The sequence below is a fragment of the Malus domestica genome, chromosome 06 (genome assembly GCF_042453785.1).
Source record: "Malus domestica chromosome 06, GDT2T_hap1".
Lineage (NCBI taxonomy): Eukaryota > Viridiplantae > Streptophyta > Magnoliopsida > Rosales > Rosaceae > Malus > Malus domestica.
Window position 1 is genome coordinate 17,399,185 of NC_091666.1, and position 72,089 is coordinate 17,471,273.

At 37.6% G+C, this 72,089-nt stretch overlaps 1 protein-coding gene and 1 pseudogene across 1 annotated transcript; both read left to right on the forward strand.

Annotated features, from left to right (window-relative positions):
* Nucleotides 1-7,333: 7,333 nt before the first annotated feature.
* Nucleotides 7,334-35,729, forward strand: LOC139196838 (sugar transport protein 1-like; annotated as a pseudogene).
* A 13,652-nt stretch (nucleotides 35,730-49,381) lies between these two features.
* LOC139196839 (uncharacterized) lies at nucleotides 49,382-50,437 on the forward strand. The gene is made up of 2 exons (XM_070823183.1): nucleotides 49,382-49,851; nucleotides 49,999-50,437. The coding sequence occupies exons 1-2, from the start codon at nucleotides 49,382-49,384 to the stop codon at nucleotides 50,435-50,437; spliced, it is 909 nt and encodes a 302-aa protein (XP_070679284.1).
* The last annotated feature ends 21,652 nt before the right edge of the window (nucleotides 50,438-72,089 follow it).

A 72,089-nucleotide genomic window follows, 5' to 3' on the forward strand; every position in this document is an offset into this window, starting at 1 on the left:
CCCTATCTTAATGGTTCACAAAGTTTATTGTAAACTATGTAGTGAACAATAAACACATGCTCTCCAAAATGTTTGATGTGTATAACACAATTGAAAAAGGTTTCAAGAGAGATAGTGGAAGTTTAGGGACCATGACTATTGTAGTAAAAGGAGAAGTCAAATGAAGAAGATAAAATTAACTCCAAGGGAACAAACTTTCTTTATGAAAGGATGGATATTGGAAGGGGTATTTGCAAGAAATGTCTTGCAAGTGTCAAGAACACACCTTTCGAAGGTGTTGTAAATTGTTCTTGAATAGTTCAAAACAGTTGGTTCTTCTACTTGAATGCTTGATTCCATATTAGTAACTATGTTTTACAATCGTTGTAAAAGTGTGACTAATAAGAAGTAGAAGATATATGAGAGAAGAAAAGGTGCTTCACATTCGGAACGTGAATAAAATATAGATCTCTGCGAAAGCAGATAGTACTTACTTCCTCATATGAACTACCAAAGAAATTGGAAAAACCAAAGATTGTCTTTACATTCCAATTTTAAGGAATTTAATTTCGTCACTATAGTAGAGATGGATGAATGTTTTGTTTGACAAAACATTGTTCTTTATTAATCTATGATTGGATTATAGTAATCTAATTGATTGTCTCTATAGTAGAGATGATATGGTAGTGTTAACTGTTTAGAATATAATGATGCTTAAAACCCAAAAGGTTGCAAGGTAGTGACTAATCCCAACTAAAGTTGTGATACCTCTAAAACATAAATTACGAGTTGGTCATAGATGGATGCTTTGGATCGTTAGATCCGGATCCAATACCTTCTTGTCAAAATTGTATAGAGGCAAAATGTTCGAATCTTTATTCTTTTGGAAAGAAGAAAGAATCACAAAGTTGTTGAGGTTACTTCACTTAGATGTTGGTGGCACTTGTCCACAACATAATACTACTCATGTTATATGACATTCACCGAAGATCACTCTCGGTTGGACTATAGTTTATTTTGAATAAACACAAGTCCGAATACTTTGCAAAAGTTTTCAAAGAATTCAAGAAATGTAAGTTGATGAGTAAGACGTCTAAAGTATTTACCTCCTTAGATTTGATCCAAGATAAGGTAACACTTTAGAATGGTTTCCTTGAAAGATATCAAGGAAAATAGCATCATAAGATAATGAATTTCTCCATTAGGAGAAGAACGAACTCGAATAAGATTTAGTTCGTTAGATGTTATCTATTACCCATATATAGGATATATACTTCTAAAACAATATGATTGTCAATTAGAAGATCTTCTAAATTTTTCACGACTCCATAAGATGTAGTTGGAAAGAAAGACAAATCTTAAGCATGTTAAGGTTTGGGGTTGTGTGCTTATAAGCAATATTTGTTTGATAACAATCTTGTGGGATATCCTTAAATTAACTTTTGGATATCGCTTCTATAAACCAACTAACAAATGTTGTTTTGTTGGGTAGTTCATTGTAATCCTACAATGTGATTTGCCTAAGAGCAAATGAACGAGGGATAGAACTCAAAGAATGGTTCTTTAAGAAACAAGATGGTGATCAACAAATATAACAACCTAGTTCCTATACCACAAGCTCCAAGGTAGTTGAGAAGGATTTATAAACCGTCTCAGTTGAATGGTTTGAACTTTATGACTATGTCATAGAGTTACACCTCTTAATTCTAAAGAAATAAGAATGAAAATCCTTATGACTACATTGAATGTATATATGATATATACTCAAGAAAATGGTAAAGTACCATTTGACCCGAAATAATGAAACTTTCATAAGCTAATTGGTAGCTTAAGGTAACTGCAATCAAAAGGATGGTTGACTTTGAAGAAACCATCTTTGACGTAGTCTTGATTTCAATTAATTCGAAGATAGCTAGCTACAATTAAATGGTGATTCAATGTTTGGGCATAATATGGGTTTCCGAAACCATTATTAAGATGGTCTTAATAATATATGTCTAAAACTATAAATCACAAGACATGTAAGTTGTAGAGATCCATCCATCATGAATCTAAGCAAGCTAGTGGGAGCTATGAGCATCTTATGAGAAAATGATCAAATCGTTTGATTTCTCATAAAGATGTAAATGAATCTTTTGTTTACTAGGTTTACAAAAGATTAGTGGGAGTTAATTGTTGGAAATATGCCCTGAAAGTCAATCTTTGGAAGAAACCTTTCAGGACAAATGAATGGATGTATAGATGAATCTTATACATCAAAAGGCAAAGACACGAATTAGGACTATCTCAATAAACGATATATGTCCTAAATAGTGTATCCATGGACAATGGATCGATTGAAGAAGTAATCTAATGATGTTAGATTACAGAGACCTTCTTCACATAACCAAATGTCCAAAAAGGTTCCTGGTCATTGGATTGTCGGAGGGACACTGACAATGCGTAGACCGGTACATATTGTGTCCGCTTCAAATGGAAGGATGGAAAGTCTCATTCCATTCGTGTTGTGACACTAGGACAAGTATGTAGGTGCTCATTAAGGGAATGAGTTCACTGAACGCAATCGAATCAGAGTACTTGCATGGAGGTCTACTCACATGTCAAGCAAGTAACTCTAATGGTTGGAATAATGTAAGTAGTCCTTTGACATGAGGCATCGTCGTTGTCTTGTGGCTAAGTACTTAATCTTTGATTGTGTTAAAGTCATCCCATCCGCGGGTGTCCACGGCATGATTGGGGTTAAGCCACTTAGTCATGAAGGCAAGTGTATGCGCAACAAGAGATCTCTAATCTTCGATAAGAGAGAAAGAATACTCTAAGATATGTTCAGGAATCTTCGGCCGAAGTATCGAGTGTAATAAAGGAAAGCGTTCCTATACGACTCAATTGAATCATATAAGAAGGAATAATCACAATAGGGGTTTGACATAATATATCCATACCCTAGTAATGTGATTGAGAGTATTGTTTTAGAGAAGGATTGAATTACATTGTAATTCCAACTGAATAGGTTCTCCAAATAAACTTCTACATTAGCTTGGGTAGCTATGACATATGGTTAGATGTCACTCATAGCTTGTGAGTTCTTCTAGATGATTAAATGTAGTCATCAAAGAAGAAAGGTAAATTGAAAGGAAGTTTTAATTCACTAAGTGATTGGATTAAATATAATCAATTGGATTGGTGCCAATCACCTCACTGCCTTGCTAATTAGAACCTAAAAGATTGTTCACCAATACACTACTGTAGTGAGTAATTAATGGATGATGGAAATAATTAATTGGATTAATTATGTGTTGTGATTAATTTAGAAAGTCTAAAGAAATCATAAAAGCGATAAAGATCGTTTTGGGCTTAAAGAAACGTTCGGGTTTAATTGGGCCCATTGGGCCCAAACCCATTGGGTTTTTATTCAAGCATTGGATGACTTGAAATAAATGTAAGCCCAAAGCCCAAACAACACAAAGAGGGCCGGCCACTTTAGGTGGAAAGGGTGAGATATTTAGTCAAGTTGTTGACTAGGTTTCTTTTGTCTATATAAGGAACTTTATAAGATATTGTTCATTAGGGTTTTTGTGTGGTTAAAAACAACAAAGAGGCAAAAGAATATCTCTCTAAGAACTACACAAAGGCCGGCCACCTTGGGGTGATTTTACTAACATATCTTTCACCCTTTGGTTATTCCTTCATCCTTCTCACTACACTAGTGGGTGAGGATCTTTAGAGGTTTCCTACTTTGGAAACTTGAAGAGAACCTAGGAGCACTCATTCTATCAAAGTGGAGGAGGCAAGGAGGGAAGCTAGGCTCAAGGAGTTCAAGGAATAAAGGGCTTGGAGGTGGTCCATCCTTGGTCTCAAGTCTAGATCAAGAGGTATAAGACTAAACCTTCACTTTGTTCTTTTCTCTAAAATTTTATTTGATGCATTATATATAAACCTATGAACCTTGAAGGGGATTTGCATGACTATAGCTTTGATAATTTGTTTTAAATGCTTCCGCTGCTTTCGTATATTAAATTTGATTTGTATATGCATGATAGTCATTTAGAAATCCCATCCATGAATCTTATAGATTTCCCTTCATTAATCATGTTCCTAAAATTTAAATATATGATATATTAATTTTGGAAAAGAAAAGAATACTTCTTCGTTAAAGTTATGACTTTAAAACATTATATGAAGATAGAATGTATATGGGAGACATAGTCTATATACATGGGATGGAAATCTATAATGATAGATTTTAGGATATAATTGGATTATATCAATCCCTAATAATAGACAAAAGATGATAGGAAGTTTCTCATATGATGATGAACTTCAATCAATAGGACAACTCTAGTAAGACTAAGAAGTTGCTCTTCTAAAAGAGAACGTACCCTTTGACTCCCAAAGAAATAATGCGTAAATAGAATCCTTTATGCATACGCATAAAGGTGATTTATGTATTTCATATTGTATGAAAAACATTGATATGAGTTGTACCTAGAACGGTACAAGACGATATCAGTGCAAGCCCAGGATCAGAACCATGACAACTGTCAAGTGAGTCCTTAAGTAATTAAGAAATACTAAAGGATAGATTCCTCAAAGAATGAGGAAGAATTAGAGTAACGTAAAGGAAGCGTAAATGTATTAGATTATGAATCTAATCGATCATTGGATGTTTCTTCATTATGAATGAAGAGATAATCTGATATCTCTTTATTATGACTAAAGAGATATTTGGATGGAAACATTAAAGTAATGACTTTAGTGTGTTCCATTATGAATGCAAAATATATTGCCATATAGAAGTTTACAACAATGTTGTTTGGATGGGAAAGTTTATTTATGAACTCTCTATTCGGTTCCAACCAGAAAGTGTATCTAGTGTACTGACACTATGACACTAATGGGGCGATAGCTCAAGCCAGGGAATCAAGGTCTCATCAAGATCCGAACTCATATGAGAGACTGAACCACATGATTGAGAATCATGTATAATGGTGACGTCGTTATTCTCAAGGTTGCTTCTATGGATAACATATAGATATCCATTGTCTAGGCCTACTACTCATCCATTTATGAAATGACTACAGAAGAGGTATCATCACTGATGACTAAGCTGATTGGCTCTAGTGCAAGTGGGAGATTGTTGGAAATGTGGCCTAAAACCAATCATATGATGATACTTTACGGACATTTCACATGTTAAACTAATCTAGTTTAATATCAAGGGCAAACATTATTTATGAGCCGTCTCATATAAATGTTATATGCTTAAACGATAAGTCCAAGGAATATGTGATTGGGAGAATGCAATCTAAAGAAGTTAGATTCATGAGACCATTCTTTCGTAGACACATCCTAAACGTTCCTGATCATAGGATTGCCAATTGGGCATTGCCAGTCCGTTAAGATCAGTACGTGCTGTGTCTTCTCTCAGGGAGAGTGACTAGTCTTGAGTCATTGGTGTGTGTGACATCAAGACAAGTATGTAGGTGCTCAATAGAGAATGAGTTCACTGAACACGATCAATGAAGAGTTCTCATATTCATGTCACATGAGAACTCATGGTTGGGATAATGCAAAGTAGTCCTTTGACCTGAGGCATTATAGTTGTCTTGTGGTTAAGTCCTTGATCTTTGATTATGTCAAAGTCACTCCATCAGGAGGGTGTCCACGACATAGTTGGGGTTAAGCCACTTAGCTATGGAGGCAAGTGAATGCGCAACAAGGGATCTCTAACCTTCAAACCGTTTGGGGGAGAATACTCTATGATATGATTTAGAATCTATGGCCAGAGTATGAATGAGATTTAGGAAAGTCGTTCCAAATCACATTCAAGGTAATCATATGAGCACATGAATTACATTGGATAGTAGACATGAATAAACTATCAAACCAAACAATGTGGTCAAGAGTATTGTATTAGAGAAAGACCGTATTGCATTTGTAATCCTAAACTGAATAGGTTCTCTACCTCTTCTGATTAGCTTGGGTAACCATGATATGCTGCTAGGTGTCACTCTTGGTTTGTGGAATCACTAAAGGGAGAATTGAAAGTAAGTTTCAATTCACAATCGATTTGGAAGAGTTCTAATCGCCCACTGCCTCGCTAAAAGGAACCTAATGGATCGTACACCGTGTAAGGTGTTGATTGAAGAAACAATGAAGATGAGTAAGAATAATTAAATGGTTTAATTATTTATGACAAGGATTAATTAATATGTTAATTAATCAAACGAATAAGTTCGTTAAAGACCACGGGTTTAGTTATGGGCCTCAAGGCCAAATGGGCTTCGAACGTCAAGCCCATTGACTTAAGTTGTATGACAACTTAATGACTAATAATTCAAAAAGGCCTTAAAAGCCCAATGAAACCCTTAAGGCCGGCCATTTAGAGATGGAGTGGGTTTTGGACTTATTTACAAGTTTGCCACTTCAATGAATTAAGGTATAAATATGACTTTATAGCCAAAATTCATTAAGGGTTTCTTTTAGGAAATTAGAGAGAACACAAAGCTCTCATTTTCTCTCTAAAGAGGCCGGCCCCCTTGGAGGGTGTATCTAGCAATCCCACTACTCCAAGGTCACTCATTTCTTCATCAATCTTACCTTGGTGTGGAGACTTAGAGGTTCTCTATTTTGAGAACTTGGAGAACCATTTCATCCATCCAAATCCATAGATCTAATAAGCAAGGAATGAAGGCCCTCTCTTTGGGTGATTAGCCTTTGCTTATGCAAAGAGGAATCTACAAAGGTATATATTTCTCAACTCACTTTGATTTGAGTTGAGTCTTGGTTCACCAATCTACTAGGCTTTGAATTTCATGGTTAATGTTTTGTTTTTGAATGCATGCAAGCATGATTCCCCTTTTAATTGTTAAATGCATGTTATAGATGTTATTCAAATGAACATGTTTTCACAAAATCATCCTTCATGATGAACCATAAACAAGTACTCGACAAGTTGACAACCCTGTACCTGAACCCCCTAGCTCCACGTAGATCTGAACTAGTCAGCAAGCTAACTAAGAGGTATGGCTTGGATAATGACTTTGGGGAATTGCGCCTTCTTGGTAACAATGACACAAAGGAGGACCCTAGATACTACACTAAAGCTATATCCGACATTGATTCAAAGTCATGACAAGACGTAATGAAATCTGAGATGGATTCCATGTATCAAAATCAGGTTTGGACTCTTGTAGACCCTTCAGAAGGTATAATACCTATTGGAAACAAATAGATCTTCAAGAGGAAGATAGACACTGATGGGAACGTGGAAACTTATAAGGCTAGACTAGCACCCTAGGGTTACAGGTAATGAGAAAGGATTGATTATGAAAAAACCTTCTCTCCTGTAACCATGATTAAGTCCATTCGGATTTTACTTGCTATAGCTGCGTACCATGATTATAAGATATGGCAAATGGATGTGAAAATGGCCTTTTTGAATCGCTACCCAGAGGAAGAGCTCTATATGACTCAACTTGAAAGTTTCGTGTCCAATTCTGAAAAGACTAAGGTATGCAAGCTTTAGAGGTCCATTTATGGACTTAAGCAAGCCTCCAGGAGCTGGAACATTTGTTTTGACACTAAAATCAAATCCCTTGGTTTTACTCAAAACGAATACGACAATTATGTTTATCAAAAGGTCGCTGGGGATGCAGTTGTATTCCTAGTGTTATATGTAGATGACATATTACTATTCGAGAATGACACTGCAATACTTTTTTCTGTAAAAGTGTCGTTGTCCAAAACCTTCCACATGAAAGATTTGGGAGATGAATCTTATGTACTTAGGATAAAGCTCTATCGTGATAGATCTAGAAAATTAATTGGATTATCCCAATCTATGTACATAGATAAGGTGCTAAGTAGGTTCCAGGTGAAATAATCTAAGAAAGGTTTTCTTCCTATGAGACATGGAATTCACCTTTCTAAGTCCATGAGACCTAAGATTCCTGAAGAAATACGACAGATGAGTGCTATTCCTTATGCTTCCATCATAGGAAGTCTCATGTATGCCATGATATACACAAGGTCTGATATTGCATATGTTGTGAGTATTACTAGTCGATATCAATCTAACCCAGAATCAGAACACTGGGCAACTGTCAAGACGATCCTTAAGTACTTAAGAAGAACTAAGGACATGTTCCTCATTTATGAAGGAGTGACATAGTTGTGAGTTGAAGCTTATACAGACGCAGATTTCCAATCTAACGTCGATGATAGAAGTTCCAACTCTGGATATGTGTTCAGTCTGAATGGTTAGGTTGTCAGCTGGAAAAGCAAGAAAGAAGATGTAATTGCTAATTCCATGATGGAGGCTTAATATGTTGCTGCAGCTGAAGCCAGCAAAGAAGCTTTATCGATGAAGAAGTTCATTACTGAACTTGAAGTGGTTCTAACCATTACATCACCAGTAACTTTGTACTGTGATAATAGTGGGGTGATAGCTCAAGCCAAGGAACCCAGAGCTCATCAAAAGAACAAGCATTTTGACAAACGCTTTAACATCATTAGAAGATATGCTACCAAGAGGAAAGTCAACATCCTCAATATTGCCTCAGCCGATAACATAGTAGATCCACTGACGAAGCCAATGCCTCAAATCCAACTTGATCGCTATATGGAAAAGATGGGTACTAGATGCATGGGAAGGTGGCTTTGAGTGCAAGTGGGAGATTGTTGGCAATATGCCCAAAAAGCCACTCATTTGATGTAATAGCTTTTGGAATACTTATTGTGTTAAACTATTATATGTTTAATGAAGGGCAAGGCTTATTGTTAATCACTATTTATTGTATTATATGTTTAAGCAATAAGGGAATCCAAGGAATGTATTTAATCTAAGAGAGAAGTGATCTAAGTAAGTTAGATTAATGAGACCTTTCTCTTATATTCATTCCTAAAATGTTCCTAGCCATAGGATTGCCAATTGAGCATTGACAATCTTCAAAGGTTAGTATGTGTCATGTTAACTCAAGCGTGAGTATGATTAGTCTCAAGTCATTTAATGTTGGACACTAAGACAAACACATAGGTGCTCAAAATGGTAATCGAGTACATTGATTTACGATAAAATAGAATTCGAACATACATGTCATATAAGAACTCGTAAGTTGCAATATGCAAAGTAGTCACTTGACCTGAGGCATTATAGATGTCTAATGGTTAGGTCCTTGATCTTTGATCATGTAAAAGGCATTCCATCGAGAGTGTCCATGACATTATTGGGGTCAAGCTATCTAGTCATGTAGGCATATGAATGCATAACAAGGGATCTCTAACCTTCCATGGTGGAGGGAGAATACTCTGAGATAAGATTCGGGAGTCTTTGGCAAAAGCATACGAATATGACTTAGCAAGTTTGTTCCAAATCATACTCAATTGAATCATACAGAGAACTATCACATTGGATAGTAGACATGAAACACACTATCACTCAAACAATGTCATTAAGAGTATTGTATTAAAGAAGGACCGTATTGCATTGTAATTGTAACCGGATAGGTTCTCCAACCACTACTACTTAGCTTGGGTAGCCACGACATAATGCTAAGTGTCACTCATGGTTTGTGGAAGCCCTGACGATTAGCAAACACTAATCTTCATCAAAGGGAGAATTGAAATGAAGTTTCAATTCACAATTGATTGTTAAGAGTAACAATCACCCACTACCTTGCTAATTGGAACCTAATGGATCGTACATCAAGTAAGGATGAAAGTGAAGAAATATAGATGAGATGGATAAGTAATTAAATGGTTGAATTGAGAATGGTCAAGATTAATTAATTAGTTAATTAATTATATGAAAGTTTCGTATTGGGCTTTCAAGTTAGTTTCGGGTCTCGGGGCCCAAAAGGGTTTTGGTCCACAAGGTCCATTATGTTTAAGTTGTATGACAATTAAAACAAAATGGGTAAATAGGCCAATAACTAAAGGATGTCTGGCCATAGGGTGAGTGGTAGTGAACTTGGCATAATTGCAAGTTTGCCACTCAAATGTGAGGTGCTATAAAAGGAACTTTATAGATTTACCACATCAAGGGTTTTCTTTGAGGCAAAAGAGAAAAAAAATTTCTCTCTTTGTCTTCCAAAGAGGCTGGCCACACTTAGAGAAAAATAGCTAGCAATCTTCCTTCCTTTAAGTCATCATTTTCATGTTCACACCTCATCCTTGGCGTTGAGACTTTAAGACACCAAACTTTTGGTGTTCTTGGAGTTCCTCTCCTCAAATCTTGAAGGAGCAAAGGACAAGCAAATGAGCAACCATCCAAGGAGCAAAGGAGGTGACTTAAAGGCCCTGCACTTGGGTGAATCTCTTGTGTAAACAAGGATGAGCTTCAAGGGTAATAAAAATCAAACTCTCTCTTCTCTTTAATTTGTTAAAGAGTCTTTTGGTTCACCATTCACTAGGCTTTGAAAGTCATGGGTTTTAGAATTGTTTTTTAATGCATGCCTACTTTAAAGTGTTATTAGTTTGCTTGTGTTCAAATGTTCTTATATGTTCTTAGCTAGGACAAATTTTTCCTTCAAAATGGTACTATACCATTTCCGTTGAGTATATGTCATATATACACTCAATGTAGTCATAAGGATTTTCATTCTTATTTCTTTGGAATTAAGAAGTGTAACTCTATGACATAGTCATAAAGTTCAAACCATTCAACTAATGATTTATAGATCCTTCTCGACTACCTTGCAGCTAATGGTGTAGGAAGTAGGTTGTTATATTTGTTGATTATCATCTTGTCTCTCAAAGAACCCATTCTTTGAGTTCTATCTCTCGTTCATTTGCTTTGTCTTTGGCAAATCCTATTGTAGGATTACAATGAACTGCCCAACAAATAACATTTGTTAGTTGGTTTATAGAAGTGATATCCAAAGGTTAATTTAAGGATATCCCACAAGATTGTTCTCAAGCAAATATTTCTTATTAGCACACAACCCCAAATCTTAACATGATTAAGACTTGTCTTTCTTTCCAACTACATCCTATGGAGTCATGAAAATTTTGGAAGATCTTCTAATTGACAATCATATTGTCTTAGAAGTATATATATCCTATATATGGGTAATTGATAACATCCAATGAACTACATCTTATTCGAGTTTGTTCTTCTCCCAATGGAGAAATCCATTATCTTATGATGCTACTTTCCTTGATATCTTTCAAGGAAACTCTTCTAAAGTGTTAATTTTCCTTGGATCAAATCTAAGGAGGTAAATACTTTAGACGTTTTACTCATTAACTTACATTCTTGAATTCTTTGAAACCTTTTGCAAAGTATTCGGGCTTGTGTTTATTCAAAATAAATGATAGTCCAACCGAGAGCGATCTTCGGTGAATGTCATACAACATGAGTAGTATTATGTTGTGGACAATTGCCACTAACATCTAAGTGAATTAACCTCAACAACTTTGTGATTCTTTCTTCTTTTCAAAAGAATAAAGATTCGAACATTTCACCTCTATACAATTTTAATAAGAAGGCATTGGATCCGGATCTAATAATCCAAAGCATCCATCTATGACCAACTTGTAATTTATGTTTTAGAGGTGTCACAACTTAGTGGGATTAATCACTACCTTGCAACCTTTTGGGTTTTAAGTATTGTTATATTCTAAACAGTTAACATTACCACAACATCTCTACTATAGAGACAATCAATCAAATTACAATAATCTAATCATTCATTAATAAAGAACAATGTTTTGTCAAACAAAACATTCTTCCATCTCTTAAAATTATAGTGATGGAATTAAGTTCCTTTTTCAAATTGGAATGTAAAGACAATCTTTGTTTTTCCCATTTCTTTGGTAGTTCATATGAGGAAGTAAGTACTATCTGCTTTCGTAGAGATTAATATTTTATTCACGTTCCGAATGTGAAGTAATTTCTCTTCTCTCATTAATCTTCTACTTCTTATTAGCCACACTTTTACAACGATTGTAAAACATGTTGGAAATTCTGAGTAGAAATTTCATTGTCCCACATTGCCCATTCCCAAAAAGTTTCCTCACTTTATATGGCTTTGCCCCTTATAGAAAGTGATTGGAGTGATAGGCCTTGGAGACTAAATTGGGCTCATCCTTAGGGTTGGGCTTTGGGGTGTACTAATTAATTGATAATTAATTAATAATATATATATATATATATATAATTAATTATCAAAATATGGGCCTTGGGGTGTCCTATGATCAGGAACGTTTAGGATATGTATACGAAAGAGAATGGTCTCATGAATCTGACTTTTTTAGATCACATTCTCCCAATTACATATTCCTTGGACTTATCGTTTAAGCATATAACATTTATATGAGATGGCTTTAAACAATAATATTAGCCCTTTATATTAAACTAGATTAGTTTAACATATGAAATGTTCATAAAGTATCATCATATGATTGGCTTTAGGGCACATTTCCAACACGATACACCTTATGTACTTGGACATGGATCGAAGAATGGAGACCCTAACGTGGCCCACGCCGTCGCTCCTCGTGATTGAACTTGATGACTGGAGGATCCTTACAGCCACTATGGAGCATTGTAATTATCACCGTAACACCCCAACAAGCTTAGGCAAAGATAGCAGCAGTTGCAGTCTTTGTAGCCTAATTTGAGATCCTAGATGCTGCAACCCAGTCCCCATCTATGCAAGCTCGAGGTGAGCAGAGGTTAGCTTTAGCAAGGCAACGAGAGGAGGCCCAACCCTTCCAACATGCCCACAGTGCAATAGGATGAAGGATAACTTTTGAATACACTAAGTTCATGGAGCAACATATGTGCTTGCATTTAACAATTAAATGGTGAAAGCATGCTTGTATGCATTAAAAAATAAAACTTAACCAAGACATTCAAAGTCTAGTAGTTGTGACCAAAGACCCAATTCTAAATCACAAAGTGAGTTAAGAAATCTTTATACCATTAAAGATCCTCTATGCTTTGCAAAGGATAATCACCCAAAGTAAGGACTTCCATGTTGGAAATGTGCCCTAAAACCAATCATATGATGATACTTTATGGACATTTCACATGTTAAACTAATCTAGTTTAATATCAAGGGCAAAGATTATTGTTTGAGTCGTCTCATATAAATGTTATATGCTTAAACAATAAGTCCAAGGAATATGTGATTGGGAGAATGCGATCTAAAGAAGTTAGATTCATGAGACCATTCTTTCGTAGACACATCCTAAACGTTCCTGATCATAGGATTGCCAATTGGGCATTGACAGTCCGTTAAGATCAGTACGTGCTGTGTCTTCTCTCAAGGAGAGTGACTAGTCTCGAGTCATTGATGTGTGTGACATCAAGACAAGTACGTAGGTGCTCAATAGAGAATGAGTTCACTGAACATGATCAACGAAGAGTTCTCATATTCATGTCATATGAGAACTCATGGTTGGGATAATGCAAAGTAGTCATTTGACCTGAGGCATCACAGTTGTTTTGTGGTTAAGTCCTTGATCTTTGATTATGTCAAAGTCACCCCATCCGCGGGTGTCCACGGCATCGTTGGGGTTAAGCCACTTAGCTATGGAGGCAAGTGAATGCGCAACAAGGGATCTCTAACCTTCAAACCGTTTGGGGGAGAATACTCTATGATATGATTTAGAATCTCTGGCCAGAGTATGAATGAGATTTAGGAAAGTCGTTCCAAATCACATTCAAGGTAATCATATAAGCACACGAATCACATTGGATAGTAGACATGAATAAACTATCAAACCAAACAATGTGGTCAAGAGTATTGTATTAGAGAAAGACCGTATTGCATTTGTAATCCTGAACTGAATAGGTTATCTACCTCTTCTGATTAGCTTGGGTAACCATGATATGCTGCTAGGTGTCACTCTTGGTTTGTGGAAGCCCTAAACGTGTATAAACACTAAAGGGAGAATTGAAAGTAAGTTTCAATTCACAATCGATTTGAAAGAGTTTTAGTCGCCCACTGCCTCGCTAAAAGGAACCTAATGGATCGTACACCGTGTAAGGTGGAGATTGAAGAAACAATGGAGATGAGTAAGAATAATTAAATGGTTTAATTATTTATGGCAAGGATTAATTAATATGTTAATTAATCAAACGAATAAGTTCGTTAAAGACCTCGGGATAGTTTTGGACCTTAAGGCCCAATGGGCTTCGAACGTCAAGCCCATTGACTTAAGTTGTATGACAATTTAATGAATAAAGATTCACAAAGGCCCAAAAGCCCAAATCCCTTATGTGGCCGGGCATGTGTGTTGAATTAGGATTTTTGGTTCTTAAGTCATTTAAAGAGGTGACTATATAAAGAACTTTATAGCCTAAAATTCATAAAGGGTTCTTTTGGAGAAAATTGGAGAGAACATGTCTCTCCTTTTCTCTCTAGGAGGCCGGCCCCCTTGGAGGGTGTATCTAGCAATCCTACCACTCCAAGGTCACTCATTTCTTCTCCAATCTAACCTTGGTGAAGATACTTAGAGGTTCTCAATTTTGGGAACTTGGAGAAACCTATTCTTCCATCCAAATCCATAGATTTTAGATGCAAGGAATGAAGGCCCTCTCTTTGGGTGATTAGCCTTTGCTTATGCAAAGAGGAATCTACAAAGGTATATATTTCTCAACTCACTTTGATTTGAGTTGAGTCTTGGTTCACCAATCTACTAGGCTTTGAATTTCATGGGTAATGTTTTGTTTTTGAGTGCATGCAAGCATGATTCCGCCTTTAATTGTTAATTGCATGCTATATGATGTTGCTCAAATGAACATGTTTTCACAAAATCATCCTTCAAGTGGTATCTGAGCCTAGGTCTAGTAGTTGGTGAATCCTTTTGGGTTTTGTGGTTCATAGTTTGTGATTTAAAAGTTGTAATATGTTACAAGCTTTATTCTTGTTTCTTTGAATGTAAATTTTGTTAGAAAATTGCCATCTCAAATGTTGTAGATGTAGTTCATATGAGCATGAATATTGGAGCTAAAATTTGGTGCCATGCTTTTGGGAATTTTCGGCCAAATCCAAAGGGTGGATTTTTGGGTTCTTGTTTGACTTGTTAAAAGTGTTTTCAAGTAACTTTTGGAACCCCTATGTACCCTAGTTTGGTTATATGTTATTTCCCTTAAGTTTTGAGTGGTTTTGGGATTTCTTTGGATGAAAAATGTTCATGGAGCTCTTATGGGTTTTTCATGAATGTTCTTCATTGTTCTTGACAATTTAGCCAAGAACAAAAAGTTTGATGTTTTGATTCAAAGTTTTGGTTAATTTCATAAAGTCTTTGTTTTAAGTTGGTTGGTGTGACTTTTCCATCATCAAAAACATTTATTTGAAAAGGTGATGGAAATGTTGTAAGAGTGTTTAATTTATGTACATAATTGTTTTTCTTTCTTACACACATGTTCCCACCAACCAATTTCAACTTGCAAGGCTTTATGACTTAGTTGAAAAAATTTCCAAATTTTGTGGCTTCAATTTTTCCCTCCCTCTCTCCTAAAACCGGCCCTCCCTCAAGTGGGAGTACTTTTGGGGCTTTTATGCAATTACATAAAGTTTTGATACTTTTGTGTATTTGCACTTTGGCCCAAAAGTTTACGTTTTTGTGTTTAGGTCCAAAAACGCTAAAGGACAAATTGTTTTGCTCCTTTAATGAAGCTTTTGCATTGTTTAAATTTTGGGTTCTAGTTGTAATTACATGAAGTAGTGGACTTTTGTGTTTTTACAAAGTGACTCCAAAAGTTTATGTTTTTGCAATATAGCCCAAAGGTTGTGGTAATTGCATATTGGCCCAAATTAAGTAGAGAACAAAATTGTTTTGTCTCTTTAAATGAGAATTGGATTTTCATTTCATTTAACTCCATTTAAATCAATCTTATGGATACAAAAACCAAATGAAAATGTTGCATTCAATTTAATTAGTTAAAGTGTTAATTAATTAAAAGGTGATTATGAACCTAAGCCTACGATAATTGAGCTATGTGAAAGGCCGTTTCAAATTTGTTTGAACCATGGGAATGTGTAGATTAGATTTTGGTTGTAATTTGATTTGATCAAATGTTGTAAAAGAGCATAAGCTCTTCTTTACTTTAAAGTAATTTGATTTATGCAAATGTTGTAATGAGCATAAGCTCACCTTTACTTTGAAGTACTTCTTTCTTGCTTTATTTGATATGCATGAAAATGAAGTAGTTGGGTCCAACGCCCCTAAGACAACACACCTTAATGTGATTAAACGCGTAACTAAAATCAATCACCATCCCTAGACCGAGATTCAACACAAGGCTCGTGTTGGATCTAATTAAAAGGTTCATAATCATCCTAAGGCCCTAAGGCAACTATATAGTCCATCAATGAATGCAAACCTTATGTTAGTAGTATGATATACACTTGCTTTAAAAACCGTTTTATAAGCATAGTGGGAGTATTATATACAACTAAAACAATCAAATGGACCAATAGTTGTAATAGGACCAAAATTGTTTTAATAAGATTAAAATGTATGTTTATATGTGATGAGACCTAAAACCCTCAACCAAACCATTATTAAGTTGACAAGCGTGAGAGTGCTTTGAACACTCTTTCGTGGCCTTCCACCGTGGTAGGCTCCAATCGTTTATGACTTGTACACCGCCTTCACCCTATCATGGGGGAGTGCAAAGTGCATGCTTATACTTAGGAGGAGTCTATATACATACTTGATGAGGTGAGTGTAGGCAACGAGGATGGCCAACATTATATCATTGTGAGGCTATTCTTGAACCCCTTCACAAACTAAGCATGGTGGGAATGACTTAACTAAGTGCAATGGAGCCAACATCATATCATTGTGAGGTGACATTCTCTAGAGGCCAAGTAAGATGGGTACTTGCAAGTGATGCAAATGAGTAAGCGTACTCTCTCATTATTATTAATGCTAGCCAACATCATATCATTGTGAGGTGGGCTTGGTAGTAGTGAGTCTCCCATACCCTACTAAGAGTTTCATCCAAAACTCTCGAATTCCAATGAGGGATATGGAATTTGCCAAAAATAGTGGGTGGTGCTATTTGATTTAAAGACCCGAATCAAATGGCTTAAAATCAATCAATTTATATTCGTTATGTATTTACTTACCATTATATTTGCAAACGCCATCCCACACTTGACAAATAAAAGCCAAAAGTTTAGTTTCCGGACATGGTACTACAAAACCATAGATTGTCTTTAAATGGCTTGTAAATGTACCTAAGTAGTCTCATCCTCACGATCTTCCTATTGATAATGTATCATTGGAAGAACATGTTAGATAAAGTCTATCATAAAGAGGACAACACCTTTAAATGTCATAATTCTTCAATTACAATTTGTTGTATGAAGAAATAAGAGTTGCTTTGAACAACCCTTAAATCAATGCAAACATTAGTGCTTGTTTCTTTGTTACATGAACAAGGAACTTTAGAAGAAAGCACAAAGGCATGGACACTTAATGTGCCATGATTCTTCACTTACAAATTGTTGTATGAAGAAATGAGAGTTGCCTTGTACAACTCTTGAAAGTTTGTAATTATGTTTAGAACATAATGGTTGGTTGACAAAAATAGTCCATCAACATGGACTTATGATGATTTTGAATCATTGAGTGTTGAAGTGATAAACCACTTAACGAGACGGAAACTAGGCAAGGATTTCACCTTTATGTCCCTATCCTAATGGTTCACTAAGTTTATTGTAAACTGTATGGTGAACAATAAACACATACTCCCCAAAATGTTTGATGTGTATAACACAATTGAAATAAGTTTCAAGAGAGATAGTGGGAGTTTAGGGACCATGACTAATGTAGTCAAAGGTGAAAGTCAAATAAAGAAGATAAAAATAACTCCAAGGGAACAAACTTTCTTTATGAAAGGATGGACATTGGAAAGGGTATTTGCAAGAAATGCCTTGCAAGTGTCAAGAACACACCTTTCGAAGGTGTTGTAAATTGTTCTTGAATTGTTCAAAACAGTTGGTTCTTCTACTTGAATGCTTGATTCCGTATTAGTGACTATGTTTTACAATCGTTGTAAAGGTGTGACTAATGAGAAGTAGAAGATATATGAGAGAAGAAAAGGTACTTCACATTCGGAACGTGAATAAAATATAGATCTCTGCGAAGGCAGATAGTACTTACTTCCTCATATGAACTACCAAAGAAATTGAAAAACCAAAGATTGTCTTTACATTCCAATTTTAAGGAATATAATTCCGTCACTATAGTAGAGATGGATGAATGTTTTGTTTGACAAAACATTGTTCTTTATTAATCAATGATTGGATTATAGTAATCTAATTGATTGTCTCTATAGTAGAGATGATACGGTAGTGTTAACTGTTTAGAATATAATGATGCTTAAAACCCAAAAGGTTGCAAAGTAGTGACTAATCCCAACTAAAGTTGTGATACCTCTAAAACATAAATTACGAGTTGGTCATAGATGGATGCTTTGGATCGTTAGATCCGGATCCAATACCTTCTTGTTAAAATTGTATAGAGGCGAAATGTTCGAATCTTTATTCTTTTGAAAAGAAGAAAGAATCACAAAGTTGTTGAGGTTAATTCACTTAGATGTTAGTGGCACTTGTCCACAAACATAATACTACTCATGTTGTATGACATTCACCGAAGATCACTCTCGGTTGGACTATAGTTTATTTTGAATAAACACAAGTCCGAATACTTTGCAAAAGTTTTCAAAGAATTCAAGAAATGTAAGTTGATGAGTAAGACGTCTAAAGTATTTACCTCCTTAGATTTGATCCAATGAAAAGAAACACTTTAGATGAGTCTCCTTGAAAGATATCAAGGAAAGAAGCATCATAAGATAATAAATTTCTCCATTAAGGAGAAGAATGAACTCGAATAAGATTTAGTTCGTTAGATGTTATCTATTACCCATATATAGGATATATACTTCTAAAACAATATGATTGTCAATTAGAAGATCTTCCAAAAAAATTTCATGACTCCATAAGATGTAGTTGGAAAGAAAGACAAATCTTAAGCATGTTAAGATTTGGGGTTGTGTGGTAATAAGCAATATTTGTTTGATAACAATCTTGTGGGATATCCTTAAATTAACTTTTGGATATCGCTTCTATAAACCAACTAACAAATGTTGTTTTGTTGGGTAGTTCATTGTAATCCTACAATGTGATTTGCCTAAAAGCAAATGAACAAGAGATAGAACTCAAAGAATGGGTTCTTTGAGAGACAAGAAAGTAATCAACAAATATAAACAACCTAGTTCCTATACCAAAAGCTCCAAGGTAGTCGAGAAGGATTTATAAACCGTCTCAGTTGAATGGTTTGAACTTTATGACTATGTCATAGAGTTACACCTCTTAATTCGAAAGAAATAAGAATGGAAATCCTTATGACTACATTGAGTGTATATATATGATATATACTCAAGGAAATGGTAAAGTACCATTTGACCCGAAATAATGAAACCTTCATAAGCTAATTGGTAGCTTAAGGTGACTACAATCAAAGAGAATGGTTGACTTTGAAGAAACCATCTTTGAGATAGTCTTGGTTTCAATTATTTCGAAGATTGCTAGCTACAACTAAATGGTGATTCAATGTTTGGACATAATATGGGTTTCCGAAACCATTATTAAGATAGTCTTAATAATATATGTCTAAAACTATGAATCACAAGACATGTAAGTTGTAGAGATCCATCCATCATGAATCTAACCAAGCTAGTGGGAGCTATAAGCATCTTATGAGAAAAGGATCAAATCGTTTGATTTCTCATAAAGATGTAAATGAATCTTTTGTTTACTAGGTTTACAAAAGGTTAGTGGGAGTTAATCATGTTCCTAAAATTTAAAATATATATGATATATTAATTTTGGAAATGAAAAGAATACTTCTTCATTAAAGTTATGACTTTAAAACATTATATGAAGATAGAATGTATATGGGAGTTAATCATGTTCCGAAAATTTAAATATATATGATATATTAATTTTGGAAATGAACAGAATACTTCTTCATTAAAGTTATGACTTTAAAACATTATATGAAGATAGAATGTATATGGGAGTTAATCATGTTCCTAAAATTTAAATATATATGATATATTAATTTTGGAAATGAAAAGAATACTTCTTCGTTAAAGTTATGACTTTAAAACATTATATGAAGATAGAATGTATATGGGAGATATAGTCTATATACATGGGATGGAAATATATAATGATATATTTCATGATATAATTGGATTATATCAATCCCTAATAATAGACAATAGATGCTAGGAAGTTTCTCATATGATGATAAACTTCAATTAGAATGACAACTCTAGTGAGACTAAGAAGTTGCTCTTCTCAAAGAGAACGTACTCTTTGACTCCCAAAGAAATAATGCGTAAATAGAATCCTTTATGCATACGCATAAAGGTGATTTATGTATTTCATATTGTATGAAAAACATTGATATAAGTTGTACCTAGAACGGTACAAGACGATATCAGTGCAAGCCCAGGATCAGAACCATGGCAACTGTCAAGTGAGTCCTTAAGTATTTAAGAAATACTAAAGGATAGATTCCTTAAAGAATGAGGAAGAATTAGAGTAACGTAAAGGAAGCGTAAATGTATTAGATTATGAATCTAATCGATCATTGGATGTTTCTTCATTATGAATGAAGAGATAATCGGATATCTCTTTATTATGACTAAAGATATATTTGGATGGAAAGATTAAAAGTAATGACTTTAGTATGTTCCATTATGAATGCAAAATATATTGCCATATAGAAGCTTACAACATTGTTGTTTGGATGGGAAAGTTCATTTATGAACTCTCTATTCGGTTCCAACCAGAAAGTGTATCTAGTGTACTGACACTATGACTCTAATGGGGCAATAGCTCAAGCTAGGGAATCAAGGTCTCATCAAGGTCCGAACTCAAATGAGAGACTGAACCACATGATTGAGAATCATGTATAATGGTGACGTCGTTATTCTCAAGGTTGCTTCTATGGATAACATATAGATATCCATTGTCTAGGCCTACTATTAAGCCATTTATGAAATGACTACAAAAGAGGTATCATCACTGATGACCAAGCTGATTGGCTCTAGTACAAGTGGGAGATTGTTGGAAATGTGCCCTAAAACCAATCATATGATGATACTTTATGGACATTTCACATGTTAAACTAATCTAGTTTAATATCAAGGGCAAAGATTATTGTTTGAGTTGTCTCATATAAATGTTATATGCTTAAACGATAAGTCCAAGGAATATGTGATTGGGAGAATGCGATCTAAAGAAGTTAGATTCATGAGACCATTCTTTCGTAGATACATCCTAAACGTTCCTGATCATAGGATTGTCAATTGGGCATTGACAGTCCGTTAAGATCAGTACGTGCTGTGTCTTCTCTCAGGGAGAGTGACTAGTCTCGAGTCATTGGTGTGTGTGACATCAAGACAAGTACGTAGGTGCTCAATAGAGAATGAGTTCACTGAACACGATCAACGAAGAGTTCTCATATTCATGTCATATGAGAACTCATGGTTGGGATAATGCAAAGTAGTCCTTTGACCTGAGGCATCACAGTTGTCTTGTGGTTAAGTCCTTGATCTTTGATTATGTCAAAGTCACCACATCCGCGGGTGTCCACGGCATCGTTGAGGTTAAGCCACTTAGCTATGGAGGCAAGTGAATGCGCAACAAGGGATCTCTAACCTTCAAACCGTTTGGGGGAGAATACTCTATGATATGATTTAGAATCTCTGGCCAGAGTATGAATGAGATTTAGGAAAGTCGTTCCAAATCACATTCAAGGTAATCATATAAGCACACGAATCACATTGGATAGTAGACATGAATAAACTATCAAACCAAACAATGTGGTCAAGAGTATTGTATTAGAGAAAGACCGTATTGCATTTGTAATCCTGAACTGAATAGGTTCTCTACCTCTTCTGATTAGCTTGGGTAACCATGATATGCTGCTAGGTGTCACTCTTGGTTTGTGGAAGCCCTAAACGTGTATAAACACTAAAGGGAGAATTGAAAGTAAGTTTCAATTCACAATCGATTTGAAAGAGTTTTAATCGCCCACTGCCTCGCTAAAAGGAACCTAATGGATCGTACACCGTGTAAGGTGGAGATTGAAGAAACAATGGAGATGAGTAAGAATAATTAAATGGTTTAATTATTTATGGCAAGGATTAATTAATATGTTAATTAATCAAACGAATAAGTTCGTTAAGGCCCAATGGGCTTCGAACGTCAAGCCCATTGACTTAAGTTGTATGACAATTTAATGAATAAAGATTCACAAAGGCCCAAAAGCCCAAATCCCTTATGTGGCCGGGCATGTGTGTTGAATTAGGGTTTTTGGTTCTTAAGTCATTTAAAGAAGTGACTATATAAAAAACTTTATAGCCTAAAATTCATAAAGGGTTCTTTTGGAGAAAATTGGAGAGAACATGTCTCTCCTTTTCTCTCTAGGAGGCCGGCCCCCTTGGAGGGTGTATCTAGCAATCCTACCACTCCAAGGTCACTCATTTCTTCTCCAATCTAACCTTGGTGAAGATACTTAGAGGTTCTCAATTTTGAGAACTTGGAGAAACCTATTCTTCCATCCAAATCCATAGATTTTAGATGCAAGGAATGAAGGCCCTCTCTTTGGGTGATTAGCCTTTGCTTATGCAAAGAGGAATCTACAAAGGTATATATTTCTCAACTCACTTTGATTTGAGTTGAGTCTTGGTTCACCAATCTACTAGGCTTTGAATTTCATGGGTAATGTTTTGTTTTTGAGTGCCTGCAAGCATGATTCCGCCTTTAATTGTTAATTGCATGCTATATGATGTTGCTTAAATGAACATGTTTTCACAAAATCATCCTTCATTTCATTCCTCTCCTTGAGTTGGACTCCATAGCCTTCATCTTCATCACTTTGCTCCTTGAATTTGGAAGCTTAATTGAATGGATTCTCCAAAAGCCATTAAAGTAGAAGACCTTTAACTTTCGACACCAAGGATGATTGAGGAACAAGATTAGTGACATTGGAGGAAGAAGATGCTTGTGTTCTTCTCCCATGTAGCATGCCTCATAGAGTGAGAAGAGAGAGTTGTGTGCTCTTTTCTTTCCTCATGGAAAACCTCTTAGTAAGGGAAAGGGCTAAAAGATCTTTATGTACCCACTTGCATGCAAGTGGCATAAATGAAATTCTCATTTCCTTCGTTGTATGGCTAGCCATCCCAAAGCCTTTGGTTTTTTGGGCTTCTTGAATTTTGTTGTTATGCTGTTATACAACTTAAGTTAATGGGCCTAACTATTCAAATCCCATGGACCTTACGGCACAACACTAACTCAAGGTCTAAAGTGAATTTATTCGTTTGATTAATTAACATATTAATATAATCCTAGCCATAAACAATTAAACCATTTAATTGTTCTTACTTAACTTTGTTATATTCTTCAAGCATTACCTTTGGTGTGCAATACATTAGGTTCTTTTTAGAGAGACAATGGGCAATTAGAACTCTTGATTATCGATTGTGAATTGAAACTTACTTTCAATTCTCCCATAGCGATTGTTAATCATCAGGGCTTCCACAAACCATGAATGACAACTAGCAGTATGTCATGGCTCCCAAGCTAAGCAGAAAAGGTTGAAGAACCTATTCAATTTGGGATTACAATGCACTACGTTCTTTCTCTAAATCAATACTCTTGATTACATTGTTTGGGTGATAGTTTATTCATGTCTACTATCCAATGTGATTCTCTTGTCTATATTATTACCTTGAAAGTGGTTTGGAACATACTTTCTAAATCATATTCATACTCTAGCCAGAGATTCTTAATAACATCATAGAGTATTCTCCTCAATGGTTTGAAAGTTAAAGATCCTTTGTTGTGCATTCATATGCGTACATGATTAAGTAGCTTAACCCCAACTATTTCGTGGACACACTCTAATGGAATGTCTTTAACATAGTCAAAGATTAAGGACCTAACCACAAAAAAAAACTATGATGCCTCATTTCAAAGGACTACTTTGCATTATCCCAACTAGTGAGTTCTCAAATGGTATAAGTATGAGAACTCCTGGTTGTTTGCATTTTAGTGGACTCGGTCTCTATTGAGCACCTGCATACTTACTTTGGTGTCTTTCATACCAAATGACTCAAGATCAATCAATATCTAGGGAGAAGACGTTTTGTTGTCTTTCCCACCAAATGACTCAAGAGCAGTCACTCTCCAGAGAGAAGACATTGTATGTAAAGATCACTTTCAAAATGTTTTAAAAAAATCTTGCATTTAAAATTTTTATGTACAGGTTAATTCTCATTAGCAAAATGTTTTAAAAATCTTCCATTTTAAATTGCTAAATTTGATTTGTGGAAATCAAAATTTTTAAGGCCTGATGACTAAATTAAGAATTTTAGAAAGAAAATTTGGAAATAATAAAAGTGGGCAGGGGCAGTGGCGGATCCAGAATTTTAAACTCGGGGGTCCCCAATAACAAAGGTAAAAAAAATTATAGATTAAAATAACATTTAAAAGTTAAATTATAGTACATTTTATTGATGAATCATATGTAAAACAACATTACAAGCTATAAAATCTAATTCAAGCATCTACGATGAAGTTTCATAGTCTAAAAATGTTCCATTTGCAAATATGCTCTTTGAACCTCAACTTGAATATTAGGAGGATAATCCTTCATTCAAATTCTTTTTCCAAGGTCTCTCTCAAGATTATTCAAATTAATATCACACTCATTTTGTCTTGATTTTGAACTACCCAAACAAATAGATCCTGCTATTGGTTTTGCCTTGAAAAATCTTTCCATATTTCTTATCTATACACTATATATCAATAAAAAAACACAACATCATATACCAATTAATCAATAAACAAAATTCCAATAATTAAATGAGTATACAAAAATAAAACATATCAATAATCATATCAATAATAGATTATAAAATCTCCATCAATATATAATATAATTTAGTTGAGATTAGATTAGAATACCAAAAAATCTTATTTGAATTTTGAACCAAATGGTGGTGGTGTGGAGATTTAAAAAAAAATTGAGATATGATATTGGAGTAAAATTAAAATATGAGATTGGGTGGGATTTTAGGATTATGAGAATAGGGAAATTGAGGATTGGATATGTGAAAATTAGGGGTTTTAGGTTTTGGATGGGGGAAGGGATGGTAAGGTATGGGGATTCAGGAAGAGTTACGGAGACCTTAGGTAACGTTTGGTACGCGGACGGGACGGGACGGGACGGGACGGAACGGGACGGAACGGATGTTCTGTGTTATGTTTGGTACGCGCGGGACGGAACAGGACGGTTGTTCCATCTTGCGTTTGGTAACACATGGACGGAACGGAACCAAAAGATTAAAATAACTAAAATACCCAAAACCCTTCTTACGCACAGAACATCGCCACTGCTGCTTCTTCTTCGTTCCACTCTCTTCTCTCACCCTCCAAACCCAACACTCATCGCCACCCCTTCTATTCTCTCACCCACCACAACCCGCCATCTCCACCATCACCGCACCTGGTAAGCGAGTTCTCCCGCATCCAGTGAACAAAAATTCTGCTTATTTAAATTGGTTTTTTTGTTAAATTTGAAAATCCGAATTACTTTTGCTAAACGCCTGAATTAAAATTGAATGTATTTGATAAACACAGTAACCAATTAATCAATCCAAATCCAATAAAACACAAAGTGACCAAGAGCGTACATTCATCTTAATCAGTAAAATCCCAATTTAACAAACCCTACAAATCAATTCAATCAAACCCCCAAATCAGCCAAAAATCAAACATTAGGTTTCATCTTCTTATCCAGACCGGAGGAGTGAAGACTGGAGGACAACTGCTGAGGTTGAAGCCCCTCGCGGCGCTTCTTCTGGAGGCTCTCTTCTCGACGGTTCTTCCTGATCTCCACCATGTTGTCCTCCCTCCGACGCCGCCCCTCCTCCGCGTCCACAGCCACCTTGTACCTGTTCTGGCTGACCTCCGCCCTCGCGTTCGGCCTCAACGACATATTTTCAATTCAAATCAAGAATCGGAAGCCCTAGGAGAGAGAGATAGGGAAAGCTGCTACACGGAAGAGTTGCGAATGGGAGATGTAGAGCTGCTACACGGAAGAGGACGAGGATAAAGGTTGCGAATGGGAGATGCAGAGGTGAAGATGCTACACGGAAGAAGACGAGGAGGAAGGTTACGAAGGGGAGATGCAGAGGTGAAGAGGCTACACGGAAGAAGATGAGGAGGGAGGTTGCAAAGGTGTTCACAGCGGCTGAGAAGAAGAGAAATAGTTTTTAGGGTTTGTTATTTGATTTTGATGCTGTAAATTTTGAAAAAGACAAGGGGCATTTTTGTCCTAAAATGTTAAAGTTTTCTGTCCCACGGACGTGGAACAACCCGTTCCAGGGGTGGGAGGTGGAACCAAAAATCATGAAAAACTTGTCCCGTGGAACGCCTCGTCCCACTCATTTTAGGCGTACCAAACGCGGGACGGAACGCCTCGTTCCACCCTGTTCCGTCCCGTGCCGCGTACCAAACGCGCCCAGGGAATGAAAAAAAAATGGAAGAAAACGGCAGCGTTTTGCCGTTGTTGAAACTTAAAAAAAAAACAACTTTTAATCATTTGGCCAAACGTGCGTTTTGGGCCAAGGGGCAAATTTTCTTTCTTCCTCTGTGTGGTCTTCTTCCCCATCATGACGCCATTGTTGCAACTGTACAGAGTTCGTCCGAGTACGAGGGGTCCCTGGAAAATTTCAAGCAACCATTCAAACGTCTTCAAGGGGTCCTGGGAACTCCCAAGTCCCTCTGTGGATCCGCCACTAGGCAGGGGTATTTAATATGATGTGATAATGAGTTTTAAATTTAGGGAGTAAAATTAGATTTATAAAAACATCCCGGTTATAATGAACAAGTAATCTTACATAGGTCCTTAAGTCTAAATGCACCATAAATATATCGTTATTTGGCAATAGATATTATCGCATATAATTTCGATTTTGTTTTACTTCAATCATTTAACATTGATTATTATGCAGTTAGTGTGACATCGATGCATTCTTTCTCAAAAATGTCTTTTTCCAGCAGTTTAATGTAAGGAATCTACGGTTACGCCTTCCGATGATCAATACTACAAGTTCGACAGCAAGAAGTTGACGCTCTTCACATCGTCACTGTATATAGTTGCTCTGGTTTCATGTCTTTACGCATCAACTATAACTAGAAAGTTTGGTGGGAGGTGTACAAAGTTTTTGGATGGTATTCTCTTTTTGATTTGTGTCCTTGTGAATGCTGGTGCTCAACACATATGGATGTTTATTGTCAGTCGACTACTCCTCGGTTTTGTGTACATATTGTACATTACACAATTATGAATTATAAATACTTTATTTATTTTAAGTTTAGAGTTCGAAGGAGAAATTTTGGGAAGACCTTGGAGACTTGGTGCAAGGAATTGCTCAGACGGAGAAGTTATTTATAGGAGGAGATTTAAATGGACACGTGGGCAGGGAGACAGGCAACTATGGAGGTTTCCATGGTGGCCATGGTTTTGGGGAGAGAAACGAGGATGGGGAAGCTATCTTGGATTTTGCAATGGCATATGATCTCTTCTTAGCCAACACCTTCTTTAAGAAGAGAGAAGAACATGTGATCACCTACAAGAGTGGGTCGTCAAAAACACAAATAGATTTTCTCCTAATGAGGAAAGGAGATCGTATAACTTGTAAGGATTGCAAAGTTATACCAGGAGAGAGCGTGGCTAATCAACATCGCTTGTTGGTGATGGATGTACATATCAAAAGAGTGAGACAAAAGAACAAAACTTGGAAGTGCCCAAGGACTAGATGGTGGAATCTAAAAGAAGAAAAACAAGTCATTTTCAAAGAGAAAGTAATCACCCAGTGTGTGTGGGATAGAGAGAGGGAAGCTAGCCAAATGTGGGATTCCATGGCTAGTTGTATTCGAAAAGTAGCAAAAGAGGTATTAGGAGAGTCCAAAGGTTTTGCCCCACACCAAAAGGAATCTTGGTGGTGGAATGAGGAGGTACAAACAAAGGTGAAGGCTAAGAAGGAATGTTGTAAAGCCTTATACAAGGATAGGACCGATGAAAATGGTGAAAGGTATAGAAGAGCGAAGCAAGAAGCGAAGAAAGCTGTGAGAGAAGCTAAGTTAGCGGCTTATGACGATATGTATAAGTGACTAGATACCAAAGAAGGAGAGTTGGATATCTATAAATTAGCTAGAGCAAGGGAAAAGAAGACAAAGGACCTAAACCAAGTGAGGTGCATCAAGGATGAGGATGGAAAGGTTCTTGCTACAGAGAACGCGGTTAAAGACAGATGGAAAGGTTATTTTCATAATCTTTTCAATGAAGGACATGAAAGGAGTGCTTCTTTAGGGGAGTTGAGTAACTCAGAAGAGTGTAGAAACTACTCTTTTTATCGTAGAATCCGGAAGGAAGAAGTGGTTGTAGCTTTGAAGAAGATGAAGCATAGAAAAGCAGTAGGCCCAGACGATATACCAATCGAAGTGTGGAAAGTTTTGGGAGAGACAGGTATAACATGGCTCACTGACCTTTTCAATAGGATTTTGAAAACGAAGAAGATGCCAAATGAGTGGCGAACGAGCACTTTGGTGCCTATCTACAAGAATAAGGGTGACGTACAAAATTGCATGAACTATAGGGGTATTAAGCTAATGAGTCATACAATGAAGCTCTGGGAGAGAGTCATTGAGCATAGATTGAGGCAAGAGACACGGGTTTCGGACAACCAATTTGGGTTCATGCCAGGGTGCTCAACCATGGAGGCAATCTATCTCTTATGAAGATTGATGGAAAGATATAGAGATGGGAAAAAGGATTTACACATGGTCTTTATAGATTTGGAAAAAGCGTATGATAGGGTCCCAAGAGACATTCTTTGGAGGATTTTAGAGAAGAAAGGAGTACGAGTAGCATATATCCAAGCTATAAAGGATATGTATGAAGGAGCAAAGACTGCCGTAAGAACTCATGAAGGACAAACCGAAAGCTTTCCCATAACTGTAGGATTACATCAAGGCTCATCCTTAAGTCCTTACCTTTTTGCGTTGGTAATGGATGAGTTAACAGGACATATTCAAGATGATATTCCTTGGTGTATGCTTTTCGCAGACGATATAGTGTTGATAGATGAAACTCAGGAAGGGGTAAATGCAAAGCTTAACCTTTGGAGAGAAGTGTTGGAATCTAAAGGTCTTCGCCTAAGCCGATCAAAGACAGAATATGTGGAGTGCAAGTTCAGTGCAAATGGAGGCCAAAACGAGTTAGGGGTGAGGATCGGAGATCAAGAAATACCAAAGAGCGACCGTTTTCGTTACCTAGGATCTATCTTGCAAAAGAACGGAGAATTAGATGGAGATCTCAACCATAGAATACAAGCTGGATGGATGAAGTGGAAGAGTGCATCCGGCGTGTTGTGTGACGGCCGTATGCCACTGAAGCTCAAGGGAAAATTTTATAGGACGGCAATAAGGCCAGCGATGCTGTATGGCACAGAATGTTGGGCGGTGAAGCATCAACACATACACAAAATGGGTGTAGCGGAGATGAGGATGCTTCGTTGGATGTGTGGGCACACGAGAAAGGATAAGATTAAGAATGAGGATATCCGGGGTAAAGTAGGAGTAGCCGAAATTGAAGGCAAGATGAGAGAAAATCGGTTACGGTGGTTTGGACATGTGCAACGAAGGCCTACTGACGCTCCGATTAGAAGATGCGACTATGGGACAGAGGTTCAGGGCCGAAGGGGTAGAGGAAGACCTAGGAAAACTTTGGAAGAGACTCTAAGAAAAGACTTAGAGTACTTGGATCTAACGAAGGACATGACACAGGACCGAGCACAATGGCATTCTAAGATTCATATAGCCGATCCCACTCAGTGACTTGGATTTTCCAAGTCTCCAATCGAGAAGTTTTCCTCACTCGGGAAATTAAGGGAACACTACCCCAACCTACATGCTCCACTCAGAAAGCTTCAACATATAAGCTTCAACAAAAGAAAATTCAAAGAACTTAGCGAAGAAGGTTTTGGTGTATTTAACACAATACGTTGAAATGAAGGAAAACTTATTTATTGATATCCCCGATAAGCTACAAATGTGTACATATACATGAGTCAAAATAAACAAACAAGAGGGAGCCTTCACAAGGGTTGCTTAGGAGAAGTCTCAGCAGTCGGTAGAGCCCCAGAAAGAGAAGGCACCGGAGGGGGATCATTCGGAACCTCAGTACTGGACAGAACCCTAGAAGGAGGAGGCATCAGAGGTTGATTATTTGGAGCTTCATTACGCGGTACAGCCCCAGAAGACGAAGGCAATAAATGCCTTTGGAACAAACCCACAAATCTCTGATGATCAAGTAAAACCTGACCATCAGTTTCCTTCATCTGGTCAAGCTTCCTCTTCATGTTTGTAGCATAGTCATGTGCGAGCCGGTGCAACTGTTTATTCTCATGCTTGAGCCCTCTAATCTCCTGTTTGAGACTCATCACCTCAGCCGCCAATGATTCAACTTGGCGGGTTTGAGCAAATAGGCGTTGGGCCATATTAGACACAGAACCTGCACACTGAACACTGAGAGCCAGCGAATCCTTAACAGCTAACTCATCAGACCGTTTGGAAAGTAGTCTGTTATCTTTGGGAGTGAGAATGTTCCTGGCCACCACCGCAGCAGTCATATCATTCTTCATCACGGAATCCCCAACGGTAAGAGGACCAGTAGGGGAGACGAAGGATGGGCGCCATATGTTGTCTGGAGAAGGCGGGGCTGCCTCTTCAACAAGGTTCAAGTCAAAACGACGGTCGGAGGGGCCAGACATTTTCAAAGGTGTTGAAGAGAGAAGAGGTTGGACAAATCAAGATCTTAGAAGTGCAAGAATGGAGCTTCTACTGGTGGAGATTCAAGTGTGCTTTGGAACTTAATGCCAGCCCCTATAAAAATCTGCACTCGACGGATCTTCAGAAATCGAAGAGGCGCCTGCTCAGAAATCGAAGAGGCGTTTGCTTTCTCAAAAGCTGGGCTGCTTAGAGACCACGAGGGTTGATCTCAGAAATCGAAGAGGCGTTTGCTTTCTCAAAAATTAGGCTGCTCAAAGACCACGAAGGCCGATCTCAGAAATCGAAGAGGCGCTCGCTTTCTCAAAAGCTGGGCTCCTCAGAGACCACGAGGGCCGATCTCAGAAATCGAAGAGGCACCTACTTTTCCAGCCTTGTCAGCACCTGTCAAACGCACACTCAGCTTTGCGGAAATTATGGGCATTCTGTCAAAGACTTCTGAGGAAGTAGAAAACACATGAATCTTACTGTTCAATCACCCACTTCCCACACGCAACACTAGCTCATGGGTACCACAGATAACTTTGCCAAAGTTCTCTGCCAAAATTGAGCACGTAAAGCTTGCAGCTCCCACTACATCGCTCTGACCAAGAAAGGTAAAAGAATAGCAAAGAAACAGCACTAACAAAGTTTAGACCCATAAATTTTGAAGGTCTAGCTACCATATTATTACCCACAAGGGTAAAGGAACAATACCACTGCTGGATAATTGGAAAGTCCCTGTGTGTCAACCTCTGTGCTTCGTGGCAAGGTAGACTAGTAAACATGCCCAACCTTTACTCACACTCGAGAAAACACTACCAATAAGATTGCTTGCTCCAAAATCGAAGAGGCACCGTCCTCCGAATCTCGAGAGCCAGACTCCCAACATGACTACTTTCTCAAAAATCGAAGAGAGGGTAAAGGAACAGTACCATTGTTGGATAATTTGAAAATCCCTGTGTGTCAACCTCTGTGCTTCGTGGCAAGGTAGACTAGCAAACATGCCCAACCTTTACTCACATTCGAGAAAACACTCCCAACAAGATTGCTTGCTCCAAAATCGAAGAGGCACCGCCTTCCGAATCTCGAGAGCCAGACTCCCAACATGATTACTTTCTCAAAAATCGAAGTGACACTGCTCCCCGAATCTCGAGAGCCAGACCCCCATCATGATTGCTTTCTTAAAAATCGAAGATGCATCGTTCTCCGAATCAATCGAAGAGACGCTCGCTTTCTCAAAAGCTGAGCTGCTCAGAGACCACGAGGGCCGATCTCAGAAATCGAAGAGGCACCTACTTTTCTAGCCTTGTCAGCACCTGTCACACGCACACTCAGCTTTGCGGAAATTATGGGCATTCTGTCGAAGACTTCTCGAGAGCACATACCACTTTTTCAAAGTGCTCTGACAGAGTTAAAACATGTGAAGCTGGCAGCTCCCACTACCGTGCTATGACCAAGCAGGGTAAAGGAATAGCATTACTACTTGTTGTTAGGGAGACTCCTATATATGTCGACCTCCATCCCCAACGGACAGGCAGACCTGAAAAAATGTTCAACCCTTCCTCATATTTGAGAGGGCACTCCCAACGAAGCCTTTCGAAATATTCAGCTTTCTTTCCCCCCGATAATACCTTTGCAAACAAGCTATACTAGAGCAAGAATATCTCATATCATCAGGGTTAAAAGCAAGAGTATCCCATATCATGCTTTTTCCCTGTCTTTTCCTTTGGCCTTGTTGTTCCCTGCAAGACAAGGAGAAAGAGAGCAATCAGTCAGCACTTGGAATCAAGCTTCCAGCCAGGAACTGACTGCCTGGAACCCCTTACCTGATTACTTACCTGGCATTGCTCTCGAGTACTCATCTTCAACATCTTATGTTTCCAGGGAAGATACCGCATCTGCTTGAGGAACAGATAGGGCAAGTGCGAAGGATACAAGGAAGCATGTGGAGACAAGCGTAACAGCACACGTGCCGATACATCCATTACTCTGTCAAAAGCAAAAGTATCCCATATCAGCAGGGTCGAACGTACTCTAGATTTGATGGACTTGTTTTGACCCTCAAATTCTTCAGTCGGCTCTGGAGGAAACCAGAAAACCCTCCAGCTCAGTTCAAGAATAAGCCTGTGGAAAGTTACTTCTTCAAAAGCAAAAGTATCCCATATCATCTCTTCTCATCTTTCTTCTCTTTATCCTTCATGCTGCTGCAAGATGGGGAGAAGGTGAACAATCAGCCGGAGCTCTGATTGCTTACCTTGTCTGTCACCTCTTTCAGCAGATCCCCTAGCTCGGCGACTTGGGAGACTCCTACTACATGGTTTGTATCGCGCTTGACCAAGCCTGAAACTACAAGTAAGCTTCAAGTGAATTTGATACATTACCTTGTGCATCTCCACCAGTTAAAGATACCACCCCTGGATGGAGGAAGAGTACTTCCAGAGAAGATGCCACATCTACCTATGAGACAGATAAGGCAAGTCAAGACGATACCACACTCCAATACTTAGAAGTTTCGTGATTACGAGATCATTCTCTCACAATATTTCCTAATGTCATTTGTACTAAATCATTCACTTGTACTCACTAAAGGAGAGCTTGAACCTATGTACTTGTGTAAACCCTTCACAATTAATGAGAACTCGTCTATTCCGTGGACGTAGCCAATCTGGGTGAACCACGTACATCTTGTGTTTGCTTTCCTATCTCTATTCATTTATATACTTATCCACACTAATGACCGGAGCAATCTAGCGAAGATCACAAAAAGCGACCGTTTTTGCTGCCTAGGATCTATCTTGCAAGAGAACGGAGAATTAGATGGAGATCTCAACCATAGAATACGACCTGGACGGATGAAGTGTAAGAGTGCATCCGGCGTGTTATGTGACCGTCGTAGGCCACTGAAGCTCAAGGGAAAATTTTATAGGACGACAATAAGGCCAACGATGTTGTATGGCACAGAATGTTGGACGGTGAAGCATCAACACGTACACAAAATGGGTGTAGCGGAGATGAGGATGCTTCGTGGGATGTGTGGGCACACGAGAAAGGATAAGATTGGGCATGAGGATATCCGAGGTAAAGTAGGAGTAGCCGAAATTGAAGGAAAGATGAGAGAAAATCGGTTCCGGTGATTTGGACATGGGCAAAGAAGGCCGACTGACGCTCCGGTTCGAAGATGTGACTACGGGACAGAGGTTCAGGGCCGAAGGGGTAGAGGAAGACCTAGGAAAACTTTAGAAGAGACTCTAAGAAAAGACTTAGAGTACTTGGATCGAACGGAGGACATGACACAAAACCGAGCGCAATGGCGTTCTAGGATTCATATAGCCGACCCCACTTAGTGGGAAAAGGCTTTGTTGTTGTTGTTGTTGTTGTTGTTAAATTTGGTTGAGGTTAATTTTGTCTTATGATTTATTTAAAATTTTCAATTTTTGTATGCAGTCTATGCCTATCTATGTCTCTGCCCCATACAAATACCGTGGCACTCTAAACATGATGTTCCAATTGTCAATAACTCTTGGAATACTTGTTGCTGGTGTCATAAACTATTTGTTTGCTGAGATCCAAGGAGGCTGGGGATGGCGTTTGAGTTTGGGTAGTGTTGTAGCCCCTGCAATTATGATCATAATTGGCGCGTTAGTTTTACCGGAAACTCCAAACACTTTGGTTGAGCGTGGAAAGAATGAAGAAGCTAAACCTCAACTCCTCAGAGGTTTTGCGAATATTGACAAAGAGTTTGATGACCTACTCGCGGCCAATGATGCATCCAAGTTGGTCAAACCCCCCTAGGCAACATTGTTGTCCAAGAAATACAGACATCCTTATTTTGCACTTGCAATTCTCGCCTTTCAGCAACTCACTGGCTGAATGTGATCACATTTTATGCTCTTATCTTGTTCAAAACAATGGGGTTTGGAACTTGGAAGTAGCGCTTCTCTCATGTTGTCTGTGACCACCAACATTGTTCACGCCGTAGCAACCCTAGTTTTCGATTGTCACTGTTGATAGGGTTGGAAAGAGGGCCCTTTTCTTGGAGGGTGGTGCTCAAATGTTCCTCACTCAGGTATATACTATAAATTAAATTCCTTTTTCTCCTCAATTTTTCTTCTGGTTTTTCACTGTTGCTTCTTAATTTTCATAAACAAAAACCTCAATTTAACCTCGTTGTTGTTATTATTATTATTATTATTATTATTATTATTATTATTATGCTTCGTGTCTTATTATTGTGTTATACTTCGTGTCTTATTATTGTTATGCTTTTTGGAATTTATAGATGATTATTGGATTGCAATGGCTCTTAAATTTGGAGTTAGTGGCAACCCTGGTGTATTGTCCAAGGGATTTGCTCATGGTTTGGTGGCCTGCATCTGTATATATGTTGCTGGATTTGCTTGGTCGGTGCCAAGTAAACTTTTCCCTCTCGAAGTAAGGTCAGCTGCACAATCCATCAACGTCTCTACCAACATGATCTTCACCTTCGCCATAGCTCAAGTTTTCACCATAATGCTTTAACTTTAATTTCGGCTTGTTCTTCTTCTTTGCGGTGTGGGTCGTAATCTTGAATGTTTTCATCTACAAGTTTTTGTCAGAAACTAAAGGCGCTCCGATTGAAGAAATGCATACTATTTGGCAGAAACACCCATTTTGGAAGAATTATGTCCTTCAAGACGAAGCCATTGATATGGGCAAGGACAAAATGTCTAGACTTTTGCTCGGCTTTCTCTTTACGGTTTTGTTTTCTTTTAAATTTTTATTTAGTCTAATATTATTGGATTTCTTTTTTGCAATATTTTTTTTTTCTTTCTGTAAAATGGTTTAACTTGTGGAATAATATTGATTGCTTACTAGATTAAAGCGTAATTGTCTCTTCAATTACTGAGTTTAATTTATTCTTCAAATGGTCACTTGGGCCATTGATGACCAATGAAATAATTGGTTATTCCACTATTATTATTATAAACCAGGAACTTTCAGGTTATGTGCAGTTGAAGATCTATGATTTTTTATTTATTTTTTTGTTAAGATGATGTTGAAGAATGAAAAAAGTCTCATGCGAATACCTAAAAATAAAATGTCTGTTATACTTTGTATGTGGTTGTTTAGGCAAGTTGGAGATAATATTAGTGTTGATTGGTAGTGTTGTAGTAGTTTAAATGTAGACAATATCAAATTAGTTAGTGGCCTTAACCACTTAAGGCGTTTAACTAACAATAAAATTATTTGATGTAAAACTTGTAAAGCAACAGATGGAGATCGTTGCATATATTTACAGATAGCGGAAGAAGAACATTCTAAGAGAGAGAGAGAGAGAGAGAGAGAGAGAGAGAGAGAGAGAGAAAGCTTTAAGAAGAAGAAAGAATTCTTGTTCATATTTTATGTATTGGAAACTTACAAAAACAGTGTTATTACATGAGATATATATCTCTTACAATTGCTTAACAACTAAGCTAGCTATCTAGCAACCTTAACATAACTTCCTATCTAATCTCATGCCACATAGCACTCTATAGAACAATTGATTTCATTACATTTATACTATTATGATCCCCCCTCAAGCTCAAGAGAGGAATGTCTAAGCCTGAGATTGCAACATTGTGTATGAAACATTGGCAATGACAGTTCGTTAGTCAATATATCAGTCAATTATTCATTGGAAGATACAAACTGCATATATATATAAGCTGCCTAGCAACCCTCTCTCGGAAGGATCACATGTGAGGGAAATTGTAGACAAATTATCACAAAACATAATTGTTGGAACATGAACAATAATGTAAAGAAATGCAAGTAATTGCCTAATCTAATCAATTTCAACTGTTATGGAAGAAATAGCACTGTATTCAGCTTAAGTAGAAGACCTATGTTGGAACCAAATTCGCACACTTATGTGAGCAGTGGTTGAGCACAAATCCGAGTAAACTTGAGCAACTTGCATAACAATAAACAATTGTGAGCAAGCTTGGAACTGGGTAGAGGGTGTGTGTGCCAACCAAAAGCTTTCCAACGATTAGGTTAGTGAAGGATTTTTGACTCAAGTAGTAGGCAAGAGAATTCAAGTGTATAGATTGCATTATCGTAAATAAACCATAGATGGGTGTATTTATACCATGGGGAGAAAGACCTTTTTAGGATAGAATCCTCGTTCTAAACCGAGAAATCCTAGAGGATATCTAGTAAGTAGATATTGCATCATTTTAGGAGTTGTGTTTACTTGTGGCGCACTCCTATCTCTAGGTTGTAGGGACTCCAAGACTTATAGGATCTGATTGTGTCTATATCCAGATTAGATCGCATGTCTTGCACAACAAGTATAGTCATCCAGCGGAGTCGCTAAGACTTTGCCTAGTACCCTGGAGTAAAGTGATGGTGGCACTGCTCCGTCTGATACAGCTTCACTCAGAGTTAGTGAGTCCATCACTAGATTTCTAAGGTAGAGCATTTGGATCAGCCTTACTCTGACCTTACAAAATCATGGTTCTGCAATTACCTCTAACTATTCATCTAACAGGTAACCTATTCCCCTTGAGGATGAATTGTTATCCAATGACTATGCCTTTTAGAGTAAGCTGGAGCACGTATCGTTTAGTCTTCATAAATGTGAGGTGAGCTCTAATGGTGATATGAAAGTGTTTTGGATTCGAATGTGCACCTTTGTGTAGCGTGCCATAATGTTTGTAATGATAAAGTGTTATGTCTGATGCTTACGGACGACAAACGAGAAATATTCTCTGATAATCTTTGTTTATCCCATTCGTCAGATCAGTTAATCTTAAGGTAAGTCAATTTGAATTCGACAATTTGAGGATTCCATCAAATGAAGCTTATGTATTCTTGGATCTTACTTCTTCACTTTACCACAAACTTCTAGGTCACTCATTGTCGAAAAAAGGCTCCAAGCTTTTATCCATACCTATTTCAAAAATTTTTCTTCCCTTTAAATCTTTTCTCATAGTGCATTCGAGCAAGAAATCCAAATCGATTAAGGTTTCTCCCTATAACATTCCTTTGACAAGAGTACATAGTTAAGAAGAAGGTGAATCTTTCGTTGAAGATAATCGTGACATTTTGAATGATTACAACGTTTGGTGGGAACCTAACCATGATATTTGCACCGATTTACAGCAGTCATTAGATCCTTGTAGTCCATATACTAGAATTTACCCCTAGTTCTTAGACATGGACCTTCGTTTTCCTCTCTCTTCTTTTATAAAAGGCATTTTGATGTGCTATGACATGGCCATCTGCAACCTTTCCCCTTCTGCCTTCAAGCTTCTTACTTGCTTTGAGTTGTTGAATTAGTGGTTCGAGGCTAAGTTAGATATCCCGAGTTTAGAATGTTGCTCAACATCAGACGAGTTTGGATGGCCATTACTATTTTGCGGCCATAGTTAGTCTCGCTTGGGAGACATACATCCAAGACATTATTTACTGTGACAAGGATTGGTAGAACAATATACTAGTCGTTGATAGAGCCTGGGAATGAGACATTAGCGAACTCCGAATTTGGTCCTGTCCTCCAACTGACCTAGATTTGAAAGATGATTTACCTAACCTCGGCGTATGTCATCCAGACTTAATTCGTTAGGCAATGCAGATTCTGAACGTTTGCCGCAACTGAAAGTAGCTCATTTCCCTTGAGCGCTTCACCAACCGTGGGAAAGACATAAACGCCTTCCATAGAAAAACTCATTCCTTCAAATCAGTAGCGACCATATCGTCTATTCAAAAGAAGCAAAAACACCCTGATAATTCTCATTCTTATTCATTCGGTGCCACCCTTCAACCTCAACTGTTGATTAGGGACACCAGATATGAAAGTCTCGGAGAAGAAGATGAACCCTCTATGAAGAAAGAGGCATGTTGCAGCTTTACCACCATCAACTTTTAGTATACCTGCCCCACTATCCATAGCAGATGAGCTGCCCACTTCGTCTCCTCTACCTTTACATATGGTGCTACGCTAGTCGTTAGAGTTGGAACCCTACTTTCCTTCTTTGGTTCCTTCATCAAGTTTTCTACCTATATCGAGCGAAGTTATTGCACCTTATGTTTCCTTAAACTCAACTTCAGCTCATCTGTTGCAAGTGCATGTAGATGACCTTCCCGAAAGATGAATAATTTGTACATACTTTTGGCTAGAAATGAAGCGTGTCCTTTTCACAAACCTTTGTCGTAATACTAGGCTTTTTCTGTCATTCTTTCTTTGCTTTGAGAAAGTTTGTGGGCCTAGGACATAGCTAATTAGCCCTCTTTGGCAACGTTGGTTCGAGAAAACGTTGCCTCCTAAACTTAATATTCATAAAGTATTCACATCGCGATACCTGGAATACTACTTTACTATGGTACCAGGAATTATACATTAAACCCATGAGAAAACTTTTGCTCCTGCACTTATTGACACACATTCATTGGATATAAGAGTTCTAAATCGTACCTAATAACATCGTACAAGCAGAAGTTGGTTTGTTCGCCCTTTGCCCCAGTTCTTGGGCAATGACTTCAATACTTGCAACGTGGTGCCAGAAGGAGTTTCCCTAAGCAAAAGTTCTTTGGAAACATGGTCATCAACATGTGGGTCAGAAGCACTTTTTGAATCTTTTTGTTAGACCTAAAGCACTTCCAATCGGACTACCCTAGCTGGTCTGACCAAGGCACTTTCTCGTATAGAAGCTCCATTGGAAAAAAAAAATTCTTTTAGGGATTGCTTACAATAGATACCCTCTTTCAAACTTGCTGACATAAGATGTCGCAGAACATACTTAATTTAGCATGCTAGTTTGGGATAAAAGTAGTCGTACTTGGGGTTGGTGTTCAGAGCCACCCTCGGATAAGTTTTGGATAGCTCTTTTGACTATTCCCTTGAATTGTGTAAAGCTCGGGTTTGAATGTCACAACCCACAACCGTGTTGGTTGTATAAACTTTCCGGAGGCCAGATGATGCATTGGTAAATGCACTATATGCCTATGCCAATGTCCCACCAATCGTTACGACGCTTATTACAATTCGAGTCTCCTAATTTCTTAACCATTCTAGACGGATTGGGCTAAAGGAGGCTCCTTTGACAGTGTTACTTTGAACATTTTTAGACTTGTATTCATGTCAAGTTTTCAAAGTTTGGCTCTATTTTTTAACAAGTAAGGCACTCCCTGCACCACCAGAAAAACAAAGAAAGAATACGTATATAAGACAAATAGATGCTTTTTATTCATAATCAAAGTAAAATTGATTAACAAAGAGGTGTGATTGAACCCAAAAAGGATTGCCTACATATCTCTGAGATGGAGAATCAAATTACTGGTGTGTTCTAAGGAAAAGATGAAATGATTCAAAAAATTACATCAGGGATCACTTTTGACGATAAGCTTTTGGTGGGGCATTGGGAGATGAGTTCTCTGTGGACTTGGCTTCGCATAGACGGTACCGTTGCGATTGAATCCAAAGTGAACTGCCTACATATCCAGGGGAGAGAATCAAATCGCGTGTAGTTCGTGTGCACTTGGCTTTGTTTTAAGCCACTTGGAAAGGCCTACAAGGGGTTTGATCTTCTCCAACAGGGGTTATTCCTCTCAGCATAGGTTTTTAAGTTTCTTTATTGTAAGACCTTTCGCTGGTGGGCACTACTCTGAAGTAGCGAGGCGGGATTTTATCTTCAACCATGGCATGTAGTCATTCCTCACCGAGGATAGTGTTGTAAGGAGATGGGTTATCCATCACATGGAAAGTCATCAAATGTTCAAATGGTTTCGCTTGAACCATGAGACATATTGTACCCATGGTACTGAGCGAGGTTCCATTAAGGGTTTGGACAGTAGACCTTCTTGAGTTAACTCTATATAAGATAATCATCTTTGTGGCTACTCCCCTAAAGAGGATATTAACTTTCGACCTATTATGAATTAAGACTCTACTAACTATGGCGTCTAAGATTAGCCTGACAACAAAAGTGTCATTAGAGGGTGGATAAACAGTTCATGGCCTGATGGATGGATTTTTTACCCGAGGTTTTATTGGGGTCATGTTCCTTCCCTTCTGTACTTTTTTGAAGTATTCATGTCTTCCTCTTATGCAATTAATAGGTGAGAGAAACTTTTTGCTTATGTGTTGGGGATGTGGCGTTTTGCCAGATACGTTGTCAGGACGAGTTCTTTGATCAATTGCTCAGGGTGTGGATCTATCATTTTTAGGAAGCACAAGCAGCAGGACTTTCAAATCAAGCAAATGTTTTTCTACAATTTTCATTCTTTCACTCATCCTAACAAGCATTGCCATTTCATTTCCTTATAGGTTCCTCTTGAGGTCTTTTGCCAACATATGTATCTTTAGAACGTCATCCCAGACCTGATTGATGAAATGGGCTTTTGTCTTTTCGGATCCACGGCGTGACCACAAAGCGGTCTTTTGGCCATTTCTTCCATAGGGTAGAGTGATCTGGTTGAGAGGAATATGGGTTCTCTCTCAATAAAAGCACCGATTATTGAAACCAGATTGGCACACCTCCGTGAGAGGTGGTCGAGCGCAAATCTAAGTAAACCTGAGCAACTTGCAAAACATAAATAACCATGAGCAAGCCTAGGACTCGAGGGGGGGGGTGTTGCCGACCAAAGGCTCTCCAACGGTCAAGTTAGTAATGATTTTAGACTTAAGCAATAGGCTAGAAAATTTAGTGTATAGATTGCGTTACCGTAGATAAAACCTAGATGTGTGTTTTTATACCATGGAGAGAGGCATTTTTAAGATAAAATCTTTATTCTAAACCGGGAGAATCCTAGTAGATATCTAGTAAGTAGATATTGCAATCTCTTTGAAGTTGTGATTGCTTGCGACGCACGCCTATTCTTAGATTGTAGGAATCCCAAGACTTATAGGACTTGATTGTGTCGAATCCGGATCAGATCTCATATCTTGCAGAACAAGCATAATCATCTAGCGGAGTCGCTAGGACTCCACCTAGTGCCCTGGAGTAGAGTGATGATGGCATCCTACTCTGCCTGATACAAATCCGGTGAGTCCATGATCAGACTTCTAAGGTAGCAGCATTCGAATTAGCCATGCTCCAGCCTTAGATAATCATGGTCGCACAACCTAGAAACTATATTTTTTCTTCTTTGAAGACCAATAGGTAGGATTTGAACCAAGAAAACCACTAAGCCAGTTGTTGATCTTCTGTCATTAGGATCCTAGCCCAATTAGCATCACTGTGACAGAGCCAGACATTTCTTCTAGTGGGGCCAACCGAAAACAACTAAGAAAACCTTATTATAGTATGGCTTATACACAATATGATATTGAGGATGGTTTCAAATGATGATGTATTACAATCCCAATGTCACAAAAATTTCAATATAGGAGCGGAAAGTGGCAAAGTGATGAGAAAAATATAAGTACAGGGAGGGGTTTTCGGTTTGAATGATAGAATAAGAGCACCATTGCTCGTATAAATTTGATATGGAGTATAAGTAGAATGAATGTATGTTGGATATTAGATACATATATTTTCTTCAAATATAACCCGTGTATATTATATAATTGTAGTATTCAATTAAACAAACGAATTACTTAAGTGGGGGCATCTGCCCCCAGTGAGCCTTCATTGGCTCCGTCCATGATTACTGTAAGCATGTAAATCCAAACCAAGAAGAAGAAGATATAAATATACTTCAGAAGTCTAAACCCTAAATCTAGCCAACAACCTTAACATAACTGCCTATCTAATCTCATGCCAAATGGCACTCTATAGAACCTTTAATTTCATTACTATCAAAACTGACATGTTTGTCCTTTGAGTCCCGAATTTCTTGTTTTTCATTTCAGTCCCGAATTTCTTTTTAATATTTTGGCAGAAGATATAGATGTTTCAATTAGATTATAATAAATTCTACCTTTTAACAAAAAAATAATAAATATACTGACATGTTTGTCCACTCTCTAATAGAGATGAGCTCTTATCATTGTATCATGTGGAACTCACATATAGTATTAGAGTCTTTTTTATTTTGGTCTCTAGATAATACCACCCTTTAACCATATTCATTTGGCAAGCAAAACCCCTTGAAAAAAGATTGAAAGTTAAATCTTTCATAATTGTCAAATCGAGATATCAGATTATTTCCATTCATAAAGTTGAAAATTATGTGATGGTAACGAACCTGATGAAGTGCTAAGTGCTAGTTTAAGTGCCATAATCATCACTGAAAATTCCGAGACTTCTCTTAATTTTCTAAACAAATGTTTCTTTAGATTACGGATTGTTGACTCGACTGAATATAAATATCAGGTAAAAGTCCAAAAAACCCACCCAGGTATCCCCAGGATTGCAATTACGTTCTAAAAAATCATTAGTATTCATTAGAATCATATAGCTGTGAAGAATTGTCTGCCGGCATATGTAATGGCCTCGATGATTCTAATTGCCCTATTGGATATCTATGTTTACTTTGAACAAGTATAAATCATTAAATTGTCAAGTTCAGCCTAATTAGTACTTTCCCTGTCATCTCAGAAAGCAAGAAATTATCTTTTTTGGATCAATGTGAAATGGACCATTATATTTTTCTTTGCATTTGATTACAGGATTAAGGATGGTCTTTGTATGAAATTTGAGTCTTGGGAGCCCATACAAAACCTCTTTGTCTCCACCAGCCTTGACAGCAACTGGATACAGAATAGAGTACTATACACAAATTAACCATGCTTTATTATCCATCTTTAAAAAGACAAAAAGGATTAAAAGAATTATTATACAAACATCTTTGTATGACATTACATATTACATAATGACATTGTTATTACCACAAAAAAATTTATTTTCACGCCGTGGACTATCTATTACACTGTTAATAAAGCGATTATGTTTGAACACCTCGCATTACAGAATCATAAGTGCAAAGTAATATCGATTAATTGAAGAAACAAAGAGTGCCAATACCATTGGAAATATAAATGGTTTGATTCCCGAGTGTCAATCAAGTGCAAAGTCAACCTTAATTCCAGGAGGTTACGACCCCTAGAAACCATTGTGTTTAATCCTTTGTATCTTTCATGTAACCCTAGCATGCTGTCTTCCTTCTGTTGTATTTTTCATGTAACCCTAGCCTGCTATAATCTTCCTTATTTTTTTAGGAAGAGTGTTGTTTACCCTTGCAGATTTTAGTTTTAATTCTCGGGCCAAAGATGGTGTGTGTGCCATTCCTTTCCCTTGTTGTTATATGTATCGGTTTTTCCTTGTAATCTCATTCAAGAAATACACAACAAATTCAAGTATCAAATTCCACATGGTATCAAAGCAGTGTCCTTGTTAAGGCCCGTCTCTGTATATCTATTCTTTTGATATTTTGAGCCAACAAAAATGGCGGAAGAAAATTCAGTAAATCAAGAGGGAGAAAGCTCACTTACTTCGCCTACAACAAGTTTTTCAGAGGTTGATATCAACCCCAATCAAAGGCTCAGTTCAGTCTTGTTGAACGAGTTTAATTATCTTCCGTGGTCTCGAGCAGTCACTTTGGCTCTTGGTGGAAGGGCTAAGCTCGGTTACATCAGTGGAGTCATTCAAGCTCCTGAGATCACGTCTGCAACTTATGAAGCTTGGTTTTTCAAAGACCAATTGGTCATTGTTAGACAAATAGAAGTATTAGTTGATTGTAATCCTAATTATATTTGTATTCCTAATTTGTATCCCTAACTTGTAGGGTTAATACCTTGGTGTGCAAGGAATGTGATTGTATATATTGGTATTCACGTATTAATGAAATATACTTTTCATCCACATATTCTTTTTCTACATGGTATACAGAGCAGGTTTTAAACCCTAGCTTTTTCAAATTTTTTTTTTTTTGGCAGCCATCTCTGCCGTTTCTTTCTTTCACCATGGGAGACTCTTCTTCTGATGGTAGCACTAACCCGTTTTATCTTCACCATTCCGACCATCCCAATCTTGTTCTTGTCTCCAAGAGGTTAAACGGAGATAACTACACGACCTGGGCACGCGGGATGCACATCTCCTTAAGCGCCAAGAATAAACTTGGTTTTATTACGGGAGACATTGAAGAACCTTCTGCTTCCAAGGACCCTGATGCTCATGCTTCCTGGAGGCGCTGCAACGATATGATCCTTTCCTGGATCCTTTCATCCCTGGAGCCTGATCTTGCCGACTCGGTTCTTTTTTCCACTACTGCCAAGGCTGTTTGGGATGACCTGTGTGAGCGTTTCTCCCAGAGCAACGGTCCCCGTATCTTCCATCTGAATCGTGAAATTGCCACAATCTCCCAAGGGTCCTCCTCTGTCTCTGCGTACTTCACTCGCCTGAAAGGGCTTTGGGACGAGCTCGCCTCCTATAGTGATGCCTGTTCTTGTTCTTGTGGCACCAAACATGATCGTCAGCACCTGATGCAATTTCTTATGGGTCTTAACGATTCGTTTGCCGCCGTCCGGGACAAAATTCTTTTGATGAACCCTTTGCCCACTATCCGCCAGGCCTGTTCATCTGTTTCTCAGGCTGAAAAGCAGCGCGCCATAGGTTCTTCACGTCCTGCCGACCCCCCCGCTGCCATGGTTGTACGGAGCTCATCTCGATCTTCGTCCGACCGACCCCCTCTCCATTGCACCTATTGTGATTATGACTTCCACACCCGTGACACTTGCCATAAACTGCATGGGTATCCCGTTGGCCATCCCCTTCATGGTCAGCCGTGGAGACCACCTCGCCGCCATTCGACTTCTACTGGTTCTGCGCGCAGCACTGGATCTGCTTCTTCTGGCCGTAGCAGCGTCGCTGCCTCTTCTGCCCGTAGCACTAATGGTGCTTCTCGGTCCCCCTTAGGCCCCAACGGCCCATCATAACCTGGCCCATCCGCCCATCATGTGACTAGTCAGCCCACTCTGCATGAATTGCAGGTTGCCATGCCTAATCTTTCTGCCGAGCAACATTCCCGCCTTCTTACCGCTCTCAATGACACCTCGCCACCTCCTCCTCAGGCCCATGCCGTTACTAGTACTGATTTTGCCCAAGGTTTGTTACCCGTGGCTTCTTGTCATGGTCAATGGATCATTGACAGCGGCGCCACGAATCATATCACTTCTTCTGCTTCGTGTTTGGTTAATACTTCTACGTCGCACTTGCCACCCGTTTCTCTGCCTAGTGGTGCCACCGCTCCCATTACTTTAACTGGAACTATTCGTTTAAATTCCTCGATTGATTTGGACGATGTTTTATGTGTCCCTAATTTTAAAGTGGACCTTTTATCGGTTGGTAAGCTTACAGATGGTTTATCGTGTTCCATAACTTTTTTTCCTTCTTGGTGTGTTTTGCAGGACTTGGTTTCGAAGGCGACGATTGGTGTGGGTAAGCGACGTGGCGACCTTTATTACCTTATGGCCCTTGCATCCTCTCTCCCCACCCGTCAACCTCTATGCAACATCATCACTATACCTTCTCCCTTATGGCATCGGCGTCTTGGTCACCTTTCTTCTCGTAGTCTGCAAGTTCTAGCATCTACTTTCCTTAATTGTCCCTTAGATTCTAGTCATGTTTGTGATGTTTGTCCTCTGGCCAAACAAACCCGTCAACCTTTTGGTTTAAGTTCAATTTCAACAACTTTTCCTTTTGCTTTAATTCATTGTGATATTTGGGGTCCGAATCGTCAATCTTCCCTTACTGGCGCTCATTATTTTTTGACTATTGTGGATGATTTTTCCCGCTTTACATGGGTATTTCTCATGCAGCATAAATATGATACTCAACCCATCATCAAACAATTTTTTGCATATGTTCAAACCCAATTTCATACAAAGGTTCAAAGCATTCGTACCGATAATGGCGGAGAATTTATTTCTCTTTGCAATTTTTTTTCTGATAATGGGGTTCTTTTTCAAACTTCATGTGTCTACACCCCCCAACAAAATGGCGTTGTTGAACGCAAACATAGGCACCTTCTTGAAACCGCTCGCGCCCTTCGATTTCAATCCCATCTTCCACTCAAATTTTGGGGTGAATGTATCCTTACCGCTGCCTATACCATCAATCGTCTCCCTACTCGACTTTTGCATAATAAATCTCCTTTTGAGGTCCTTCATACTAAACTCCCATCCTATGACCACTTCCGTGTCTTCGGTTGTCTCGCTTATGCCACTTCCATCAACCCTACCACTAAATTTTCCCCTAGGGCCCATCGATGCACCTTCATTGGTTATCCTCATGGTCAAAAAGCTTACAAATTATATGACTTCGAAACCCACCGCACCTTCACCAGTCGCGATGTCATTTTTCATGAAAACACTTTTCCTTTTGCTGCCACGCCCCCACCTACACCACCCATCACCCCTCCTCTGTCTTTTCCACCTTCCCAAGATATTTCTTACCCACCCTCTCCCCGACCAACGTGTCCTTTCTCTCCTCCCTCACCTACCACATCACCTATCCATCCGTCCCCTATTCCAGATACCACCTCTCCACCCCACCCCATTTCCATCTCACCTTTCCCGTCCCCCACTAATACCCTTTCCCAACCGGCCCCACCTATTCCCTCTTCCACCGACAACCCCACTCCTTCCCCCACCCTCACGGTCCCCCCTCCTCAGTCACTACCCACTGCCCAACCTTCTACCCGCACTTATTCCCGCACCCACAACCCTTCCCAATATTTAAAGGACTATGTTTGCTCGCAGGTGATTCTGCCTCCACACCCTTCGTCGACTTCGCAGCCCGGTTCTGTCACAGGTACGCGATATCCTATTTGTAACTTTATTTCTTACCACCGCATCTCTCCACCCCATCTTTCATATATTTACTCCTTCAGTCGGAGTTTGGAGCCATCTTCTTTTGCAGAGGCTGCTCGTGATCCTAATTGGCGTCGGGCCATGGCTGACGAACTTGAGGCTTTACATGCCAATGGTACTTGGACATTGACTCCCTTGCCTCCTGACAAAGTTCCTATTGCTTGTAAGTGGGTGTACAAACTAAAGCATAACTCTGACGGTTCCATAGAGCGTTATAAAGCTCGCTTGGTTGCTAAGGGCTTCACTCAAGCTGCTGGTATTGATTATCATGACACATTTTCTCCTACTGCTAAGATGATTACAGTACGTTGTCTTCTTGCCCTTGCTGCTAGTTAGTCTTGGTTTCTTCATCAGCTCGATGTTAATAATGCTTTCTTGCATGGTGATTTACATGAGGAAATTTATATGTCTCCTCCTCCTGGTCTTCGGCGACAGGGGGAGAATCTTGTGTGTCACCTTCATAAATCTCTTTACGGTCTCAAGCAAGCTTCTCGCCAATGGTTTGCCAAGTTCACTAGTGCCATTCTTTCTGCTGGTTTTCAACAGTCCAAAGCTGATTATTCACTGTTCACCAGAAAGTCCGGTAATTCCTTCACAGCCTTACTCATTTATGTGGATGATATTGTGATTACAGGCAACGACGTCAGTGCCATCAATGCTTTAAAATCTTTTCTCCGTGACCATTTTCGGATAAAAGACCTTGTTGATTTAAAATATTTTTTGGGTATTGAGGTTTCTCGATCCCAACGTGGGATTTATATTTCACAACGTAAGTATGCATTAGAGATTTTCAAGGATTATGGTTTTCTGGGAGCACGGCCCATCGCTTTTCCTATGGATGATACTAAATTATCTGATAAAGGAGAACTTTTCAAAGATCCTGAAAAGTATCGGCGTTTAATAGGACGGCTAATCTCCCTTACTATAACTCGGCCGGATATCACTTATTCCGTGCATGTTTTGAGTCGGTTTATGCACGAGCCACGTATACCTCATATGGATGCTGCACTTCGTGTTGTTCGTTATTTGAAGTCTACTCCAGGTGAAGGCTTATTATTCAGTTCTGACAATCAAACCAAATTAGCTGCTTTCTGTGACTCTGATTGGGCAGGTTGTCCTATCACTCGCCGTTCGACTACTGGGTATTGTGTATTCTTGGGAAATTCTTTGATTTCGTGGCGGACAAAGCGTCAGAAAACTGTTTCACTTTCTTCAGCTGAGGCAGAATACAGGGCTATGGCAGGTGCTTGTTGTGAGTTAATTTGGCTTCGTTTTTTGTTGAAGGATTTGAACATTCCTGTAGGAAGTCTTTCCGTCTTGTTTTGCGATAATCAAGCAGCGTTACATATAGCAGCTAATCCTGTTTTTCATGAACGAACTCGTCATATTGAGATGGATTGTCACTTTATACGAGATAAGATTGCAGATGGAACTATAGCAACCAAGTTTGTGGGTACAGCACACCAATTGGCAGATTTGTTCACCAAGCCTCTCGGGAAGGACAAGTTTTCGACTATGTTACGCAAGTTGGGAGTTCTTAACATCCACTCTCCAACTTGAGGGGGAGTGTTAGACAAATAGAAGTATTAGTTAATTGTAATCCTAATTATATTTGTATTCCTAATTTGTATCCCTAACTTGTAGGGTTAATACCTTGGTGTGCAAGGAATGTGATTGTATATATTGGTATTCACGTATTAATGAAATATACTTTTCATCCACATATTCTTTTTCTACAGTCATGTCATGGTTGCTAAACTCGATGGAGAGGAAGATTGCAGAAATCTTCAGTTACTCAAATTCTTCACAACATTTGTGGAAGCAAGTAGAAGATATGTACGGGAATCAAAACAATTCAGCCCGAATCTTTCATCTCAAAAGACATGTTGCAAGTCTTCAACAGGAGGCAAAATCATTTGTGCAACATCTTGGTGATCTCACCACAATGTGGAATGAACTTGACATCTATCGTCCTCATACCACAGATGTTGTGTTAGTAAAACGAGCTGAGGAAGATAAAATCTTCCAGCTACTTGCTAGCTTGAGCCCAGACTATGAAAATTCTAGAAGTCACATCTTGATGAATCCAGAGCTTCCTTCTTTTTCTAGCGTGTGTGCCACAATCCAACGTGAAGAGGTTAGGAGACGAGTCAGGAATTTGGACACAAAAGCATCCATGCAAGAGTCTCGAGCCTTTGCTTCAAGTCACTGGTCAGTTGAGACCAAAAGTTACAAAGGAAAACGTCCGGATTTGAAATGTGAACACTATGTTACCATTGGGCTTGTGGGAATAGGACATACCAAGGATAGATGTTAGGTTCTTCATCCTGAGTTGAAACCTAAATTCAACAAGGACAGCAAGGGTTTTTTCAAGACTTCTCAAAGCTCATCTTACAGAGCAAATCATGCTGCAAATGCTGCTCCCATTTCCACTAATAATGTGTTGGATTTCACTTCCAATCCAACCACGTTGTTGAACGAATTTGTAACATATATTTCAAGAAAAAAGGAGAATGGTGGAAGTGAAGAAGCTTCAAGCAGAGGAACCGAGAAGCACACTGCCCTCCTAAGAAAATTTGCTGGTTTTCTAGCTGAGGGTGTCCCACACAAAGACTCTTTAGGTATTCTCAATGCCTTCTCAACTGCTCGAAGTACTAGTCTTGTGCATGATTGTTGGATTATAGACTCGGGTGCCATCGATCACATGACAAATCAAATCGAAAACTTGATTGAGTTTACAAACATGTCATCCAAGGTGTCTATGGCTAATGGGAAAAAGGGCATCTGTACTAGGTAGTGGGAAAGTTCATTTAATCTCCAACAAAGTTGAGTCCACTGCACTATTTGTACCCTCATTCCCATTTCAACTTATGTCCATAGGAAAAATCACCAAAACCCTAAATTGTCGTGCCATTTTCTCACCTCAAAATGTGATATTTAAGACATAGCCACCAAGAAGATGATTGGTGAAGGTTTTTTTTTTCTAAATGGCCTCTACTACGTGTCAAATGATTCTTCAACATCAAGGGGATTACACGTTAGTTCAAGCCTCAATTGTGGCATCAACGTCTAGCACACCCATCCGAGCCTATTTTGTCCAAGTTATTCCCTAGCTTGTGTCAAACACATATCAAGTGTGAACTTGTCATTTTTCAAACTTTGCTAGGTTGCCTTTTAGCTCTCCCTCACATTCGACGAAATCCTTCACGTACTCGACAACCTCCTGCAAAATTTATTGACTATGTGACCTTTGCTCACGTCATCCATTCTCTGATGCCCTAAGATACCATAAATGCTCACCATCTCATGTTGCTTTCCTTGGTGCTATCTCTATGCACCATGAGCCTACAACTTTTCAGGAAGCAAACATACACCAAGAATAGCGACAAGCCATGGTAGAAGAGTTAAAAGCACTACATGAAAACCATACTTGGAGCATTGTCAACCTTCCCCAAGGTAAGAAAGCTGTTGGATGTCGTTGGATCTATAAAGATAAATTCAATTCAGATGGCTCCTTCGAAAGACATAAAGCAAGATTAGTGGCTCGTGGTTTCACCCAAATGTTTGGGGTAGACTACAAAGAAACGTTTGCTCCAGTGGCCAAGATGAACACTATGCAAGTTCTTCTCTCTATGGCAGTAAATTGTGGATGATCTCTATTTCAAATGGATGTTAAAAATGTGTTCCTACATGGAGAACTTGAAGATGAGGTCTACATGCAATTGCCTCCAGGCCATCCTCAAGCCTCTACTGAAGGGGTTGTTTGCAAACTACACAAGGCAATATATGGCCTAAAACAGTCCCTGCATGCTTGGTATGCAAAACTAAGTTCAGTGTTGGAGAAAGTGGGATTCACAAGCAGCAATGCCGACTCTTCTCTATTTGTTCACATTAGGTCAGCTGGAATATTGGTCGTCTTGATTTATGTTGACGATCTAATTATCACAGGTGATAATATGGATGAGATTACTTCTCTAAAAAGGGCTCTCCATGAACATTTTGCCATCAAGGATCTTAGTAGGTTGAAATATTTCCTTGGTATCGAGATGGCTACCTCAACCAAGGGTTTGTTCTTAAATCAACGGAAGTATGTGATGGATCTTCTCCATGACTCAGAGATGCTTAATTGTAAACCAGCTCCTACTCCTAGTTGAACATCAGAGTGCGGAACATATAAGACTATAAAATAATAAGAATTTTATTGAACAAACTGAGAATGCCGAGACGACTACAAAAACCCTAGAGACTACATTGTGACTAACTTACTCTCAAACTAAATTACAAGCTCTATTTATAGAGCAATAGACCTAAGAAACCCTAATGCGTAAATGCCAAAAATACCCTACTACAAAATCAAATTAAATCTCTAATTAATTTCCTAAATAAACCTAATAAATTCCAACACCTCCCGTCAAACTCATGGCGGTATACGACATGAGTTTGCCAACATACGATGTGGATGCAAGCTTTGTTATGCTTAACTTCCGATGCCAATTTCAATACGAAATTCCATCGGTGCAAGTGTAAGATTTCAATGCCAGTGCCAGTGCAAGATTCCAATGCCAGTGCAAGATTTCCATGCCAATGCCAGTGCCAGTGCAAGATTCCAATGCCAGTGCCAGTGCAAATGTCGATCCCGATGCCGAACAAACAAACAACAAATCCAACCAAATTTTTTTTTTCCTTCTGCCCGCATAGGCCTAAAGCAACAGCAAACAATTTTTTTTCTTTCCTTTCTCTTTTTGTTTTTTTTTATAATTTCTATCCTTTCCTTCCTCCCCATTTTTCTTTCTCTTTTCTTCCATGCGAACAAGCAACAAGATCCTTTCTATCTTCCTTTTTTTTTCTATTTTTTTTCTTTTTCTCTTTTCTTCTGGGCAAACAAGTGCAACATTGATCTCAGTCAAGCAGACTGATCAGCGTGCAGCAGCAGGTTCAAATTGGTTTGGGCGGTGGCTGGTGAGGTATGCAGGCGATGTTGGGAGAGAGCAGCGGGTTGGGTGCGGAGGGGGTTCTGACCAGGCAACCATTAGACTACGACCTTTTTTGTTTTTTGTTTTTTTTTTCAAACTAAACCAACGACAATCTAAACAACGAACAAGACGGACAAACAAACTGATACGGAAATGACAAGACAAACAAACTAACTAGCTGCCAATAACAGATTCAACCCCAAAGGATCAAACCTGCTCTGATACCAAGTTGAACATCAGAGTACGGAACAAATAAGACTATAAAATAATAAGAATTTTATTGAACAAACTGAGAATGCCGAGACGGCTACAAAAACCCTAGAGACTACATTGTGACTAACTTACTCTCAAACTAAATTACAAGCTCTATTTATAGAGCAATAGACCTAAGAAACCCTAATGCGTAAATGCCAAAAATACCCTACTACAAAATCAAATCAAATCTCTAATTAATTTCCTAAATAAACCTAATAAATTCCAACACTCCTTTGGATTGCAAGTTTAAGGTGGATACAGAAGGTGAGCTGCTCACAAATGTTAGCTATTATCAGAGGTTAGTGGGCAAGTTAATTTATCTCACCATTACTCACCCTAACATCACCTATGCAGTGAGCTTAGTGAGCAAATTTATGCATTCTCCTACTGTCAAACACCTTAATGTTATCAAGCACATATTGTGATATCTTAAGGGTTCAATTGGACGTGGTATCCTCATGAAGTGAAATGGTTCCACAAATATTCAAGCCTACACCGACGCTAATTGGGCCGGAAATGCCATGGATTGCAAATCAACCACAGGTTATTGAACTTTTATAGGAGGAAACCTCGTCACTTGGAAGAGCAAAAAAAGTCAGTCATCGCTCGCTCGATTGCCGAGGCTGAATACAGAGCCATGGCATCAACTGCATGTGAACTCATATGGCTAAAAGGTCTCCTTTGTGATTTGGCAATCTCTAACAGCACACTGATGTCTCTTATGTGCAACAATCAAGTAGCAATGCATATTGCTTCCAACCCCGTCTTCCATGAATGCACTAAACACATCGAGGTGGACTGTGATTATGTTCGAGCTCAAGTCCAGTCTAAGGTTATTTAGACCGTTTTTACACGAAGCCATGATCAACTAGAGGATCTTTTTACCAAGGCCTTGGGCACTGCTCAGTTTCAACATTTATTGTGCAAGCTTGGATCATTCAATTCTCTTGATCCAGCTTGAAGGGGAGTATTGGGAATATAAATGGTTCGATTCCCGAGTGTCAATCAAGTGCAAAGTCAACCTTAATTCCAGGAGGTTACGACCCCTAGAAACCCTTGTGTGTAATCCTTTGTATCTCCCATGTAACCCTAGCATGTTGTCTTCCTTCTGTTGTATTTTTCATATAACCCTAGCCTGCTGTAATCTTCCTTATTTTTATGAGGAAGAGTGTTGCTTACCCTAGCAGATTTTAGTCTTAATTCTCGGGCCAAAGGTGGCGTGTGTGCCATTCCTTTCCCTTGCTGTTATATGTATCGGTTTTTCCTTGTAATCTCATTCAAGAAATACACAACAAATTCAAGTATCAAATTCCACAAATACCATTAAAAATAAAAGCACAACACAGACCAAGCCAATTATTATTTTGCTCTTCTCTAATATTTTAGCTAGCTCTCCATAATAAATTTACTACAAATTGTATTCATATAACAACTTGTTTAGTAGCTTGTTTCAACATATAATAATTTTTCTCTTCTTGCTCTTCTCTAACATTTCAGATTGTGTGTGAATAATATGTACCTAAAATTTGTTTAGTAGCTTGTTTCAACATATAATAACTTTTTTTATGACATAATTAATCAGTTCAAAAGTTTAGTCCCGAGTTTTCTTTAATATTTACCTATAACAGGAGTGAAGATTATACTTTTGCACAACATTTTAATACTACATAATGGATCTTGTTACATCGCAGTATTCAAATGTGGCACAAAAATGTTTGTTACCAACCTAATGCAAAAGTTACGCTTATAATCAAATCATGACGAAGAGGAATAAGTTCACCTTATATTAATCATATTTAACGTGCTTTTTTTAAAGTTTAAGTTAATCACACAACAAAATGTCAATACGTCACTTAAACCGCATATGAACATGTACACATACAAGTAATAAATCAAGGCGAATGTGAGTACCCTTTTTCACGTGCAATATACAGTATATCCTTGGTCTTTCTCTTTAGTCGATCGCACATGATCATGCATTCCTGCCCTCTATTCGAATATATGTCCAAATCCATAGCACTGAAGGTCGGCAAGATAGTGGGAAGGTTTGGGTTATGAAATTGTAAAGGGAGACGGCAGCAGGGAAGATGTAGCGGGAAAAAAAAAATAAGGAATACTAATGAAAAGTTCAAAAAAACTTTAGTTTTAATGAAAAATGACAAATGAAGGTGTAGTGAATAGTATCAGGAAAGGGTAAAAATATGGTTTTTCGTTAAAAGTGAACAGTACAGGAAGTATTTTGTTAAAACTCCCAAAAAAATATTAGGTTAGGAAATAAACCTAAATGATTGATACCATATAGAAAAGGGAGCCTTAATGAAAAAGGTTTGCGCCAACAAATATTTAACAAAAAACAATCTCAAAATGTTATTTAAACAAAAGGGCTCAAAGTTTAATAAAAAATCATCCAAAGCTATTGTACACGGGCCAAATTTACAAGCCTAACCTGCTACAAAACTACAATTCCTTAAATACCCCTATATGATTCAATATTCTCCTGACTTTTCACTAACCTTAACCCCAGCACAAAACCTCTATAATAACTCTCCGTCTTCTTATCAAATCGAATTCCCCCATTTAAAAAACAATCAAATCAAAGTTGAAAATGAAGCATTCGTCGGAACAAAGCCATCGAAACAAATTCAAAGAAGTTCAATGGTAGAAACGGGCGAAAAAGTGGTGCAAAACTTACTGTATCCTCCATGTGAACAAACCGGAGGAAAAGAAGTCCAAAGTTTACCACAACCTTCATTGGAACAAACCGGAGGAAGAGAAGTCCAAAATTTACCACAACCTTTGTCAGAACAAACCAGAGAAAAAAAAGTGCAAAACGCAACAGAACCACCGTCAGAACAAAGCGGCGAAAAAGAGGTAATAGTCTTATCCCTGTTAAACTCTCATGAACTTTTTAATGTTAAACATTTCTAGGAAATAGTATGATTATTTTGCCACTTTTTTAGAAAACAATGCAACCTGTTAAGATTTGAATTCGTAAACAGTTTGCTCCCTTGTGCAAAAACTAACACTGTCTCTGGAAAAAAAAAAAGAACCAAAACATAACAGTGTTTTTGGAAAAAAAAATCAGATACAAAGTTTATTTTTTCCTTTATTTCGGTATTTGTATTTGGAAAGAAAAGAACAAGAAAATAACATTATTTATGAAATCTAAAAGCTTCAACCAAAAACTACTTGACATTTGACTATCTATTTTCTTCAATCCATATTGTGCTTGTTCTTCTTAAACAGTTAATTACAATTCCTAAACTCAGTTCATTTTTACAAATACAGGTAACTAATAAAATCAGAATGAAGACTTTTCCAAACATAACAACAATGAAGAAGGAGAAAACTCTAGTGCATAAGAAGAAAACTCCAGATTCAATTGAGAAGAAGAGAAGATATCGGAGTACATATCTCTAATATCGATGCAATATGACCAGGTTTTTATACCCAATGGAAACATGCAAGCCAATGCTTGAAGAACGCAAAGATGTTTAGCTTGTTTTCTTGCATTTTCATAGCTAGTTTTTGTTTATTATAGTGATTTAAGCTATTTTCGTGTGTTTGTAGGTCCAAATGACAAAATTGGCAAGAAAGTGCAATTTGGAGCATTTTGGAGTAGTTTTGGGCCAAGAATGGATATCATATGCATGAAGCAAGGTGGATGGACGTTTTTGAAGTTCAAGAGGCTAGGAATGTGCTGAAAAGATGAAGAAAATAAATTTAAGACAAAGAAGATAATGATTCAGCTAAAAAGAAGGAACATTATCCAAAACCTTATCCAACCTTATCTTATCCAAACAAACCTTATCTTATCTTATCCTATCCTAATCTTATCCTACCTTAATTCCAACAGCAAAGAACAATCATTTTCCTCCCTGGAATCTGAAATTTAAAAGTCCTTATTCCTTGATGATTTGGAGTCCTAATTCCCCTCCTACACAACCTTGCCGTGCCTTATATTTTCCCTATAAATATATTGTGTCGCAGCACTCATAAATCACCCACCTTCATCACAATTATGTGCCATACATCCCGCATATACATACATCCCTCTAGTGCCGCAGCTTTGCAAGGAGAAAGGAGAGGAGACCCCTGGAGCTATGCTTGCCATTCAAGACCCTTGGATTGTTGGAGCGTTTCTAGGTGTATTCTATCTTTTGTTTCAATGTTTAAATTTAATTGTCTTTCTTTAATTGCAAACATGTGGAACTAAACTCATTTTAGTTAGAGGTGAATTCAAAGCCATGAACATATACGTGATATCAATTCATTACATCCAATTATGATTTCATAAATCGTGAATGCAATTCAATTATCTATTTGATTGATAACTTATTCTTGTGTGTTAATTAAGGATGCATACTTAGTTTGCATGCATGAATTTGATGCTAGAATATAAGAGAATTTCACCTAATCGTTATAAACTTATATTCACAAGTAGTAAAAGTCACTAGTCATGATTGTGTTAAGTGAATTCTTGGCAGGAGTATCATGCAGTTCATAGTTACGAATGCCTCGTCAATGCTTATGATTTTGATAAGAATAATTTGGTTGTGTCGCTGAGTCCAATTCAATGAATTTAGGAAAATCTGAAAGTTAATTTGTGATTCTCACGATTAATTTGGGGCATTGTCATTCATGGTTTATCGAAAGAATAACTGGAAATCGATTCGTATGCATATGTGTCATGTGTAGAAAATGACCCTCTAACCAGCCATTCACCCATTAAAGCACCAATTTCGTCCAAAGTTATTTAGAGTTTTAAATCTGTTTAGTTTGAGTCTTAAATTCGTCAAAAACCAACTCCCTGCTTTATATGTTGTGTCTTTAGGTTAGAATCTGTCCAATCGGTGCCTTGTTAGTGTTTTGAGTCATTAGAGTTTAGTTTTTTATTTTTAAGTCTAATTTGAGTTGATTAGCAGTCTTTCCTAATCTCCAGCCTAGAACGATCCCTATTTATCCAAACTACAATTGTCAAAAAGAAGGTTTAATTTGTGTGCTAGTTAATTTCACATTGAATTCTGGCGTCGTTGCCGGGGATTAGCAAAAGTGCTAATCTTCCCTTTGTTTCTGTTTTTATTTCGTTTGTGTTTCTGATTTGGTTTTGCTTTGTTTTCTTTCTTATAGGTACTAGTTTATGACTCGAAGTTCTTAACCTGTTTGTGCACACATCTTGGAGTTTGACGACGACTTTGAACGAAGGTTGAGAAGGCAAATGAAGCAGCCATAACCTAATTCACCTAGTTCTAGTTCCGAATCTGAATATGAAGTGGAAATTGAAGAGGAATTCAAAGAGGAACAAGACATGGCTGTTGAAAATCGAACAATCAAGGAACTTTCAGCCTCGGGATTGGACAATGTCGTGCCTCTTTGCATTCAATACCCTACAGCAGCCTAAGGCAGGACCGATAAGTTCGAATTGAAGTCTAGTTTGCTGCATCACATTCCCAAATACCATGGACTGTCCATGGAGGATCCAAACAAGCACTTAAAGGAATTTGAAGTGGTGTGCTCGAGTATGACACCAATAAACTTGGATGGGAATATTTTGAAGATGAAAGCTTTTCCATTCTCTCTTATGGACAAGGCTAAAGAATGGCTCTATGAATTAGCACCTGGAACCATCACTTCTTAGGAAAGCATGAAGAGAGCATTCTTAGAGAAATTCTTCCCAACGTCAAGAGTCATTCTTTTGAGGAAGAAAATTAACGGAATTCAACAAAGCCAAGGATAATCCTTTCCAGCATATTATGAGCGTTTTAGACGTTAGTTGTATACTGCACACAACATCAAATGAAGGAAAAGCTTTTAATTTAATATTTCTATGAAAAACTACTTCCAATTGAGAGAAAAAATCCTAGATGCCTCGGCTGGTGGTGCTTTGGTTGACAAAACCCCAGTTGCAGCCAAGATCTTAATAGCCAATCGAGCCTTGAATGCACAACAATACGAATGAATTGGACAGAGAAACACCCCACGGCAACATCAAGTAAATAAGGTAAGTGCAATTTCTGAACTTCTATCTCAAATGGCTAATCTCATTGTTATGTTGGCACAGTTTGTTGAAGGATCAAAAGTGCAAGGAAATACAACTTATGGCGTGTGCTCTATACAAGGACACCCTCTGAGAAATGGCAGCAATTGATAGAAAATGGGGGATGGGAAAGGGCCAGCGCCATTGAGTTCCAAGGCCAAAATCAGCCAAAATATGATCCATACGCCAACACTTACAATCTGGGCTGGAGAGATCACCCAAACATGAAGTAGAGGGAGCCTTAACAACCTCAACAACAAGGAGAATTTCGACAACCACCCCTTGGGATGTTTCAAAGGCCATTCGCACCAATGCAACCTCAACCACATTCGGCCCAACCCAATTCAGGTATGTTTTTGGTAATGATAAAGTTATTCAATTACTCACCTCCTTAATGCAGAGAGTACAAAATCAAACCAAAGAGATGCAAAATCAAGCTAAAGAGGTAGACAAATTAAAGAAGCAACTTGGGAAAATGGCGGAGTTCATGGGGCAGTTTAGAGAAAAGGCAAACTGCCTAGTTCAACCATTATCAATCTGAAGGGAGGATTTGGAACCGCTAATGCTATCACTTTGAGATAAGTGGTAAAGAGGTTGGAACCAGCCCTAAAACGTCCAAGAAAAGTAAAAAGAGGATGAAACACTGTTGCTCGAAGAAGAAGAAGTGGACAAAGCCACGACAAGGGTAGAACAACCCTTGCCGCAACCCTCTAAACCTTCCAAACTGTCCAATACAGGTAAGGTTGGTTCAAATTCAAGTTTTTCTCACCCTATTACGCCAAACGTGCCTTTTCCTAGCAGGTTTATGCAATCTAAGAATGAAGATGATGAAAATGAAATTCTGGAGACGTTTAGGAAGGTGCACGTCAATATCCCGCTCCTTGATGCTATAAATCAAATCCCAAAGTATGCTAAATTTTTTAAGAAGCTTCGTACAACAAGGAAACGGATTCAAGAGAAATAGGTGGTACATGTAAGTGAGAATGTCTCTGCAATGTTTCAAAGAAAGCTGCCATCTAAATGCAAAGATCTAGGTAGTTTCACTATCCCTTGTGTAATTGGAAATACAAGGTTTGAACATGCTATGCTAGATTTAGGTGCATCAATTAATGTCATGCCATATTCTGTTTATGTATCTATAAATCTAGGAGAGCTTAAAAATGATGGTGTTATTATTCAATTAGTCGATCGATCTAATGCATACCCGAAAGAAGTTTTCGAAGATGTTTTGGTGCAAGTAGACCACTTGATTTTTCCTGCAGATTTCTACGTGCTTGACATGGAGGACTCAGGCGACTCTTCACCATCGCCAATCTTACTTGGACAACCTTTCATGAAAACAACCCACACCAAGATTGACGTGGCTAAGGAAGCCTTAACTATGGAGTTTGGTGGTGATATGATTAACTTTAAAGTTTCTAAATCTATTGAGAATCCTAATGATGTTCGTTCTTGTTTTGCCATTGATGTAATTAGAAATGTAGGGCAGGAACGTTCAGTACCAATTAAGAAGAATGTATTTCGAGCCACCAATGAAGAAGGAATTGGAATAAAGTACAAGGGACACGCCCCTGCCATCAAGAAACCTAATCTGACCGAGAGCACCCATAGTGAATTTGTTCATAATGCTGCTACTTTTGAACCGACATCGCAGTACATTGGTAAGACACCTAGGCCAACTCCAATTCCCATTTCAAATAATAAGATGTTACCTTCTTTGGTGCAGGTACCTAATCAAATTCAAGGTGTTGGGCGAGTTCATGTTGACTTAAGGAAGCAAACACCACAATCAGGAAGGATCACTATCTTTTTCCTTTCAAAGATCCAAAGTATGAAGTGTTTCGAGGGGCAGGTTATGGAGGAAATACCCCTCCATGCGGTGGGCTCCAATGAAGCTTAAAAAGGAGGTATCGTTCGGCTGGAAGATGCTAAAGCAAGCACTTCTTGGGAGGCAACCCATGCGTTCAAATAAAAGAAGACCTAGGAAGCTCCGACTCCATAACCAGATTTGCATTCTTAAACTCTACCCTTTATTGCTTTTACTTTGCCATATTTGTCATGTTTGTTAGTTGTTTTGTTTGCATGTTAGTCTATGTTTGAAACATTGGGGACAATGTTTGGTTTAAGTGTGGGGGGGGTAAACAAAGTGTTTTTCATTGATTTTCGTGGGATTTTATTACCTAACCCTTCTAGAGTTGTTTTTCACTGTTTTAAGCGTTTTTAGTGTGTTTTGAAGTGTTTTAATGTGTTTTGAAAGAAAAATACGAAAATTTGAGAAAAAAAATAAGAAAAAGTTTTGAAAAACCCAAAAAGAGTCGTTTTTGTGTGTTTGTGTCTTAGGATACCTTCCAATATAATGATGAGGATTTGGTTTTTAATTGCATGACTGTTAAAGAAAGTTACAAACATGGGTGGAAGGTTGATATGCTCTTTGGTTAATACTTGGTGATGCGAAAATTAAGTTAACACACAAATTCAACCCTCTTTTGACAATTGTAGTATATATGTAAGTAGGGATCGTTCTTAAACCGGGGATTAGGAGGGATTGCTAAAACACTTAAAGTGACTCAAATAGACAAAACTAAGCTTTAAAAAACTTAACTAAACTTAAAAGACTCAAAACAAGTTCACAAGACTCAAAATAAGCTAAAAACACTCAAAACTACCTAAAAACACAAACTGGGCAGTTTCTGACTCTAAACACAAATTTGGACGAATTTTAGTTTTTCCTTGACTCAAACACTCAAAAACACAATCTAAAACAGATCCTAACTAGTTAGACACTCTAAAGAAAAGGGGGATTTGGTTTCGGACGAAAATAAAGTAAACAAAACAAGAACTAAAACGAGACAGATTTGCACGAATTTGGTGGAAATAGATGGATGATGGGCTAACTAGGAGGTCCTTCTCCACACATGACATACTTGCATACAAAACAATCTCCAGTTGCTTTTTCAATGAACCATGAACCTCAACACCACAAGTTAATTAGGTACGCTTAAATTAACCCTCAGATTTTCCTTAAGTCATTGAATTGAATGGAATTAGCGCATTGCAATCAAATTATTCCTCAAAAGTTCCCTACATGAAAGCGCATAATAGAGAAACAATCAAAGATCATTAAATTCTATGAAAATCATAAGTGTTGACAAGGCATTCATAACTATGAAAGCGCATGATACTTATGCCAGGAATTTACTTAACATGATTGTGACTAACAACCTTTACTACTTATGAATATAAGTTCATAACGATTAGGTGAAACTCCCTTATAGCCTAGCATCAGATTTATGCATGTAAATTAAGTGTGCACTCTCAACTCACATACATAAACAAGTTTTAATTCAAACAGATAAGTAAATTGAATTCACAATTCATGAAATCACAATTGGATGTAATCAAATCATATTGCAAATATAGCCATGGTTTCGAAATTCCTCCTAGCTAAGAGGGGTTTAGTTCCTCATACTCACAAAACAAAGATTATTGAATTTAAACATTGAAAACAAAAGAAAGACTACACCTAAAACGTTCCAACAACTCTAATTCGAATGGCTGGCACATCCAAGGGCTCTCATCCTTCTTCCTTGCTACGGCATAAGGTGTGGTTGGTGGTTTTGGGGGTGGTGGAAGTTGTATTCTTGTTTAGAATGATGAATGATGGCTGATTAGGGTGAAAGGTTGCGGCTGAATGTGTGTGGAATTGTATGGATCGCAAGAATGGTGAATGAAGGGTGCGGCTGAATGTGTTTCTGATGGTAAGGGGATGATCACGAATTTATGGCTGAAAATATGTATATATAGGCACGGCACAAACCCTAGGATGAATCAGATTAGGGTTATGAATCAGCACATTAAAAGTATTAGGGCCCTAGGGTGCGGCATTAAGTTTAAATCCACCAAGAAAAGGGTTTGGCCCAATTAATTTCATAGAAGGATTTGTATAACCCAAATCCACAAGGAATAAGGCCTAATAAATCTGAATCCAACAGGGAAAAGGGATAGAGGGGTGCGGCAGATATTGGAGGGAAATGAGAGTGGATTGCAAGGAAAGGCAAGGCGTTCTAGAAGGGAATAGGCGCCACCTTTGTAGGGTTTCTAGAAACAATGTGTTTTGTGGTTGATTTGGGACTTCTAGAAGGGAATACTTCTAGAAATAGCTTCTAGAAATAGATATTTAGGTCCCCTTGCAGCTAGATTTAAGGCATGATAGGATTAGGATAGGATAAGATAAGATAAGATTGGTTTGGATAAAATAAGGTTGGATAAGATTTTGGATAATGTTTCTTCTTTTGAACTGATTCCTTATCTTCTTTGTTTTGAATTTAATTTCTTCATCTCCTTATCAGATTCCTAGCCATCTTTAGTCTTCAATTTCATCCAACTCCCTTGCTCCAAGCATATGATATTCATTCCATGCCCAAAACTGCTCCAAAATGCACCTTCTTGATACTTTAGCCCTTTGGTCCTATAAACACACGAAAATGACTTGAAATACTAATTTAACTAAGAAATAACCACATAAATGCACAAGAACAAGCTAACTAAGTCACATAAATATGCTCCTATCACTTGGATGTAGTTGTCATTAACGAATTCACATGTAATCACAAAAGAAGAAAAAAAAATTCAGTTTTTGTAACATGCTTGAAGGAAGGAACTTAAACTAACACTACAACCCTAAGAGACTTGAGCCTAAATTTTTTTTTGGAGAGTTATTAATCTGTGATTTCTTGTTGTCTAAAGTCGTTGCATGATCTCATTATTTCTTTGCTTGGTTGCTACTTAGAATGCGTTTTCATCATTATAATTCCACATACTAGAACTCATGCCCGTTTCATTCAAAGCTTAAAATTGAGTGCATAACATATAACAAGATGAAGTTGTTTAGTTACCACCAAAGCCAAAAAACCTTAATCCCTTGCATATGTATTGTAGGTTTAACCCCTTTGAGCCTTATTTAGCCTATATTTTTTATTAGCCACATTATCCTTACCTAGCCTAGAATAGGACTATCCATACCCTTGTTCTTAAAGTATAGTGGAGCATGACTTAGAGGGAATTCCTGTTTATCGACATTATGCAGAAAACCAAGTGTCAGGGAAAGGTTTTTCATGAGAAATATGTATGGTTAGTGTGCCAAAAGAAAGGAAGGGCACGGGTAAAAGAAAGAAAGAAAAAAAAAACGTGAAAAAGAGAAAAAAGAAGAAAAAAAAGTTGAGAAAAGAAAGGAAAAGAGTTGAGAAATAAGTGAGGATGAACTCACAAGTATTGGTGAAGAAAGGGTCCAAAAGTTTGAATCTAGCCTTAAGTATTGTTTGAATTTCCCCTTTGTGTTAAAGTTGGTTGTTGCATTCAAAAGTGAATTCTAAGTATCAATTTCATTACTTTGCTTACTATTGCTTTAAGGACCTTTGTTTATCCTTAACCTTTCTTTGTTAGCCAATATCCTTAGTCCCATTACAACCCTTTGACTTTTATCTTGGTTGTTATGTGTTTCAATACGTGGAGTTTGAAATTGGTATGAGCATATGGAATCCCTGGTTCTTGCTTCTAAGTAGTGGCATTCCGTTCCTGAGATCATATACATGTTATATTGATAATTCCAGAAAGTTCCTTCTTTGATTATGACATATGTGAGTGCTAGTCTACATGTTTACATCAATCTTCTCACATATACCTAGTATAGGAAGTGTAGTCAGAAAATCTATGTGAAAATAAAGAGTATATCTGGTGAAGAATTGAGGGAATTCTCTAAGGCATGTTACCACATTTAAACCATTGTTTTAATTGATCAAATGTGAACTAGTGAGTGGTGACTACGATTAAGTGTGTGCTCGAGGGTAAGGATGGCCAAAATCTATGTGAGTAGTGATTTTTAACATGTCATGTTTCATTGGAAATCCCTGAGGCGAACATTGGAAGGTCTAGGTTATATTTTGTTTATTTTGTTTTGTTCGAGGACTAGCCAAAGCCTAGCGTGGGGGAATTTGATATGAGCATATTTATGTAATTTAGTTAACTTGTTTTCTTGCATTTTCATAGCTAGTTTCTGTTTATTATAGTGATTTAAGCTATTTTCATGTGTTTTATATGTCCAAATGACAAAGTTGGCAAGAAAGTGCAATTTGGAGCATTTTGGAGCAGTTTTGGCCCAAGAATGGATAGCATATGCATGGAGCAAGGTGGATGGACTTTTTTGAAGTTCAAGAGGCTAGGAATGTGCTGAAAAGATGAAGAAAATAAATTTAAGACAAAGAAGATAAGGATTCAGCTAAAAAGAATGAACATTATCCAAACAAACTTTATCTTATCTTATCCTATACTAATCTTATCCTACCTTAATTCCAGCTGCAAGGGGGAATCAATTGCATATTAGATCACCTAAAAACATGGTTCTAGAAGCCTTATCCCTTATCCCTAAAAATGTGTCGTACCTAGCCCTTCTAGAAGTGATGTTTCCTGAAGCAAAAACCAATCCTTTTCTTCCCTGGAATCTGAAATTGAAAAGTCCTTATTCCTTCATGATTTGGAGTCATAATTCCCCTCCTACACAACTATGCCGTGCCTTATATTCTCCCTATAAATATATTGTGCCGCAGCACTTAGAAATAACCCACCTTCCATCACAATTTTGTGTCATACATCCCTCATATACATACATCCCTCTAGTGCCGCAGCTTTGTAAGGAGAAAGGAGAGGAGACCCCTGGAGCCGTGCTTGCCATTCAAGACCCTTGGATTGTTGGAGCATTTCTAGGTGTATTATAACTTTTGTTTCAATGTTTAAATTTAATTGTCTTTCTTTAATTGTAAACATGTGGAACTAAACTCGTTTTAGTTAGAGGTGAATTCAAAGCCATGAACAGATATGTGATATGAAATGATTACATCCAGTTATAATTTCATAAATCATGAATGCAATTCACTTATCTATTTGATTGATAACTAATTCTTGTGTGTTAATTAAGGATGCATACTTAGTTTGCATGCATGAATTTGTTGTTAGAATATAAGGAAATTTCACCTAATCGTTATGAACTTATATTCACAAGTAGTAAAAGTCACTAGTCATGATTGTGTTAAGTGAATGGCAGGAGTATCATGCAATTCATAGTTACGAATGCCTCTTCAATGCTTATGATTTTCATAGAACTTAATGATCTTTGATATGTATCTCTATTATGCAGTTCATGTAGTGAACTTGATAAGAATAATTTGGTTGTGTCGCTGAGTCCAATACAATGAATTTAGGAAAATCTGAAAGTTAATTTGTGCTTCTCATAATTAATTTGGGGCATTGTCATTCATGGTTTATCGAAAGAATAACTAGAAATCGATTCATATGCATATGTGTCATGTGTGGAGAAGGACCCTCTAACTAGCTACTCACCCATTAAATCACCAATTTCGTCCAAAGTTATTTAGAGTCTTAAATCTTTTTAGTTTGAGTCTTAAATTCGTCAAAAACCAACTCCCCCTTTTATATGTCGTGTCTTTAGGTTAGAATTTGTCCAATTGGTGTCTTATTAGTGTTTTGAGTCATGTTTAGTTAGAATTCGTCCAAAGTCACCCTTAGTTTCTGTTTTGAGTCAATTTGGTTGTTTTGTGCTGTTTTGAGTCATTCTAGTTTGTTTTGAGTCATTAAATTTTAGTTTTTTGTTTTTTAGTCTAGTTTGAGTTGATTAGCAATCCCTCATAATCCCCGGCCTAGAATGATCCCTATTTATCCATACTATAATTGTCAAAAAGAGGGTTTAATTTGTGTGGTAGTTAATTTCACATCATTCAGATTTGGAGATCACAATGTAAGAGGGATAACACCTGATGATGTTGCCCTAATCTTTGGACTGAACAATGATGGAGTGGAACTGCCAAACACCGAAAAATCCTCCAAATCTGGTAAGAATGACAGATTGATCGAGAAGTACTTTCATAATGTTGAACGAGTGAAAAAAAAACCACATTTTTCAAGAGTATAAAAAATCACTCGTTGACCAAACTCCAAAAGGTGCAAGAGATACAGCTTCAATCATATGTGCACATCTCATTCAATCAGTATTGTTTGCAAACTCTGGCTCATACATCACATGGAGCTTCGTGCAAATTTGTGGAAAGTTTGACGAAATTAGCAAATATAATTGGGCCAAGGGTGTAAGAGATTACCTTTTCACAATGATAGGTACATCACAAACCAAGAAAAGGAAATGAGGAGATGAATCAACAACCAGCGGTTGCATCGTTCTTATTGTGGTAAGAATATAAGAATTATAGTTTTGAAAGTACAAAATTTTTGTTATGATTCTCAAACTGTAACTACTCTCACTTTTCTTAATTTGTGTAGTATTGGATATGTCTTAAATCAAACCTTGTTGAGATGATTAAAGGCCAAGAAAACATGGTCCCGACGATAGGAAGATGGGACACAACAATGATACACCAAGCAATTAAAGATATCAAAGTTGAAGATTTTGAGGTAATAACTAATAATCAAAATCATTTTCACATAATGCTTAGATTTTACATTTCTAGAAACAATTCAACTTTCAAAAAATTATAAACAACCCTAATGTGTGACTATGTGCAGATTGCCAGTGCGATTCTTCCTATTGAAAAAAGAGAGGATTATTCCAAAAATGGCGAAACAAAGACAACGACAAAGAAAAGAAAGAAGACTAGTGCTAAAAAACATGACCAAGGTGAAGATTTTGAGGTAATGACCAGTAAACATAAATAGTAACTTATAATCTAGAAAAAATGTCTTACAATCCAGAAATAGTTACTTATAATCCAGAAACTTTGATATCTGCATACTTTCTTACACTATAAATTTCATAAATAGTGACTTATAATCTAGAACAATTACTTGTAATCCAAAAATAGTGTTACTTCCTTACTTTCTAGAACTATAAAATCTAGAAATAGTGACTTACACTCCAAAAACAGTAACTTATAATCCAAAAACAGTTACTTGTAATCCAGAAAGTGTTACTTCCTTATTATATAGCACCATAAAATCTAGAAACGGTTGTTTTACAGTCCATAAGCTATGTAATTAGAATTCATTTTGAAATCCATAAACAGTAGCACATTAATAATTTGAATTAATAAATAATACTTGTGTAACTATGTACAGATTGCTGATCTTACTGGTGAGAAAGTAAAGGATTCTTCCAAAAAGACAAAGAAAAGACTGACAAGGAAAAGAAAGAGCATTGTTGCTACAAAAGATGTGATGGAACCTGATCAAATAAGTAAAACAGATGAAGCACATCAGTGCAGCACCATTGATGAAGCCCAACAATAGTTTGACAAGTTGTAAAATGAAGAATTTCTAAAGCTCAATCCAGATTATCAAACTCACATCGATGGTATTGACACAACAATAATTGATGATATGTTCAACCAATTTGAAAAATGTATGGGGCATGGAACAAATGAGGTATATGGTGCTCAAGCAAATGATGATGCATGCAATTGACAATTTGCAAACAGCTTCTGTAGTTTCTAGTCAAACAACTGGAAAACTCAAAAGAGATATCGAAACGCTTCAAGAAGAAAAAGAGTTAAACAAGAAGAAAGTTAGTGATATGGATGCTGAAATCCAGCAGTTATGGTTGAAGAACACTGAAGCTTCAAGAAAAGTGAATCTACTTCTCAATGACATTGGAATCCTGAAGAATAAGCTACAAGAAAATCAAACAAAAGTTCTAGAAGTTCCAATTGATGATCAAATGGAGAGTCGAGAAGAAGTCTCTAAATATCAAATGGAAGAAGTTCAAATAGAGGCTAAAACGGAGGATATAGAAATTACCAAACAACCAGAAGCGATCACTGGAAACGACCAAGTCCAATTGATGTTCAAATGGACAGTCGATATGTAGAAGCTGCCAACCTAGAAGATACCTCTAAAGTTGAAGCTATGAATGAGGATTCATCTGCTAACATGGGTACTCCAAAAGGCAAGAATACTAAAGATGGACAAGAAGAAAATGCTGAAGAAAAAAAGTGGACAAGAACTTTGGTTAGAAATATTCGAACGAGGAATGATCATAAAGCAAACGTCCTTCGACAATTTGACTATGTCCTCATCCAGAAAAACCCAAAAAAGAAGGCCAAGTACATATATGCTGTTAGTGACAGTGAAAGCCCTTCCATTGTTATATCACAGCCAGAGCAGAATTTGGAACCAATTATTGAAAGAGAGAAGGAAAAACGGATACTTGGAGGACAAGAAACTGAAAAGAAGAAGCCAGTGGTCGAAACTCAAAAGAAAAAACCAATGGTTGAAACTAAAAAGAAGAAGCCAATGGTTGAAACTAAAAAGAATAAGAAAGTGCTTGACAAAGAAAAGGTGAAGCCAATTGTTGACAAAACACAAAAGAAAGTACTTGAAAGGCCAATAACTGAAACTAAAAAGCACAAGCCAATGGTTTAAGAAAACGCTTGAAAAAAAAAAGGTGAAGGCAATTGTTGACAAAACAAAGGAGAAACCAAAAGTGGTAAAAGCAAATCCGATTGCAAAAGAAACAAAAAGAAAGCCTGCAAAAAAGACAAATGCAAAGAGCTCAAAGACTGATAAAGGCAGTTACTTCCCTGCGACAACAAACGCTTACAAGTTCCTTGACGATGAGACAAGAGAGAAAATCAAAGAATATTACAGACAAGATGAAATGTAAGTTTTCGATAACATTAACTATGAATTTACTTTTCATAAACTGTATGCTTATTTTCTTAAAATCCAGAAACTTTGATATCTGCTAGTTCCTAGCACTATAAAATCCAGAAACAATTAGTTATATCCACAAACTTTGATATCTACATGCTTTCAAGTACTATAAAATCCAGAAACAATGACTTACAATCCCGAAACCCTGATATCTACATACTTTCTAGCACTATAAAACTAGAAACACTGACTTATAATCCAGAAACATTTACTTATAATCTAGAAACAGTGAACAAAATCCAGAAACAATGACTTTATAATCCAAAAACAGTTACTTATAATCTAGAAACAGTGAACTTATATTTCATAAACAGTATGCTTATTTTCTTCAACTTCATAAAGAATGTGTTTATTCCATAAACAATGAACTTATATGTGTATTTAACACTTAATTTTCTTGCAAAGAGATTATTTTTTGATGCAACCAAAGAAATAGAACATGGCTCATGAGCTTGTTGTTCTGAAGTCAGATTTGACATCATTTTTATTGATGGTACAATTGACTCGAATATAATTGATGCGTCCTTCTTCATCATGTTGAAAAATGAAACAAAGATGGGACAAGAGCAAAATCTATATCTTCCTTCCTTCCTCTTTGCAAGTGTAAACAAGTTTATTTACAACAAATTTCAGTTTGTCAATTTCATAAACAATAAAAAGAGGTTATATTATTATTTCAGAATGACATGAAGAAAACAAGTTCGGAGAGTGATTAGTAGCATATTGATCAAACATTGAAGAGACTCTTGGAAGAGAATGTTGACAAAGTGGGAAAGGTCTTCATGTTAATAAAGCATTACTTCCACTTCACCCTAGTAGTTTGGGATATTAAAAATGAAAAAAATGACACACTACAATTCGAAACTACCAAGGATAGAAGGCACCACATATACTTTAAGCATGATGTGCAAGTGGTAAGAAAAAAACATTTAATCAATTACAAACTATTATACTATGGTAAGCATTGTACAATGATTTTAAGGATTTCAAGCACTGTACAAGGATTTCATAGGAAGTGATGCAAATGAATTCAACTTAATTTTCCTAAGTAGATTCAGCGGGAAAATTATTAGCTCGAATATCTTTAAAGCTCAACAACGTTCTTCTAGAACGAGGTGAGTGAAGTATCTCTTTAATGGTTTATTCACTACCATTGGACAATATTATACGGGCAATGCCATACCTTTCAATCAGTTTGGATGGACCTTAAAGGGCTATCAAAGGTGAATTTTGAGGTACGAAGTTAGTAAAATAGTGGTGTTTATGCAAGATGGTTGAAAAACTTCTGGTTACATTACATGGGTGTATTGTTTTATGAAAACTTCAGATTTACATGGCACTTTGTTCAAAACTTCAAGTTCAAGATAAAACTATGAACTTCAGGTTCATAATACCTACAAATGAACACAATATATACAAGACAATATATAAAGTAATTGAAAACAAATATAATGAAAATGAGTAGCTACGAGGACCTTTGTGTGAAAAGATAGGTCACAATCCAAAATATCGCGCTGACATGGAATGGGTCTACAGGCCCAAAATTATTAGGAGCTTCAACCCCAAAAAGAAATAATTATTCTTTTGATTTTGCTCGATTGCATGCCAGCTAGTGAAAATAGTTGGGTTAAGAAAGAAAAAGTGAAAAAAAATCCTAATTAATAGGGTTTAGGGTTTCATACTGGAAAGAGTAAATAAGGCCCAAAATAACAAATAGACAAAGCCTAATTGAAAATGGGACAGGTTTGTTTGATTGCTAGCCCAGAGTTGGTTACAAATCCAACTAAGATCAAAGCCCAACAAAGTTGGGTTTAGGTTTCACTGGGAAACCCTAAGGGAAAACCATTGCAGAAGGATATGGAAGTGACATAAATATCAAATCGGTGTCAAGGAATTTGATCTCAAACAAGGAGAACCGAGGTCCAGCTGGAACCTTTAGTTTCATGATGGACAGTGATTCTGAACGTCGGAATCAAGAATAATACAACTGGAGGCAGTGTTGTGTTCCTTTCAAGTGCAAACATAAGGATAGTATAATGGCACAAGTAAGGGTGTCAAACCACAGGGACTGATTAGAACTCTACAAATTACTAGCTTTATGAGAACCCTAACTAAGCAATGAAAATGAAAACTGAATTTAGATTTTTGTTTTGTAAGCTAAAGTAACTTAAAATGCAAGAGAAGATAAAGATAAATGATAGATTGATTCAGAAATGATGGGAACAAAACTAGGGATACCGATTTCACCATTACAAGTCAATTCCATGAAAATTAAGTCAAACGCGTTCAACTCTCCAATCTGCAACTAGGGTTCGTTTTACTTATTTATGATCATCCATTTGATGTGTGGTTGTGATCAAGTACTCCTAATATGCAACCTAGTTGTGATGTTCAACTTAGATTAGCAAGTAAAAATCCATTAAGAACAAGAAAACTTCAAAGAACCAAAAAAATCA

What these genes read in the sequence shown, in the direction of transcription:
- LOC139196839 (XM_070823183.1), top strand. Translation starts at nt 49,382, where the DNA reads ATGTCATGGTTGCTAAACTCGATGGAGAGGAAGATTGCAGAAATCTTC. An exon ending in GCCTTTGCTTCAAGTCACTG is followed by an intron (nt 49,852 to 49,998) that starts GTCAGTTGAGAC and finishes CAACAAGGACAG; the next exon opens with CAAGGGTTTTTTCAAGACTT.